General features: G+C 46.2%; 2 protein-coding genes across 2 annotated transcripts in view; both read right to left on the minus strand.

Annotated features, from left to right (window-relative positions):
- Positions 1-13,690: 13,690 nt before the first annotated feature.
- Positions 13,691-44,145, minus strand: LOC144132639 (lysosomal aspartic protease-like). The gene is made up of 8 exons (XM_077665192.1): positions 43,995-44,145; positions 41,748-41,841; positions 40,535-40,655; positions 26,362-26,522; positions 25,009-25,271; positions 22,461-22,605; positions 17,863-17,961; positions 13,691-13,957 (listed from the first exon to the last, which is right to left on the minus strand). The coding sequence occupies exons 1-8, from the start codon at positions 44,063-44,065 to the stop codon at positions 13,784-13,786; spliced, it is 1,128 nt and encodes a 375-aa protein (XP_077521318.1). The 5' UTR covers positions 44,066-44,145; the 3' UTR covers positions 13,691-13,783.
- A 25,562-nt stretch (positions 44,146-69,707) lies between these two features.
- Positions 69,708-72,089, minus strand: part of LOC144132640 (lysosomal aspartic protease-like) — a 276,547-nt gene continuing 274,165 nt past the window's right edge. Inside the window, exon 8 of the mRNA XM_077665193.1 lies at positions 69,708-69,968. Within this exon, the coding sequence (XP_077521319.1) occupies positions 69,795-69,968 (174 nt within the window). The 3' untranslated portion in view covers positions 69,708-69,794. The remainder of the gene's footprint in view (positions 69,969-72,089) is intronic.

Genomic DNA, 72,089 nt, shown 5'->3' on the forward strand with positions numbered 1-72,089 from the left:
AGGTCGTACAAGACAGACCTCTGAATTTTTCATCCGATGCAAAGCCACTTTGAACTGATAAATATTCTTCGGGTGAAAGAGGAATATGTGCTACCGTGTATATTTTCCGTGCGTGTTCAAGAGAGGGAAAGTGCACAGTGACGCTATCAGATGACCCGTGACTCACGAACTCTCGATATCCTCTTGTGCAGTCTTGGTCAAAAGTCTAAGGTCAAAGGCTTTTCACTTCAGCCGCATAAAAGTGCCATTAAGGCACTATTGGAGACCGAATGACATTGAAATGCTAGCAGAAGGCCTTTTCTTGCGGTATAGAAGTTTCCTGCTTGACTTGTGTTTTGAAATTATCCACTACGCGGAGCATTCTAGAAAGATTCATTTCTCTGCAGATGAACGCTGTAGCGTTTGCATTTACACATTTGATCAAGACAGTACCTAGCGCTGTGTCATTTACCCCCTGCGTGGTGTTTTTGGGTATTTAGGCAATTTTAAATTGAACTATTGGCTTATGTGAACACGCAATGATTGCTTGCGGGTGGAGAAGGCTAGGTTGCAACTAGCGTGTCTGGGGCGGCCCTTTTCTTTGCCATTGATGCTTCGACTGGAGGCCGTGAAACCTTTACCGGTCTTGGTATCCGCTGAATGGAATTAGAAGCTGCTATTTGCACCTCCATAGCCTGCGATGTCCCTGAGGTAACGTAGGCTGGCGCTAGGAACGTAGCTAGGGGGGTGCCTAATAGGGCTTGAGCCCCCCCCCCCCCCAAAAAAAAAAAAAATTTGTACTGTTATGCACCGCCGACCAAAACAACCACCGGCGCTGAAAATTATGCTGGGTTTTGTTTACATTGTCATTTTCACGCTTGAAGAGACATTTCGGCACTACATTGCGAACTCGGGCTGGATTTCGAGGCAGTTAACGCCCATGCACCTGTAGCCACATAACGCAAGGAGCCCCATCCAAGCAGAAAGTTTCAGGAGCGTTTCGATGACGAACACGCTCGTGACGGCATCTCGCGGCGGCCGCCGAATCAGCGGAGCGCATGGATTTCAATTGCGAAGCTTTATGAATATAATTTTCTCATAAACTTTGCCCTTTACATAGCGGAGCAGCGAAACCAATGCAAGTAAAATGCTCTGTTCCTTCCGGTCAATAAACGCGTAATTTGAATACGTATGACTATTCATTAGCCTTTAAAACCATAGAAATTTTTACCGTTTATTGTAACAGTTAACATCAGTATCAAAGTTATCATGCGAATATGAAATTTACAAGGACATCATTAACCAGTTTGACGGACCTTGTTCATTGAATGCCCGGCGCCCACGGCCTTTCCCATCAAACACTCACGGATATCGGTTAGTTCAACTTGACGCATCATCTGTGGCTTTCGGTTGTCCTAATCTTTCCTTTTTTTAGCCACCTGCTTTTACTTCTTTTTTAAACCACACCAATACCGTTCTTTAATTTTCTGTCCAGAACGATTGCTGCCACATTGCAGCCTGCGGAAATACACAATTTCGTATTTATTCCTGCAATCCTCTGTTATTCTATTCACGTGGTGCAGTCGCGACCGCAACACTGCCCAGACATATATCACAATTTCTGCGATGACAGTTTTATTCTTGCAGGATAGTCTGTCTTTCTATGCGTAAAGGTTACTACCTAGCTGTGATTGCGCAACATACTTATTTGGCTTGTTTGACATAATATATACAGCAACTTTAACATGATATGTAGATTTAATACAGAATATACTTGTATTTAAATATCGTCATGTGTTGTGTACACATGCAGTGAACTTTGTGCCCAGCCACGATTTTGTGCCCCTTCTCAGGCTGCATCTTCGCATTTGGGATATCTTAGTCTGTCTTCGCATTTCATATGCATATTTTGCAGAACTCTTGCTTTCTATATGTGCTCTCTGTTGCGACTATAATTTCGGTGCGATTATTAACAATACGCGGCCGGTGACAGCTGCGCGCGCGCAATACTTTGGAACGAAGCACAGCGTCACTGAGACTTTTTCCTGGGCATTGCATATGTACCGAACTGTGAACAAGGTTCTTCAATTTTCGTAAAATTTTTGTCATTGAACTGGATCATTCATATCAGGGAGATGCATTACTTTGCTGGTTTCGAACTGATATAGTTCTGAAATTCTTGATGCATTTTCATTACTTACTGAATACACAAAAATGTTGAAGCATTGATATCACTTATTTCTTCCAACGTTTTTGGGACATACGAATATATTCTTTTATAAAAACTGCTTATTTTACTTGTCTTGGCAGTGCGTAGCGCTAAATGATTTTTTTGCGGCATCTAACACGCAATAGCATTGGTAGTGGCAATGCAATTATGTTTAATGTATTTGATCCCTCTATAAATTCTATAAAGGGAGGCCGCGCTGCAACATGAGCCCCTCTCGAACAAAATTTCTAGCTACGCCACTGGCTGGCGCTGCACCTGCGCGAGCATCCATGTCGCTCTGCGACTAGTTTCTCGCCCCAAGGGTTGACTCGTGACCAGTGCCGATGAAGGAAGGCCCCGGTTCGGCATTCATTGTGGCCTTCGCAGTGGTCGGGGCGATGACCCGAGGGTCCATTATCTTGTTTCCATTTGGCTCCTAATCACCGCAAACGTCCAGCGCGTCCCCAGCAGGCCTAACAGCCGAGCTACGTCTTTTGGCAGCTCTTTCCCATTAGCTCAAGTCCTGTGTTGTATTCTTCAACGGACTGCTTGACTGGTTTTAAGGGTCTTCTTTAGAACCTATATAGCCGTTTACTGGCACGGGCAGCAGTGAAGACTCAAATTCTTGGAGAACCTAAAGGCGCCGTGGCGCATCACGAAATGTCTTCTTCCTTCTCCCTTCCTCATTTATCCGATTCTTTTAAAAATACTCCTACAAATGACGTATCCCGCAATGCCTAATGCTTTAAAGCGCAAAGACATATTGTTACGTGTCGGCATGCCGATGAGTGAGATGTGATGACAGATGGTTACAGGATAATTTATTGGCGGACGGCCTGGCGCGAGCACTTCTGTCCCAGCCACTGCGCAATTCGTCGTCTTCTAGTCCGCCACATTACCAGGGGCCGCCGGGATATCGTCCCAATCGTGAACGAGAGGATAGGAACTGAAGATGAAATTCTGTAGGTGACGAAGGGCTTGAAAAATGGTTGAATATAGGACTAGGTGAAGGGCTTGCCAACACACTGGATGAGACGATTGGCGAATGAGTCCGGGTCCACGAAACATCGGAGCCGTAGGGTGCCAGGAACCGACGGCCTAGCTCCTTGGAAACTCCTAACGGGAGGGGCAAAGGGCAGTGTCCTCACGTGTAGGCAGCGTCTCGGGTCGGTTGAGTCATTGGGTTCCTGGTCATTTGTGGTCTGGGCGGTGGACGGAGCTGGAGTGAGCGGCGAGGTCGGTTGAGATCTGGCAGGCTGGGGCACAGCCGGGCGGGGCGTACCAGGTACACATGACCGATGACCACGGCAGACGCAGGATGCTATGGCAAGTAACAGAGAAGTTTTCGAGTATATGCTAAACACTTGGTGAAAAAAGGCAGTTCCACCATTTCTTCCTGCCAGTGACATTTGGAGGACGGCTGACAACAGGTAGCGGTGCGCACGAGCATGCAGTGAAGGATGGTGATAACGCGGCGGCCTGGCTTAAAGAGGAAAAAGGCGAAATGCGAGCACTTGAAAAAATGCGACAACAAAGGCTTCAATGGGGCGAAGAGGTATCAGCTAAATTTCCCACCGCACTCTCTATACCTTCGCAGACGGGCGCCTCTTGCTTGTTTTTTTTGCAGAAAAAACCCGTGTTTAGGAGATTTTCTGAATATTTTCTTTTTTTTTGCGTGATATGCTCACGTAGAAATAAGGAACAACATGGCACGTGTGGTACTCGGCAGGTCTTTGAAGAAGCGGCACCATGCGTTCGACCTCCGTTTTGATTGGGGTGGTGTGCATTGATACCAATCAGTAAGGTAAGCGAAGGCACAAGTCTAGAGATATTTTTCAAATAGAAACAACGACCAAGAACTGCTGTGTTGTACCTCCTGAAATGACCTTTGAAACCATTTGTGTTTTTTTATAGAATGGACGTGAAAGTACAATTTTTACTACCAAAATTTCAATAGAATTTTTTACTGGGTTTCTGACTTTTAATAGACCGCCTTTCAACAAGATCTCTGCCAAGGGAAGAACATTCACCATTTGAGTGTTTGTGTCGATGTGGTGACGAAGGAAATGAAGAGAAAGGACAGCGATCTCACTTTTAGCTTTGCTGATGACGATGCCATCTGTGGAAAGACGGTCAAACAAATGGCGTTTTTGTTGCAAGTGCCATTTGATAGAAGTAGTAGTCACAAGAAGATAGTTTACGTTAGCAAATACGAATGAAAGACAACAGACGGCGTCGTTGTGGATGATACTGTGCAGCAGTTTGGAGGCCGAATGGCACCCGCAGGAGTTCGAACAGTGCAAAAGGTGTCGCGATAGCTGTCTTCGATATATCTTCCTCCACCATCGGAATTTGGTGGTAGGCGCGCACGAGACCGGTCCTCGAGAAAACTAGCTAGCCATATACTCTGCGGTGAAATCCTGGATGTGTGGCAGTGCGTAGCGGTTTGGGATAGTGAGGGCGCTGAGAACGCGGTAGTTGCCACATGGCCGCCATTCACTGGTCTTCTTGGGGAGCATGCGAAGTTAGAGGGAACTGCTTGAAGACGTTAGAATAATTGCAAGCTCGACCATGTGATCAAATTCAGCACTAGCAATGTTGAGCTTGTCCGTTACAAAGTGACATGAGTGGAAAAAAAGTGGTGATCCGGTATGGACCAAAGATAGATAGATAGATAGATAGATAGATAGATAGATAGATAGATAGATAGATAGATAGATAGATAGATAGATAGATAGATAGATAGATAGATAGATAGATAGATAGATAGATAGATAGATAGATAGATAGATAGATAGATAGATAGATAGATACATAGATAGATAGATAGATAGATAGATAGATAGATAGATAGATAGATAGATAGATAGATAGATAGATAGATAGATAGATAGATAGATAGATAGATAGATAGATAGATAGATAGATAGATAGATAGATAGATAGATAGATAGATAGATAGATAGATAGATAAATAGATAGATAGATAGATAGATAGATAGATAGATAGATAGATAGATAGATAGATAGATAGATAGATAGATAGATAGATAGATAGATAGATAGATAGATAGATAGATAGATAGATAGATAGATAGATAGATAGATAGATAGATAGATAGATAGATAGATAGGTAGATAGACAGGTAGATAGATAGATAGATAGATAGATAGATAGATAGATAGATAGATAGACAGGTAGATAGATAGATAGATAGATAGATAGATAGATAGATAGATAGATAGATAGATAGATAGATAGATAGATAGATAGATAGATAGATAGATAGATAGATAGATAGATAGATAGATAGATAGATAGATAGATAGATAGATAGATAGATAGATAGATAGATAGATAGACAGACAGACAGACAGACAGACAGACAGACAGACAGACAGACAGACAGACAGACAGACAGACAGACAGACAGACAGACAGACAGACAGACAGACAGACAGACAGACAGACAGACAGACAGACAGACAGACAGACAGACAGACAGACAGACAGACAGACAGACAGACAGATAGATAGATAGATAGATAGATAGATAGATAGATAGATAGATAGATAGATAGATAGATAGATAGATAGATAGATAGATAGATAGATAGATAGATAGATAGATAGATAGATAGATAGATAGATAGATAGATAGATAGATAGATAGATAGATAGATAGATAGATAGATAGATAGATAGATAGATAGATAGATAGATAGATAGATAGATAGATAGATAGATAGATAGATAGATAGATAGATAGATAGATAGATAGATAGATAGATAGATAGATAGATAGATAGATAGATAGATAGATAGATAGATAGATAGATAGATAGATAGATAGATAGATAGATAGATAGATAGATAGATAGATAGATAGATAGATAGATAGATAGATAGATAGATAGATAGATAGATAGATAGATAGATAGATAGATAGATAGATAGATAGATAGATAGATAGATAGATAGATAGATAGATAGATAGATAGATAGATAGATAGATAGATAGATAGATAGATAGATAGATAGATAGATAGATAGATAGATAGATAGATAGATAGATAGATAGATAGATAGATAGATAGATAGATAGATAGATAGATAGATAGATAGATAGATAGATAGATAGATAGATAGATAGATAGATAGATAGATAGATAGATAGATAGATAGATAGATAAAGAGGATGAGGGAAAGGCAGGGATGTTAACCCAAAAGGGGTTCCGGTTGGCTACCCTGCACTGAGGAAGAGGAATTAGGGGACTAAAAGGAGCAAGAGAGAAGGGGGAAAAGCATAACACACCCACTCGCACAACGCTGTCACAATTTGTCCCTCAATCCTGTCGCTCTCAAGTAGGCAAAGAGCGCCTTGTATGCCTTGAGGGCCGTCGACTGCTGTGGCCACTGGCCGAGAATCTTTTGCTCGGGCATCTTTTAATGGGCTAGGATCGAGGCGGTCTAGGGCAAAACACAGTGTATGTCTTGCACTCGCAAATGCAGGGCATTCAGAGAGAAGATGAGCGATGGTCTCCTCACAACCACAGCTTTCACAGGCAGGACTGTCCGCCATACCCATCCGGAAAGCATAGTGGTTGGTAAAAGCAACGCCGATCCAAAAACGGCACAACAATGTTGCTTCGCGACATGCTAAGTTATGTGGAAGACGAAGGCGCAGTCCTGGGTCCAGTGTCTTGAGGCGGTGGTTGCAAAAATCTCACGTGTTCCACACTGAAAGTGTGAGCTCCAGCGCCAAAAGGCGAAGCCCACACGCAGCGTCAGGTCTTGATATTGGGATCCTCATTGGAAGCCCGTCGTTGTGAGCAGAACGCGCAGCCGCATCGGCCTGGTGATTACCGTTAATACCACAGTGTCCTGGAAGCCATTGAAAAATGATGTCATGACCTTTGGATACGGTGCCGCGGTACAGTAGACGGATCTCAGCAACAAGTTGTTCCTCCGACCCGTGGCGTAGCGCAGCTTGCATGGCTTGAAGGGCTGCTTTAGAGTCGGTGAAAACCGTCCAGTCATGTGGAAGGGCCAGATGGTGACGCACCTCATTCCGAACAGATAGAGTCCAATCCGGTGGGGCCCCATGAGGGTAGGGCACTCTCATAACAAAAGGTTGCAAGAAGGGCGGATTGACAATCGCGGCACTTGAAGGAGTCGTATCTTTAATTGCTGCGCGGTCTTGTCGAGAAGACGACGACGCTAGAGGTCCACAAGAAGACCGACCTTATTTGGTGACGAAGGCGGCCTAAAAATAGACATGGGGGCATCGACAACGACTAAAAGCTGTCGTAAAACTCGACGGAGGCCCAAGTACAGAGTCCTAGACCGCTGCGGGTCTCTACCGGTACACGGTAAAGGCCAGCAGCGGTCTAGGTACTTTTGCCTCCTTTTACCGGTGCACGGTAAAGGCGTTTACATTTTACGGTGAGCAGGTAAGTAAGCATCAGGGAGGTGCACTTGTGGCGCGTAGCAGAAAGTGCACTTAGTAAGACTGAAAGTTGGGCCAGTTGGTTGAGTGGTGGAAATGCTTGAGCGGTAAACTGCGCGAAAAAAATGCACTCAGAGGTATAAGAAGAAACAATTTTTTTTATTGCTCCATGGGATTACAAAATGAAATCCAAGGACATAGACAGCGAAACACTGATAGTTTTCTCGGCATAAAACACTGAAATGAATTATTGAGAAAGAGAGAAATAGCTTGGCGTCAATTCATAACTTCTTCAGCATTTCGGTTTCTTTGGATACTTTGGGAGGCACTTAGCTGCAGTGCTTAAAGTGTTCGCCAAGAAAGTTTACTTCAACACGTCAAGATCTTCTTGAAAAAATGCTTTGAATTAATAATTTATGTTAAAAAGCAGCTCTCATAGCTAGAGGTTTGCATTTCCATTTTACACCTCTAAGAAGTATGATGCGCATAGCACCACACCACCGCCAACTCAACGCATCTGATTTTTTTTTTGCATGTGCTTTTGTAGAGATAGCTACGTTGCGGTAGCATTTCGAGCCTTCAGCGTGGCGGCGCTACCACCCTGTCGGTGCGCCGCCACATCGAGGCTACGCCGCCACGCTGTCATGTGGTTGTTCACGTGGTGCGGAGCAGCTGCCGACGATGGGGCGCCGTGGCTGATCACGTGGTTCGTCACGTGACCAAATTCCACTCGGGCAGCTGTAGCTATGGTGTAACTCCAGGTTTAACCGAAGCTAAACCACCGCTAATTTTTTTAGTTTGCAGATCTTTGACAGCATGGCGAATATAAAGAAGCGCCTTGCAGATTTAGCGGAAAGTGACCCCGCTTGTGAACTAGCAATAAATTCTGGCATACCCTTGCATTCTTCTTTCTGTTGCAAAGCTGAAGGCGTTCGGCGATCAGGCTTTCTACGACGTTCACCCTGAAGTTAACATGAGGCTCTTTGCCATTTTTAGTAGAAAACGCACCAAAGAGCGCTCACGTCCCCTGCATGCTCACCGAAGCGTCTTCGCCCTGGGAATCCGCCTACTCTAAACTGAAGATCACTGCAGCTGCAGAAGAGAGGCTGATTTTTTTCTTCTGATTCTGAGAGGTTCGGCACATCATTTTAATTCAATAGCATTGGGAGGGCCATGAAGGCGAAAATTCCCCTCAACACCACCTGCTAGGTGGTGTTTAAGGAAATTTTTCCATGTGCACCTGCCACCTGCAAACCGTCTTCCTCTGCCCTCCCCGCTCGTAGGGGAGATAACAGGGACCCTGGACGCGGATTGATTCAGCAGAAAGGAAAATGTCAAAGAAAACGAATCGGACAACAGCAGGACTACGTGAAAAATATACAGCCTCCCGGAGAACTAGGTGTGCAAAGATTACGCTTAGAGTAGCTGTTCTTTTTGCATTGCAGGGGAAGAGCAATGTGGGTGTCGTGTGCCCCGAAAGTCTCAATACACACGAAAACATAAGATTGGACAGCCGTCACCATAGCTCAGTTGCTAGAGCACCGGACACGAAACTCGTAGGTTCTGGGTTTGGGTCCCACCGGAGGCGTGGTTGTTTCTTGTACTGGTTTATAATTAATTATATTTAAGGAAAAAATCAATCACATTTAAATTACTCCATTGATAAACACTGCAAATTTTAAAAATAATTCTGATAACCCTCTGCTACCATCTAAATTCAATATCTCCGCAACAAATTCTTCTCAGCAACGTCCAAGTGGAGGTGGAGTCTCGGCGTTCCTGACCCCCGGCTACGACCGATTATTTCCCCATTTATTATAGTTTCCACCTTTAGTTATATTTAAATTGGCCGCAAGCAAGTTATATGAAAGTGTTGTCCGTAGAGGCCGTGTTTTCGTTACTCTGAAACGCCTCCATGTCATATCTGCCTTGACCATTCTTGTCAGTAGAAAAGAGCTTTGCTCTATTTGCTGCTGCAAGATCCACTGTCATTTAAAGAGTGAACCCTGACTATGCCAGGCAGAAATGAGAGAAAAGAGATAAAACCCAACCGTGATGGCTTAGTTCTTCAGTGTACTAAAGGATGGAGCTAGCATCCTTTTCTGCCGTCATTGTTTCCACTGGTGCTCGGCCGCCCAATCATGAAATCCCGCTCTTCGAGGCTTGGTTTATATTCATGTGTGCGGACCGGAAACCGTAGAGTGAGTTCTAGGGAACAGTACTTTTTCTCCGTTGTATTTCGGTTCCGTCTTGCAGACTGTGTGCTATCCAGCGCAAACAGTAGCAGCCAATGGGCAGGCGCCTAATATCTTTCACTGCAGGCTTCAAGAAATGTACACAGTAATTGGGCATCACAGCGTAAGTACTACGTCGACGAAGAGTGCGTGCGCTCTTGCTGTCTGTAAAAGGATGGCTTCGCTGTGCCGAGAAAAACTCATAAGGCTTGCTGCGGAACATTATCCGCTTCTGATAGTTGAAAAGAACCTAGTCAATTACAATTGCAGCACCAGAAGAAACGGCTACGCGGTGTGAATTGAGATGGCATACGAAAAGCCCAGGTTATTAAGGCGTCACACCAGAGTACTTCAAGGCAGGTGGTCGATTGGTTCACCAGTTTATAAACCGCCACAAACTGTCCGTATGCTGTGCAGCGACGGTGTAACATACGGTGCCAAAAAATTGGGGAGAAGGTGCTGAAATTTTGTCCCTTCGCCAATGCGCGTACGAGGGAACGGGGGTAGTATCTGTCACAGATCGCAAAATGATGCTGGAACTCCCGGCTTGTTCGTTGCGTCATGCAGAGAGGTCCTTTGGGCATATGAAGAATACTAGAAACGTCACTGTGCTCGCTGTGCTCACTGTGTCTTTTCAGATACTCATACCAACAGAAACTTGGTTAAACAGTGGCGTAACAAACGCAGAGATCGTAACCGGTTTACCCGATTTTCAAGGCTTTCGGAATGATTGCACAGGCTCACGGGAGGGAGGGGGGGGGGGGTCGCGGTATTGCAATTCATCGGGGTTTAACAGGCTCTGTGAACGTCTCACCCGATATCGAATCATTATGGCGCATCTCTCGCGCATCAGCCGTAACATTGCTACTTGGCGTTTGCTGCATACCTCCGTAAACTAATACAAATTTCTCCCGTCATCTGCACAATACTATTCATGAAGATATTTCTACCTATACAAATGCCCACGTTCTTCCTTTTGGTGATTTTGACTACCCGGACATTGATTGGTAGAATACAGCTAGTTCCACAATAACATGTAACGCAGAGGTGAAGAACATCACCGATATGTGTATAAATTTTAAGCTCAGTCAACTAGTTTATGAATGGAGTCGTGTCTCAGGAGGATCAGCATACATTATCGACCTAATATTAAGCAACCGAACTGAAAACTTATCATGGATCAGTTATCTTCCGGAAAGAAGCGATCACAAAGTCATGCATGCTCTATTTTAATTTACCTCTAACCAGAAACAGAAGTTGGAAAACACAATACTTCTCTATGACAAGGGAAATTTTAATGCAATATCTGAAGATTTTAATACCTTTTTTCCCATCTACAATCCCGCAGTTCACACCCGCTGGATTCACGGAAGCGGGTTGATCTGAAATAACAGATAAATCATCTCACTAATTTGGTTGTTCCAAGTAGTACGTTTAAAACTAACCCCAATAAACAATGGTTTACCCGGCGCCTAAAACGAATATAAAAAAAGCTTGTTTCATACAGCACAAACGCAATGACACGCCTACCGCATTGGAAAAATACCTCGAAGCCGAAAAAATCATACTTTCTGTTCCTAACGTAACCAGCGCTCTTCCATCACGACCTGCACACTAATCTGAACCGTAACATGCGAACTGACGCCATCTTTTTAGATTATGCGAAAGATTTTCACAAGGTTCCAAGCCACCGTCTACTATTGAAACTTGCATAGCTGAACATACATCCTAATATTCTTAAATGGATTGAAGAATTCCGGACTAATCGTTCGAAGCCACTCTGTCTTAATGGCGAATTGTTTAAGCCCCTGCCAGTTACCTCAGGCGTTCAGCAAGGGTATGTCCTCGGTTCTCTTCTATTTATGATATATAATAACGACTTACCTTTGCATGTTTCTTGTAGAATATGAATGTTCGCTGATGATTGTGTCATTTATCGCACCATTAATAATATAGTCATGATCAACAGGCTCTTCAGACAGATCTTGACAGCGTGCAAATTCGTGCGATTGTTGGCTATTGTCCGTCAATCCTACCAAATGTAAACTCATGTCCTTCACACATCGTCAATACCCCTATCACTTTCGTTATTCCATTTCTAGCACACCATTGCAGCAAGTACAATTATATAAATATAGGAGTCACCCTGTCTTCCTATCTATAATGGCGCGGTCATATCACTAACATTGTTTCAGCATCGAACAAAACACTAGGTTTTCTTAAGCGCCACCTCCTTGCTCCATCATATCTAAAGGTTCTCGCATTTAAATCACTTGTAAGACACAAATTGTAATATGCATTTACTATCTGCAGCTCATTTGAAGCGCGTGTATTCAAGGCATTAAAAGCCGTTCAAAATCGTGCCACCCGATTCATTCATTCCGCATATTGATACGATGAGAGTGTTTCATCTTTAAAAGCAAAATCTCAAATCCATCTTTCTCTTTACGTCGCCGCATCGCAAGCCTCGCCCTTTATCACAGGGTTTTTTCTTCCCCTCTAAATCAAGCACCTCAATCCTTGGGAAGTGAGCCGATGATATGAATTGATCGGAGAACGGCCAGAGCGACGGCGGCGTCTATTAAGAAATAAAAATGTTATGCAACTTGTCTTCAGCTGTTGCAACTCTGAACTACTTCCACAGGTAATCTGTGATGCAGGAAACAGAGATTCACATCAGTGCGTACCTTCACTGATAATGAAAAATAAGTTTGGTTTGTAGACAGAAACAGCACATTTTGAAACAACGTATTACATAATTCTTCCCCAAAAGATAACTGGACCTTGTCGCAAAGCCTTTTATGTCAGTTTGCTCATTCTTCACAGCAGCCGGCGCGCAGAATTACTGCTCTGTTTGCGATGCAAGGTGCGAACCGATTTATCGTGGTTGATCGTTTGATCGCATCCAGGCGGAGCCGATTCTAGGTGGTTCCAGGCTATTGTGGTAGCTTTGCTCACCGTATCTCAAAATTTCGTTGTCGGCTTTAAATTGAGCGCACACGAGAGTGGCAAGCTTTCTGTTCGACGACTGACGAGCACACTATTTGCTTCGGCGCAGCCGAGTCATTCTTTGCAGCCGCAAGTCAGCCTATATAAACAGTTCCTTTTCAAAGCCCTTTTCACTGCCTTCCTGCTCGCTGTACTGCCGTCACCACTCCTTGACAATATGTTGAGCTTCCTGGATATGCTTTCCCTTAGTTATTATACAATGTATATAGTTCGCGCTTGACAGGTATTCGCGGCTTACGCTTTTTGATCCTGGAGTCAAGCATAGAACAGCTTCACAATGATTATTAAAGCTATGATATCTTCGCATTTTTTGGATAATTACCCTTGCAGACTCCATTCCCCCTGGGTGAAATTGAAGCTTGTTCTTATGGTCATTATGATTTAATGTACTGTTTTGTATAATGTAATGTAATGTTGTATGATTTAATGTACCGTCACGATTTGCTCTTTGTCATTTCGCAACACGAAAATATTAGTTGTTCTTGCGAACTGGTGTACCTCAAACGCAACGGCAATTCAACTCCAATGCATTCAAAAGTAGTGCAAGCAGAGCGCTTTGAAAGAGTCAATGTAAAGCGAAAGCTTGTCTGTGACAATTGTTCAAGAAAATAGTTCATTGCATTGTTCTTTCTTACAGCGTGCACGTTCTAAAATTTTAAATAAAACGTATTTCATAAAGAGCTGCGTAGTCCTGAAATAAGATTGGTTGTTAAAGAAGCCAAAAATGATAGCGTGCTGAAGAAAAATTACAGCCTAATATTTATGCACCAAAAGATATTACCGAATACGGAATACAAAAAAATGGAGTCTTTCAATGCTTAAAAACGGTTTATTTAAATTTTTTACAGCATACTACTGTCTTTATTGGCTCTGTACTTCAACGTAGTCCTCCCCGTGCTTTGTCAGCGCGAATAGGCGAAACCAACTCTGCCATATCCGTCCGAATCACTGGTTGGCGCTACAAGCACAGTGTAGACGTTCCTTAGGAACGGATGTCCCAGATGCCACGTTACGGCTCTGTCTTGGGGTGCCTCTGCGAAGCCGCTGTAGCAGCGCTTGCCGGCGAATGTCTCCACCTTAAAAGAAGAGAAACCCAGTACTTATGAAGCAAATTTTGCGGTTTAAGTTCCTCTGGATAGAAGGGTCACCATAGCACTTCTATGGTATTTCAAGATCTGCACCCAATTTATATCACAAGAAGGCTTTGACGGGTATTTGATATAAATAGTGGTGCTAATTCTTTTCTCTTGAGAAAGGTATTATGAAACCTTGAAAAAAATTGGCTTGGGGATAGCAGTTTCCGTCGGTTTTGTAGGATGTTTTGTAGCCTAGTACTGAGCCTCTTTTATCTGTTCGACAAAAGCGAATAGAAGCTATGGGCCTTTTAAAAAAAGAGCAAAAATACTGAGACCACGCTTTTGGCCTTAGTAGTTGTGCCTTCCTGGCTCGTTCACTCCGCCGGCGGAAGTAAGGATCGTGTCGTTGAAATATCGTGCAGTCTGGTGTAACTAAGCACCCTACCTGACACATGCAAGGCACTTAAAACGCAGCTGTGGAAACAGTTCCAAAGGATCCAAAAGTTGTCACCAACAGCGAGTGCCCCAACTCTTATTAGTGCCAAAGCAGTGATCTGGAGCTTCAGAGCCTAGCAGAGTCGTCGCTTTCTTGCACGGTCGGGAGCGCGAGCCACCTCGCCGCGAAGGACACAATCTGCCACTTACAGGAATTCTCTTCCCTCGAGCTTTAAGCCAGCTGTGCTATCTGCGATTTGGGCCCCCGTAGACTACCTTCTACGAGAAGGCAAGCAGGCAAGAACACACGGCAAGAGCAGCATAGGGCGGCAGAAGGGTGGGTGGGCGAATGACATGGGCGGATGACTCTGCAATTGCGCATGAATATATTATTACTAACCAGAGTTGAACTGATCGTAACCAAATACTTTTTTTTCTGCGTTTGGCGCACTGCTCGGTTGTAAGGATGACCAGAATGCATTGCAGATGCGTGGTTTGTGCTTGCGGAGCGAAAGATAAACGCGAAAACGGAAAATATGCAAGCGTTTCTGCTTAGAAAAAATGGCTGTCTAAATCTTTATCATATACTGTAAAAGCCTGTGGGACTTCCAAAGAGAACGTCAGCTGCGCGGCAATTCAGTTCTCTTCAAGCGAAATATTAGTTCGTGCTTGCATTTAATGTGACGCAGATGGCTTCTTTGCAACACCTAGTAGAGCGGAATGTTTCTATACTTTTTCACGTTTTGTAGACAAAGATGCCACCTGTCGCCGTCAGGCGAACTTTAAATTGTATGAATCACGCAAGGTTAACACATGTACCTCCTGGGCAAGGCGAAAAAAAGCTAGTGTTTCTTGTTTACAGGACAGAGGACGGCATCCCACTCGAGTTTCTAGAGAGCTGATAACATAGAAAGAGTCCAAGCGCATAGAAAGGCCTATGGCTAGGTAGCGACGTTTTTGATAAACTTGTGCAGCCGTGCAAAATCAATGCAGAATGTGAAATGTTTACTTCCACAATTGCCCCTGGGAAACTCTCTTGGGATGATGTAGGACCATACAGTGGCCGCTTACCTCTGAAGTGTGTTCATTAATGCATTCAATCGCTCTTCAAAGTATCAGACACTTGTGCGCTACAATAGCTTTTGATCTAGCTGAAAGCAGGAGAGCGATGCTGTTAATGAAGTCATTGAAGCTTTCCTTCCATAGAGGAGTGACAGTGCATGGACACTCATTCGTTTGTGGAATGCACACGCACACTTCGCGATGTGAGGACACCAAAATACTTCCGAGTGATTCATTCATAAGCTTTGTGCTCTTTTGGTTTGTTTTCTCTTCTGCATGTACGATATGTCCCAATAAATGTTTGCCATTTGATAGTGAACACTTAGTCTGTCTTTCTGCGTCTCCGTCCACCGCTTTGAGGTGCCTCGATAACATGAAGCCTTTCACTCTCGCCCCATTTTCCACCCTTTTGTGATTCAGGCAACTGCCCTGCTGCCTATGCGCACGAGGCCAGCAGAATTTGTGGCATAACGCTTTAAGAGTGATCTCCTTTAGTTGACGTTTGCACGAAGACAGGAAGATTTCAGAACTGCAGTAGCTGAAATAACTGTTAAGGTCGTTTGCGCTGACAAGTTTTTCGACATATGATAACATTATTCTTGCCTCATCGCGCTAGGAAGGCCAATGAAAGTGAATGAATCCCATATTTGCGGTGCTAAGTCGCATCCAGCTTGCCTCATGTTTTTCTGATAGAATCTTACCATGCCTTTTTGGCTCTGGACAATACACCTGCTCATATCTGTAGTGGCCGCTCAGTAGAGCAAAAGAGGACATTTCTTTCCTCGCTTGCAGTCCCTGGCATAAAGATTTTACTCCTGCCCTGAAGACTTCTTGCACCAGAAAAGTTACAATAACGGCAACTAAAAACTAGTGCACATGGCTCTGTGAGCTCTTTTTATCACTGCTATGCCTGGAGAATGAACAATGCATTGCACACAGCTTAAATCGCAGTTTTTGTTGCTATATTTTTTTCAGGCCCAAAACTTCAGTGTACCCTCCCGTTGAGCAGTTGGACAAGACGAAAGTCAACAAGCTGGACCGCAAATTGGCGCAGTCTAAGAGGCGCTGTGAGGTGGATAGTTTGTGGAAGAGGAAGAGGGGTGTGCGTTTCGTCTTGTGTGAGCGCATTAAGTGGAGTGGAGAATGTGACGATCGTGTTTTTTGTCTTTCAACTTTTAAAAAATTTCTAACCGGTCCACCGTACCGCAAGCGCTATTTTATTACTCTTTGAGACGTGGAGTGTTTCCAGACTTCCTGGTCCCTTAAAACTGGAAAGCGGCATTAGAGGTACAACGAAATAATTACATTTAGTTTGTTAGGTGTTTACGTCCCAAAGCGACTGAGGCTATGAGGAACGCAGTAGTGAAGGGCTGCGAAAATTTCAACCACCCTGGGTTCTTTAACGCGCACTGACATCGCAAAGTTCACGGGCCTCTGGAATTTCGCCTCCATTGAAAATGCGACCGCGGCGTCCTGAATCGAACACGAGTCTTTTCGGCACCATAACCATTGAGCCACCGCAGCGGCTGTAGAGCTAAATAAAAAAGGAATTAATTTTTTTGTCGTCAACATTTTCAAGTTTTTATTTTTTACTTAAATGTGAAACGCCATGGACGAATTAATAGTCGGTGCAAACTGTGAAAATTTTAAAGAATATCTTGCCTCTTCAAGGAGCACTGGCAATGAAGTTAAGATGGCCTTTATACCTTCATTTATGTATTCTAATCGCAAAGAGGCTTTTGAAATGAAAAATAACTCAAACGTGTTATACCGTCATTTATGTATTCTAATCGCAAAGAGGCTTTTAAAATGAAAAATAACTCAAACGTGCTAGATGCGAAAAAAATGAAGTTTAGTTATCAGCGCCACTCTGTATTCAAAAACAAACCGCGCTGACGCCAATGCTTAATCTGAGCCCAAAGCGCTGTCGCAAATTAGGGTGACTGTACCGGTGACTTCGTTCGTCCTGACTAAGACTGCAGCACAACAATGTGGACAAATTAGAACTAATTAACAAGCGCTAACCTTCAACATCGTTGGAAGTTAGAGTACATGTTACCTCAACCTCTACGTGTCTTTCGATCGCGAAGAGTTTCGTCGCTATGGCTAAACCACACTGCCGTCCACTCCCGGTCCTTGAGCACGGAGTACTTTTCAGCATCAACGTGACAGCTTCAAATAAGAACCCCGAATATATCTTCGGTCTTAAAGTATATTTTTCTCAGCTATTAAATCCTCTTTTGCGGCTCAATAAATGTCGACACTCAAGAATCCAAAGAATCAAATGCAGCAACATAAAAATTCATAAAATTGCTCCCAGTGTCCTACTGAAAGTGGCACTGCCAATCAAGGCTGTTCAACACAGGGAGAAGTGTGGAAAAACCTTGAAATTTGCATCGCTCACTTACCTCCACCACGTATTCTTTAGAGCGGAGGTTGAACTCTCGTCCAGCGGCAGCGAACTTTATGTCAGGAAGGCGCCTGATGTTTCGGCAGTTCACTTCGTACTGAAACAGAGGGACGAAGAACGACACCGTATTTAGATGCAGCAATATTTGTAGATTTCACAAACGATTGAACAGTGCATTTCATATGGAACCAATTTAAGGTAATGAGACATTTCAGGCCTTAAGTATAGGTTAATTCTTGAAACAGACATGTACAGAGCACGCAAGTAAGAATAGATGTATAGCGATGGTTTTCCGTCCTTTTTGCAGAAGAAAATAAAACTTTTCCTACGCTGCTTGCCAGAAGTGCGGGGTATAAATCTGAGCCACAGCTACATCTCGACTCTCAAAGTACTGTCCTGATCAGTGAGAATGCAGGTGGACCCAGTGGGCCTTCACACAACAAAGGCAACAAGAATGTAAGGATGCAGTTGTCAGCAGAATCACGGCCAGATGTTACCCTGGAGCACTTTCAATGGCAAAGACACCGATAAATTCCTCGAACAAAGGCTTAGAACTGAATTCAGTTTCAATTCCAATTAAGTGTATTTAAACATCAGGTTCATGGGGCCGCCGCAGTGGCTGAGTGGTTATGACACTCGGCTGCTGTCCTGAATGACGCGGTTTTGATCCCGGTCGCGGCGGTTGAATTTCGATGGAGGCAAAATTCTAGAGGCCCGTGAACTGTGCGACGTCAGTGCACATTAAAGAACCCCATTTGGTCGAAATTTCTGGAGCCGTTCACTACGGCGTCTCTCATAGCCTGAGTCGCTTTGGGGCGTAAAACCCTATAAACCATGAACCAAAGGTTCACGATTAAAGAAGATTATTCCCTTCATATTTCTAGTCTACACAAGTGGGGCGTGCCTCGCAGTAAAAACATATTGTTCCTGCCTTTGCATATTGCATAAGTAGATGCCGGCCAGTGGGTTACCCTTTGTGACTAAAAGCATGTAGTATCGATTATATTCGGATTAATACAAACTTATTTACATTCTCTTCAGCATTTTTTCTTTAGCAAACATAGGCGTGAACTAATCACGCACAATATTCACGAAGGTGAACGGCGAGTAGCGCATGAATTTAGGATAAGTGTGCATAAGTGATCAGTGTAATGATACCGGAAAGGAGTACATGGTATGACGACAAAAGTAGTAGAACTTTTACCTACGTTTATTAAAACTTCGAGTGACGTATGCAACTTTCAGACTGTTCCTTCGTTGTAATATTGGTCAATTTGATCACAGCGCACAAAACATACAATTACCGACAAATTAAACTGGCAACGCTTCGTGCCGTCTACTCTGAGGTCCCTTTTTCTTTTATTGAGCACAGTGACCAAACAGGAATGTGCAGCCAACTAGCTCACCATCTCATTATGTTCCAATAGATATGTGCTTTTCAACGCTTCTGACATGCAGAGGTTCGACCGCATTGGTGCCCGTCGCAGCCAGCAGTGTAGTTTCTGTGTTAAAATGCACTATCCTTTTCAAGAATCTTGCGGCAAAAAGAACTCTTTAAGCAGCCTTCCAAGATGGCTCATTTGTCTAAACCACCTTCACCACTCTCAGCGGCCGAATAAATTAGTTTCTTGAATTTCGCCATGTGAAAATGTTGACGTACTTTGATACGCATACATTCAGCTAAAAAATGGCTGGAAGTTTAGTGTTTAAAAGCATTAAATATTGTTTCAAAAGACAATTTTTTTCATGTATACACCATCGCCACGTGCCTGAAAGTACGATCTAGGTGTACAGTGAACTAGGAAGCCTGTCATGTCCGTGCTCAACCTCTTCATCGGCAGTGCCTATTTACACAATGTGCACCTCTGCGCTAAAGTGGAGAGACCACGCTAGCTCATTGAACTGCGTGCGAGGGCCTTCTCAGGGTCCAACATCTCTCGTAAAGCTCAGCCCTGACGAAATATGTTAATTAGCCTGTCTGCTTATATACCTCTGTCAGGCACAGCTTTATATAGTAAAAAAAATCTTTATCAGCGCCATTCGCAAGAGCTCTCCAATTTCGCGCACATCTGTACGCCGGCCGCCTATGCTGCATTGTCGCGTCTCTGCAGCATTGTTGTCAACGCCAAGGCGTATTTCTAGTGCCATGCTTCTGCCACAGAGTGGTCCATTCCAACGCCTGATGCGCATGAAGCGCATGTCGCGCATGTCTCTCTGTCACTGCCGCCACATAGATCCAAGAGCAATATTAGTTTGATGATAGACGGCGATTAGTTGGTGATTGTTTGATTGATAGTTGATTAGTTGATGAAGACGACTATGTGGAATGCACAGCTCGAGACTGTTTAGCAGTTTAACACAAAATAGTGTTGGGCTGCCGTGATAGTCTGGTGCTCTCGCGCAGTGGTCAGCGAAGCTGACCTGCTCACGCCGCGGCGAGTTGAAACCCCAGTCGGGAATATTTATTTCATTCATTTTCATTTACTAGTTCCACTTGGCATAAATTCACGAACATCGCGAGATCTTACTCAGGGTTTACCTATCGGAATAGTGCTATCGCACTAATATGTGTCATTGGTCATTTACGCCTGCTCCACAAAGTGGGATACCTTAAGTAGGAGGAATCGAGAAAAGTTGTAGAGAAGAAACTCTTGACCCTACGTGTGCAACATTTTTGTATACGTTCCTCGACATTTTAGAACATGCCAACTTGAGGTATATTCGAATATCCAGTTTAATCGTCAGAAGAAGAACATTTTCTCGCGGCTTGAGATGACGTAGCAACGTCCAGGAGATGCTAGCCGGAAAAACACGAAAATGGGAACAAAACAATAAAAAAGTTGAAGGCCGTCCTTTCGCTGTTCTGGGCACATGTACTGGGATTCTCTTTCTAACAATTCCACATTTATACAAATAGACTTCATTAATGTGGAGCTTTGGGCTAGATGGTAAAGCATTTGGCATAAACACGTGGGGCAGAAGCAGACCCGACTCAAGAGAGTCCGTCCACCATCCCTCGTAGTATCTCTCGGGCTAAGACTTTGTGTGAAATTGCGGCAATCACCTTGGCAAACATTATTTGACTGGGATATCAGTTGCCCCTCAAATAAGAAATTCACAGATGGGAAATCCCGCATTGGTGAAAGCATAATTTTTAAGTCTCAATTTTTTCTCGGCATATCATTGTTAGTTTCCTGCTTTCATTCATACCTTTTTATTGTCCCTTGTGTGTCTCTATCACCATCATCGTCGTCAGCCTGACTACACCCACTGCAGGGCAGCGACCTCTCATGTATCTCTCTAATTAACCCTGGTGTTTGCCAGCTGAAGCCACCGGAATCTCGCTAACCTTTAAATATCATCCGCCCACATAAGTTTCTGCCGCCCGCTTCTGCGCCTGCCTTTTCATGGAATGCATCCCGCCACCCTTAAGGAAAAGTGCTTATCTTGCCTTCAAATTTTTTGCCTGACCAAAACCATGTGCTCGACTTGGATACCATTAGCCCGCGTTTTTTCCCTAACCCATTCTGCCCGCTTGCGATACCTTTGCGTTACACCTGTCATTTTTATTTACACAGACCACTGCGTTATTCTTAACTTAAGCTGAACCCTTTTCACTAGCCTCCACGTTTCTGCCTCATAGCTGAGTACGGGCAGAGTGCAGCTGTTGAATACTTGTCGCTTGAATTATATTGGCCAAATGCCATTCATGATCTGAGAGAACCTGCCATAAGCGCTTAACCCCACTCTTATTCTTCTAGTTATTACCCTCTCATGACGTGGATCAGCTCTCACAACCTGCCCTAAGTTGACGTGTTCCTGTACGACATCCAGTACCTCGCTGCCAATTGTGAACTGCTGTTCCGTTGCGATACAGTTGAACATTACCTTGATTTTCTGCATTAGAATTTTATGCCTACAGTTCTGCTCTCCTTGTCTAACTCAGTGGTCATGATTCGCAGTTCGTCTCCTGCGAAACTTAACAAGTCAATGTCATCAGCGATTTGCAGATTACTTAGGTATGTTCCATTAACTCTTCCGCAAATTGTTCCCAATCCAGGCATCTGAGCACCTCCTGTAAACAGTCGGTGCAACGCATTGGTAGAACGTGTTTTCCTTCCTGGTACCCTTGCTTATTGAAATTTTATTCCGGATTTTATGAAAGGCCATAGTAGCTGTGCAGTCATCACAAATATCTTCCAGTATTTTCACATAGCTCTTCCATAGCCTGATTCCACAATGCCTGCATGACTGCGGAGGTTTATAGTGAGTCATATGCTTTCTTGCATTATATAGATGTGTTTCTTTATATGTCGCTGTATATATTGAATAAACATTATTTGGAACTTGCGCTACATCCGTCTGCTTGTATCTCCTTGTATCTGCGGGCATTTTGTGAGCTTGAAAAGAATACGTGGAACCACCGCTCTCTTTGTTGCGTTCGCTGTTCTCTGGCGCAGCTAAAGCCTCCATGCTTTGTGACAATTCATCTTCAGTAGGGACCGTGAAGCTTTCTTTCTGAGACGAGCGTAAGGCGTGCTCTATGAATGGTAATCCTAGTAGGCCATCATCACCTCCAACGCTGTTAGAACCTACCTCTCCCTGGGCATTCTTTTGAGCACCCAAAATGCTGTTGATGCGCTCAATTTCACGGACTGGTCCTCCTATGAACGTGTCCGCAGGAGCAATCCTTGCTGGGCAGCCGCCAAAGCAGAAATGTTCCGTGTCGCCTACCTGGATACTATCAAATAGTTGGAGGATCAGTGAGGATAAGAAAGTTCATTGAGAAAACTACTTTACACATATTAATTTTGTCGTTCATCAAATAGTTTTGCCGCCTTACTGAAAAACGATAGTTTACAATAATTTCTGGGACAAGCTTCTGGATAGTAAACTGGCTTAATTACTTCATAGTCATAGTTATGACAGAGACGAGAACAGCTGGTTAATACAAGGATCTTTAGCTTCGCACAAGGAAGTAAGGATTTCATTTATTCAGTAGGAGGGAACGTACTGAAATTTTATGCCGGATTTGTCACACGGACGAGTTTTCTTTTAAGATTTCCTCAGCACTCGTTGTTTTACAGCTATTCGTCTCTTTTGTCGGAATTGGTCTAAGCGCGTTATCCGCAGTTAATGGGTCAGCCCTTTAGAAGCTCTTAGTTATACTTGTTCGTCCCCCCAAATAGGGCACAGGTGGCCCTGAGGCTTAACGCCTGCGTGAGGCATGGACTACGCCCTCGATTAATTGTGATAAGACGTTGTCATATTGCCGCGAATCTTTGCAGTGTTCGTTTGTTCATTCTACAAAGCTGCCGGCACGCCGCTTTATTGCTTTGCTTTAGATGCAAGACGCGACAAGGTTTATCTCGATTGATCGCATCCATACAGAGCTGATTCCACTTTGTTCTAGAACGTTCCAGTGATTTTGCACGCTTAATCTCGAAAGTTCGCTATCGGCTTTAAATTAAGCACGGCCACCAGTGGCGCACATTCTTTTCGACGATCGTCGAGCACACTTGTTGCTACGTCGCCGCCGAGTGATTCAGTCCATTGTGGCCGCAAGTCATCCCAAATGAAGACTTTTGTTTAGACATAATTTTCGCAGCCTTTCTGCTCTCCGGACTGCAGTCACCACTTTGTGACAATATGATGGTGGAGAGCCTTGTAGTTTACGCATTCATGATGGCAGCGTATCGAGGAGAACTGCGTGGAGCGGCAGCTTGGAAATATTCGTGAAAACCCCTGTCAAGAATAGGCAAATGGTTTTTTCTGCTCCCTGTTTGTAGTGGGGATAGTCTCTGCGTAAACGACCCTAGAGAAACGATAAAAATGGAATTGCCCTGCCCGAAAGTAAGGGGATAGCAGTTGGTGGAAAGTTTGTTGGTATTTTTTTGTTGATGGCCTACACATCCTGGCTGTCATGTGAATATGCACAAGCAGGCCGCGAAGCTTCGGGGCAGGACAGGGTGACCAGCAGGGGTCGAAGGCAGGCAGCGGGAAGAACTGAACAGGCAGCCTCGGGTGAAGCCAGTTTGTTAAAAGAAATTAAAAATTTAACTCATGGCGAACGTGCCGTGGCACGGCCATAAGCACGATGTTGAAACACGTTAAACCCCGCTATTGCATTCTTCAGCGAATGGAGGAAGGAAAGTTAATACTTGGCTTCTTCACGTCCTCAACACAAGACTCGTAGGAGGCACTTTCTCGAGAGGAAAAGGTGTCGACTTCACCGTCCTCATAAACTTATTATATATCACCAGAAAAATTACCTTTCTATGCTATACAACGACCACCTTTTTGTTGAACGGATGGGTGGGTCACTCTTCGCACAGGGTTTGACGGTGAAAACTTTCGAGACTCGAATGTGCTTAGAGGCGTAGAGGGGATCTGATCGTGGGCGAGAGCGGCAACCTTGTGTCACAGCCTGCTAAAACTGCAAACATCATAAACGTGCTTTGCATGTGCGCAAATACAGAAAATTTGTTTCCAACATACCCTGACTTATTATAGAGCGGTGCGCATGTGCCTAAGAAAAACTATGCAGACGATAACCGTCAACAACAATTTAGACTGCAGGACGAAGGCTCTTAGCAGTTATATTCATTTCTTCTGGTTTTGCAACTTGATGATCACCCAAGTGAATTTCATATTGTCCTTATTTTACGCGATATTACCCGTGACTATGTTTCTTTGGCATTTTCCTCTATATATCACTTTGATTCTTCCAACGGAAATTCTTTCTTTAGCGGGACATATAAATGGGACAAGACAGGCCCTAAATCACAACTGTTTATTCGAAAAGAACATGCCTACATATAAGTACTCATAAATTCATTGATCATATCAGAATCTTCACAGCACCTGTCTTTTCTCGTTTATGTGTCGCGCTAAAAAAAAAATTCATTGGAAGAAGCATGAAACAATTAGCCGCCAAACAAGCGCTAATGAAATATCACTCTTATAAACGGCTGCCTGTTTCCCCTCTTTATCTCTTGCTACAGTCGCCCTTAATTTAATTTCAGACAAAAGGTCACCCTTCGCCTCATTCTGACACGCGGAATATTATGCGCACCTCTCCGCCAGCCGCTGCAACTGCAAAAATGAAATAGTAGAGTCACCAACAGGCTCTGGAGGAACTCACCCTTGAAGCTGGAATTGCCAGTTCCTGTATTCAACCTCCGAGAATACAAGCGACCCTCTGTAGTGCCGCTCATTGGCACCTCCGAACATCGCCTCACCGTCCTCGCGAGGCTTGCTGCTGAAGTAGAATCCCAGCCATGGTTTGGCAATACGACCCTCCTTGACGAAATGGTCGAACAGCGACAGTCCATCCTGATAGAGTCCAAGGACGCCGTCGTATGGCACGCCATTGTAGCCATCCAGCCCATTTCCGAAGTCCAAGATCTTAAGGACGACAAAGAAAAAAATAAAAACATTAGGAGTGAAAATGCAGGTCGTTCATCTAAATATCACATGTCAAAACGTAACATCACGACTTCCAGGAATATTTCCTTCGAGTTAACATCCGCCTGCACTGATAAATAGAAATTGATATATCAAAAGAACATATCATGCGAATTGTTTTTTAAGCTTATTACTGTTCCTATCAAAAACATGTGCTATTATTAAAACCGAATTTGCACGTGCTACGTGTTCTAGTAGCAATAACTGTGAAACTCGGCGCACATCTTTCCTAATAAGCTGCAGCCTCCTATGGCGCCTGTGCAAGTTGTCCTAATCAGTATGGTCACTGAAAGATTCTAGTTGCAACAATATGTAACACATACAGCACACAAAAGTAAGTAGTCGCATGCAAGCCCTGGTAAGCCGGTAGGCGTGCCGTCCACTCTTCCGCAGTTTGTGCATTTCCCACATCAAGAACAGTAACTTAATTTCAAATTACTTATGAACTCAGCCTGTCAGTGAAACACATAAAGTTCTTGCGCGAGGTAAATTTCCTGTACTTGCGAACAGATTTTGGTACTTTATCTTGTTCTGGTTAAGCGGTAGTTTAGGCTGCATTTACTGACGTCTAGCGTCCAGTTGCTTATAACGTTTCTGTTGTCCTAACTTTAATCCCAAATGCTTTCTGTAGGCAGGCGCTAATGAAACGCATGCCGAGTTTGCCAGTCGCGAGGAGCCGTTTTCAACACTTCCAGAATTTGGCGAAAGGCCGTGTAGCTTTTAAACTTCGCTGTCTTTTCACAGCTTCGAAGCACTAGACATTAGCATGGATCTAACTTTTCATTCTTTAGAGGCAGCGATTCGCACTATGTAGGCCAACCGTAGCGAATACCTAAGACCCAATTCTGTCTCTCATCGAATGCGATGTGATACTTGGATGCAAAAATTAATCGCTCCTTTTAACATGCAAAGCAGGGGAGTGTGTCGAAAGTATAACATTGCTACTGCATTTCTTTCCAATATAGCATCCACACAAATGCAAAGAAAATGCGCTCAAGCTTCCTCGTTTTATCCTTCGTTCAGGACGTACCTGGCAGATGAAAAATTCCTGTGTGATTGGACCATCTCCTAGCTGCTGCCTGTCTCCACCCATGTAGCCGTAGAGGGTGCTCTCTCCGAACATGGTTCCGACGGAGTAATATATAGTTGTGAAGCTCGAAGACTGGCTCGCGTCATACGTGGCACGTGTCCCTGCGTAACGTAATAACGTTGCCATATTCAAGACAAATTATGATCTGAAGTGTGGCGCCAGTGTGATGTTTATTATTCCTTTAAGTTACTTGGAGGTGCAAACACTGCGGGATTTTAAAATATGATATTCAGATCTTATTTTAGGTCATCACAAGCTTTGTCACCCGCCTCCCAACTGCGCATGGGCCGCCTAAGTTCATTTTTTTAATCAAGGTGCAAATTTCACACCACCAAATGGTGTATGAAATCCACAGCCTTGATTGAGCAAATACAAAACCAAAACGCAGTGCAAGCCAAACTTCACTGAAACGCTCCTTCAAAATTCAGGCTCTCTTGCGCTAATCAAACTGAATTGTGTGAACATGTCACAACACTCAATGGCTTCTTATATTTTTGATCACAAATTAAACAATTGCACCGTATTGGGAACTATTAAACAAGTGGAAAGGACGCAGACACTGTAGAGGCTCACAAGAAGACGCCTGACTCTCAACTGACTTTGTTTAATGTTTAAGTGCAATCTGGAGTTCTCGCGTTAAGAAAACTTCAGTCCGCGCGCTACGCCGCAACCGCTAGCGAACTCGGGAAAACGCCCTCTTCCCGTGCACGTTGTCTAGGCGGCGATCCGGTACAGCGTATAAGCAGACAAATCTAAAAGCGCAGCGACTATCAGTGGCCGCACGCATTGAGAACATGACCGTGCATCCGGCGGCTGTCTCTGGTAGCAGTCTAAGCCGCGTACTCCGTCATCCGTGTTAAGTGTGCGGGCTGCTGAATGTCCCACGAACGGGCCACTACTAATGCCCGGCTCCGAGAGGATGAAAGATTTCTATCTCCGAGTGAAAACTTGAATTCGCCTAAGCACATCAGGATGCAGAAGTGCATACCGCTACTCAAAAACAGTACCATACTTGGGCGTGTAAAAACTAGGAGCCGAAATGAAGTTTTGCAGGCATACCATATTATCAGAAAGCAGATGCATGTGCTAACAACGCTTAATTGAGCATATTGAAAAAATGTATATATATATATATATATTGTTAAGCTATTTATAGCACCCATAGGAAAATAACGAAACCGCGGTTTTACATTCAATGTAATCAAATTATTTTGAAATCAGCGGAATCAACTTGTAGAAATTAATGGTATCTGCTCAGAGTTCAAGCAAGTAACAGTTGGAGTTCCCCAACGGAGCATGTTGGGCCCCCTCTTTTTCAATATTTACGTAAATGACCTTGTTCTTGTCCATAGAGAACCCAAATACATAATATATGCAGATGATGCTACGTTTTTTTTTCTCGTCGAACAATACCGCATGCCTGGTTTAAACCGCAAATTCTGTCATTGCAAAAATACAGGGATGGTCACATGATGATGGCTTAAAAATCAACACGGAGAAAACTAAAGCTATTTTATTTACACCAAAAAAATAAAGCTGTGTACCTAGAGCCTTGCAACACATTCTTCAAGGATAGAGCTCATCTGGTCTACGAGAACGTTAGGTGCGTTTTTTGACAGCCATATGTCATGGACCAATCACATAGACTTTTTTGCATGAAAACTCGCACAAGTCCCTGGTGTATTCAGCAGTTTAAGACCGCTCCCACGTAAAGTCAAACTTCTCCTATATAACGCCCTCTTCCTGAGTCACGTACACTACTGCATTCTCGTGTGGAGTACGACGTCTGCTACCAACATAAATCTGTTATTTGGGCTTCAAAAAAAGGTAATACGCAGTATTTGTAACTCTCCAGTAGACGCGCACACAGCACCTTTTTTCAAAACAGTTTAAATTACTCGTATTGCTCTCTCTGTTAGATTTCAGGCTGTTGCTAGCCTATCGTAAAGACGAAAAACAAAGACAGTCGCACATCATGCCCTTAACTCAATTGATCAGAAACAGAACAGAATACAACATACAGCCACCTGAACACTGATATGGGCCGCATCCTCGTACTATGATCAAATTAATGTTACACCATCGCTTACCACGCCTCTTAAACTCCCTCACACGTAATAACATAGATGCCACTTCTTGTCCTATCTCGCGTTTATGTGAGTATTTCTGTGATTTTTGAGCATGACTTTTTGCTTTCCTGCTTTTTTGTGACTTCTGAAGTGGGCTGTTGTCGTTGTAAATACTTCTGTTATTAGCCTTTATTATGTTTTTTTTCCTTTCGTCACAATGTTAACTTGATAAATGGTTTCAATTATCCTTTCGTTGCTCAGGTGTAAACTGCGGATTGCGTAGCTTGTTTTCCTTTTTTGGTTTGTAATCTTTTCTTACATTGCATTTGCGTTTGTGGCATAATGTGTAAGCCAACATGTCTTCTTTTGTTATAGTTTTTGTTTATGTAATATTTTTTGTCCATTCCGAATCAGTGCCTGTGCCTGCTGCTGCTGCCAAAATACTTGGTCTAAGGCCCGTCAAGTTGCCGTGAGCAACATTTTCCTTAGATCTCCCATAAATTGTATGTTTATGGCTATAAAGGCAATTCAATTATTTGCCTTTTCTACGCGAATTGTGTAGCGAGAGGTACATTACGGTAACATTTCGAGCTATCAGCGTGGCGGCACACCACCCTGTGGCTGCGCCGCCACGCTGTCACGTGCTTGGTCACGTGGTGCGGTGCAGCTGGCGGCGGCGCGGCGCCATGGCTGATCACGTGGTTGGTCAGGTGACCACGTTCCACGCAGCCAGCTGTAGCTATCGCATCACTACAGCTTTAACCAGAGCTAAACCACTGCCAATTTTCCATTTGAGCGCATGCCTGGTTTTATTCCTGCAGGGAATATATGGGATCTGTACTAAAATAAAGTTAGCTGATAATGTACCGTTGTTTTTGTCTCTACTATACCTGCACGTTTTCCGTTGGTTTTATTGTTTCTAATATGTACCACTTCTCTCATCTCCCCGCTCTACTGAATCATGCACCATATGGTTTTGGTTCAAAACTGCTGTGAATAGTAAGCGTTTATTTCCCATGTGATGCAGAAGGACTTAATGCACGTGTGGCCTGCTTACGGATCAATATTTCTTAATCATCATCATTACCACTCAGCGTCTGAAAATTTGTCCCGAGTCAACGGCACCGCCGCCCCTGTCCCATGCAGCAACTGAGAATTCGCCTCTACCCTTTGGCTATCTACGACGCCCAGCCCAGGTCACCACATCGTTCCCATCATCTTCCTCAGCCCAATTAACTCAGCTGCGGTTCAAATACAAATACCACTGCTTTGCGTTTGACCCTGTCCTGCGCTCGCGGGAATCACCCTATCGCTGCAAGCTTCCCAGCTTTATCCGTCCGCCTAACTCTCAGATACCCTCAGACCCTTTTTGTGCTTTCTCGTGTAATCCATCCCATTACCCCAAAAAAGCCTGGATGTCTTTCCTGAGCTTTGCATACCCTACCTATGTACAATTTTTTTCTTTTAATTTGAGCAACAATGTCCTTAACTCGCGTTTGCTCCCTGAACCTTTCTCCTCTCTTCCTGTCTCTTAATGTTTTCCTGCTCATTTGAAATGTGATGACCCCCATAATGCGCAGGTCCACACGGGACGGAGAGGCAAAGAGACACCGTATGGCTCAGTTTAAACAATCAGGTATATTCAATAATTACACATGATTAAGATGCAAAGAGACACCGTATGGCTCAGTTTAAACAATCAGGTATATTCAATAATTACACATGATTAAGATTATACATCAGAGGCTGGGGCGTCCGAGCTTACGTGCCGACGACTTCATGGGGGCGATGGAGTGGCTCCGGAGTTGGGCTCGAGCGGTTGCTGGCAGAAGCTGCACGCCGTCGGGCTTCGGCGCTGAAGGCCCTCTTGGCGAACGATGTCGTCCTGAGCGTGTATGCAGTAGAATTTCAGTAGTCGTCCGTTTCTTCGAGGATGGTTCACAAACCCTTCCTCTAGTGTCGTTCGGCTTGGAAGATGAACAGGAGGCGAGCTTGTAGATGATGACAGCAGAGCATAATTTTACAACATACATATACAGAGAGTTAAACTGGAAAAAGCAGAACTGAATTTACAAAAGAACAAACTTTGCACTACTTTACTCATCGACCGGGCAGGTTAGTGCCTAAGTAGCATCACATTACATGCTAAGCATGTAGCCCCAGCTCAGACTGGACTGCATCCGTTTACATGTGCTTTTAAGCACTTGATTAACAAAGGACTAAGGGCGGTCATTTCCAGTGGCCCGCTTAAAGCATCAATTCTCCAATCCAAAATAACATGCGAGATGGGGACCACCCCTTGGGTTGGGCTTAGCCTCGAACCCACAGTCTGTTAACAATACAAACTAAATAAACAACAAAAACGCCACCACTCTCTCTCAAGTGAGAGTATACACAGGCTCTCTCTTCGGAGCGAATTCACTAGCGCCTGTCTTTCCACATTCTTGGCGAGTACTGCCTGTCCGCCATGACAGGTGTCCGTCACGGCCCTTCTGGGAATGCGCTTTTGTTCACGAGGCACGGCGGGAAGCTGTGGGTGCCTTCCCGGCGATAGCCCACGTCGAAAGGGGAAGGAGGGAAAGAACGTTGTCTTCGCGGTAGCGCATAGCGTCGGCTGTGGTACGGCGCGCTCTGGCCCGCTGACAGCTCCCTTGTCCTGGAATGTGCCCGGAAATTGGGGAGGATAAAGCCTGTTTCCCCGCGGCGGCGGCGGCGGGTCCGGTTGTTCTGGTCGTCACTCAAAGAGCATGGCTGGGTAATTGATGATGCCGCTGTCACGGCGGCGGGTCCCTTCGTTCTGGTCGTCACTCAAAGTGCATGGCTGGGTAATTGATGATGCCGCTGTCATCTGGGTCTCCGTCTACGCCGCGCCGTGGAACGCGGAACCTCGCAGCACACAAGGAATGTCACACTCGCTCACCCTCCAGAAGAATATTCTCCGAACATTTGAGTCCCTGCAGCTCCCCTTGTCTTTCTGAATCGCACAGTGCGTCCGACAAAACACTTTTCGCTGCACTCAACACCACTGCACAACACCAATGCCTCCGCTGTCATAACTGGCGTCTCCAGGGGCAGCACTGATCTTCTTTTACAGATAAACATGAAACTCAGCACCCAAGCCTCTCCTTTCTATTCCAAACTGGACGAAATAAATTTACCACAGTTACAAAGGAGCTCCCACTTCTAGCACGATCACGGCACAGACAAAAATATAGATAACGAAAGGAAGTAGGGCAGGTTCTGCATGCGCTCCGCATGCTCTCCTGTGAAGGTGTTACTTAATGACAGAAAGGTTTAACTATTAACTCCGATAACTTAACGCATACGCATATAGCAATGTTATGAGCTGCGGCATTACACAATTCTAACCAGTTCACAACTCCGCTCTGTTTACGCCATTAGTCCGACTTAGCTTTCCGATTTCGCAGCGGATATCGGCCTTCATGAGTCATACTGAGTAAGTCTGTGCCCCTTTGTCTGCTTTGGGACTCGTGAGGGCTCGTGGCAGGAGCCTCTACTGGCGTTATCTGCGCGGCAACCTCGCGCACTTCTTCTTCTAGCAATGCATGAAGTAAATCCGGTGGCATTCCGGCCGTCACCTCGGGCGCCTGCCGAACAAATGCAGGAGAGGGCGTTTCTTGCGAACTATCTGCGCGCTCCGCTTCACTTCTGTCCCCATCAAAATCCGCGCTTTCCCTTTCCTCATTTCGTGAATACTGAACCGGTGCCGACTTGAGGCGATTTGCGTGTATCCTTATCAAACGCCGGTTCACGTCTCGGACTCTGAAGTTTACCGGAGAAAGCTTCTCGACAACCTCGCACGGTCTTCTCCACTTCGTCTGGAACTTACGAGCTAGCCCAATCTGCCTTTGGCAGTTTTCAATGTACACGCTGTCCCCCACATCAAACGGCGCGTCTCTAGCACTGCGATCGTGCACCTCCTTCCTGCGCTTCGCCGCTTTCTTTAAGGACTCCTTTGCGATGTCCCTCGCCAATTGCAAGCGCGATTCTAGCTCAACCTTATAGTCGTCTAGTGAAGCGTATGGGACACGACGGGGGCCCTCTGGCACTTCACTAGGCTGGTCCGGGTCTCGGCCGTAGAGAAGAAAGAATGGCGATTCGCCCGTGCTCTCGTGTGCTGCGGAATTGTAGGCAAACATTGCATACGGGAGCCACAAGTCCCAGTCCCGCTGGTCGCGCGAAACAAAATGCGACAGGAACCCGGCCACGGTTTGGTTCAGTCGCTCCACCGCGCCGTTGCAAGCCGTATGGTACGGTGTTGTCTGCTTCTTAGCGATCTTAAGCAGCTCGCAAACTCTCCTCATTAGCTGCGACACGAAGTTCGTTCCCCGATCTGTCAAGAGTTGCCTCGGGGGTCCATGTCGGAGCACGATCTGTTCGACAAATGCTCTTGCAACCGTGTCTGCCTTCTGATCTGGGAGTGCTACCGCTTCCGTGTATTTTGAAAGGTGATCGACAAATACTAAAATGTACTTGTTCCCGGAAGTGGTCGTGGGCAATGGGCCCATTATGTCCATACCTGTCCGCTTGAAGGGAGCCGAAACCTCAGGGAACGGCTGAATTGGAGCTGGTCTTCGTCCCTTGGGTGTTTTTCTTTCGAGACAGGAATGACACTTCGCACAGTAGTCTCTAACATCCTGTCGCATGCCACTCCAAAAGTACAAACGCTCCACACGCCTGCGTGTCTTCGCTACGCCAAAATGACCGGCGCATGGCGCATCGTGAAACGCGCGAAGAACCCTTTCTGTCCACGACCGAGGTATGACGACTCTCTCCCAAGCGATTTTCTCTGGTCTCCCTTTCCTGGTTGGCCTCGTGCGCCGACACAGGGTGCCGTCTTTGCCAATGAAATAACCTAGCTGTTCGGGTTCAGACGGTGCGTCCTCTAAGCTTTCGATTATTCGCTTCAGGTCCGGATCTTTGCACTGCTCTGTGCGTAATTCGGCGAGGTCGACTACGGGAACAAACTCATCTATAGCTGCCACGGCAGCTGTGCGGCTGAGTGCATCAGCATTCAGATGCGTCTTTCCTGACTTGTGCTCAACTTCAAAGCAGTATTCCTGCAGGTGTAGATTCCATCTAGCGAGTCGCGAGCTAGGGTCCCTGACACTCATCACCCATTTCAGAGGATGGCAGTCTGTGACTAGCTTGAATTTGCGGCCGTAAAGGTAGCATCTGAAGTGCTTTACTGCCCAGACAACGGCGAGGCACTCCCTTTCCGTAGCTCCGTACTTTTGCTCTGTGGGGCTCAGCTGTCGGCTAGCAAAAGCAACGGGATGTTCTTTGCCCTCGATAACCTGAGATAGCACGGCACCCACTGCGAACTTTGACGCATCTGTGGCCATAACGAAGGGCAAATTAAAATCCGGGTGGCGCAACAGCGGTGCACTCATTAGCTTCCTTTTCAGGGCCCCAAAAGCATTCTCCGCGTTTTCGTCCCAGCGAAAGGCGACATTTTTGGCTGTTAAGGCGGTGAGCGGCTTAGCGAGCTTGGCGAACTCCTCTATGTGCCTTCGGTAGTAACCGATCAGGCCGAGAAACTGCCGGACCTGGCGGACGCTAGTCGGGGATGGAAAATCCGAGACACACCTTAGTTTCTCAGGGTCCGGTCGCACGCCGTCAGCTGAAACAACGTGCCCGAGGTATTTCACCTCGTTTTTGAGGAATTGGCACTTAGAGGGCTTCAGCTTGAGACCCGCTCCTCTTAGTCGCACCAAAACCTGCTCAATATTGCGCAAATGGTTCTCAAAACTGTCACTGTATATGATAATGTCATCCATATAAACGAAGCACAGCCTCCCCAGAAGACCTGCCAGGATAACATCAGCGGTTCTCTGCCAGACAGCAGGGCTGTTGGCCAGACCCATCGGCATTCTTTTCCATTCATAGTGCCCTGAGGGCGTGTTGAATGCCGTTTTCTCGGCATCTGCCGGATCCATTGCTATCTGCCAGAATCCCGCCGCCATGACCACTACCGTGAAGTACCTGGCAGAGCCCAGCTGAGAAAGCGTCTCCTGTATATTGGGGATGGGGTATGTATGGATCGATGCGAGTTACGGCATTTAGTTTGCGGTAGTCCACTACCAATCGATACGAGCCATCTGGCTTTTCCACCAATAGTGCTGGTGCTCCCCAGTGTGACTTTGAGTGTTCGACAATGCCGCGATCAATCAGGTCCTGTACCTGCCGCTCCATCTCCTCACGTTGGGAGTAAGGAATCCTGTACGCAAGCTGGTAAACGGGCGATGAAGTGCCGGTTTCTATCCTGTGCTTTATAACGCCACAGCAGCCCAAATCCAGGTTGGACGCGGCGAATACCTCCGAGTAGTCGTTCAGCAAACCAGCCAGAGCCTCCCTCTCCCTGGATTTTACGTGAGAAAGATCGAACGACACCTTTGGAGCAGCCGAAGGACTAGCATGCTCTACAGTTGCGAGTACCGTATCGGTGGGCTCACGTTGCTCTATCGCAGAGGTGAAGAAAGCCAATGTTTTGTTCTTGGGAAGGCTCAGTGGCTGCTGGCTACAGTTAACCACCCGTAGGGGCACTCTGTGGGCGTCATTAACTGTCACGAGGCACGCGGCTGCCTTCAGGCCATTGCTGAGAGAGTCGACCGGCTCAAGCACTCCCACGGCGCCGCTCTCTACATCTGAAGGCACAAACGCGTACAAAATGTGCTCCGACCAAGGAAGGACGACCGCCTCCTCGACCAGCCGGACGGCAACCCGCGAATATACCTTCTCCAATGATCCCACTGTTTGACGGGTGTCAATATCAGTAATGCGAATCTCAGCCCCTCTCCTGTTCAAAAACGGAACTTTTGAGCCGCCCGCATTAACCTCTTCCTCAGAGAATGAGACTACTACCTTCCCTTTTCTCAAAAAATCCTGCCCTAATATACCTGACACTCCGTTTGGCAGAGACACCGTGTCCGGGCATACGTAGCAGGGGTGCTCCAATGCAATTCCGCCGAGAGAGAAGTGTAACCGGTAGAGTCCACTTATGCCAAGAGGATCCCCCGTTATGCCTACAAATTTGGTTGCCATACCACCAGACGCTTCCAACACCTCGCGGTCCCCCTTCCTTCGAAGCGTGGTAAAACTGCTCTCCTTAAGCAATGTCACCTTTGACCCCGTATCTATCAACAATTCCATGCAACAACCATTTAACTTGCAACGCAAAACAGGGCATGCCTCGTCGGCCACACAAACTACCACCACCTCATCATCCACTGCTCCCTCCCCACGCTCCTCAGGCTGGGGAGGACTAACTAGTTTTTTGTCTCGGTATCTGGAGCCCCGCTGTAGGATTGCTTAGGGCGTGTCTCGCCTGCTTCTCTTTGTGGCTCCCCACGGCGCACGTTTTGGCAGAACCTGGCGATGTGTCCGCGACCCTGGCAAGCGAAGCATACGATTTCTTCAAACTCTCGCATACCGCGCCTGTAGCTTTGTGGCGGTCTCCGGTTTCCAGCGAATGAGCGCTGTTGAGCGCGCGCTTCAACCTGGCGTTCTACCTGCTGAGATAGCAGCTGTTCTAAGCGATCTAATCGCTCTGTCAAGAGAGCAACCTCAGGGTTGAGCACCGCTCTCTCTATGACGCGCACTCTCGCTGCGGCTGTCGTTAACGCCTCATTTCGTTCCTCATCCAATGCGGCCTCCACGGCTTGGTCGAAATTGCTCGGCTTGCGCGAGAGCACGAACCGGCGCACGGGGTCTTGCAGACCAGCCACGAACAAAGCGGTCATTTCCTCTTTAAGTATATCCTCCGCGTATTTCTTCTTTAGCTGGTCTCCTTCCTCCTCCCTGCTTAACGTATCGCGCGCTAAGCGCTGAAGCCGCGACGCAAACGTTCGCACGTCCTCCCCTACCATCTGTACGGCGTCACGGAACCTCTGTACCCGCACGTGACGTGGTTCAGTGTCGAAATGCTCAAACGCGAGCTTCTTAAATTCCGCAAATGATTTTGTGGATTTTACTTTTTCGTCTCGCCATGCAAAATCATGAGCAGCTCCTGCCATCTTACACCTCGCCATTCCCAGCATTTGAGCATCGGACCATCCCCCCATTTTCCCAATCTCTTCTAGCATGGAAAAGAAATCGCAGATTGGAACCCCTGTCTTATCTCTCATAAACGTCGGAATGACGCTTCCTAATGCCAGCATGCTTGCTCCGAGCGACGGCTGTGGAGTAGGAGCTCCCTCAGATAAAGACTTTTTTTTTTTCAAGCCCTCCGGTGCCTCAAGCCTCTCAAATGGGGGTAAAAGTCCCACAATCAGTCCCGTGATTCCCTTTTGATTACAATTTTGAAGTCATGAATGTCACAGCATTCAGAGGACATTTGCTTTTGAGACCCCACTTCTGACACCAGTGTGATGACCCCCATAATGCGCAGGTCCACACGGGACGGAGAGGCAAAGAGACACCGTATGGCTCAGTTTAAACAAACAGGTATATTCAATAATTACACATGATTAAGATTATACATCAGAGGCTGGGGCGTCCGAGCTTACGTGCCGACGACTTCATGGGGGCGATGGAGTGGCTCCGGAGTTGGGCTCGAGCGGTTGCTGGCAGAAGCTGCACGCCGTCGGGCTTCGGCGCTGAAGGCCCTCTTGGCGAACGATGTCGTCCTGAGCGTGTATGCAGTAGAATTTCAGCAGTCGTCCGTTTCTTCGAGGATGGTTCACAAACCCTTCCTCTAGTGTCGTTCGGCTTGGAAGATGAACAGGAGGCGAGCTTGTAGATGATGACAGCAGAGCATAATTTTACAACATACATATACAGAGAGTTAAACTGGAAAAAGCAGAACTGAATTTACAAAAGAACAAACTTTGCACTACTTTACTCATCGACCGGGCAGGTTAGTGCCTAAGTAGCATCACATTACATGCTAAGCATGGAGCCCCAGCTCAGACTGGACTGCATCCGTTTACATGTGCTTTTAAGCACTTGATTAACAAAGGACTAAGGGCGGTCATTTCCAGTGGCCCGCCCAAAGCATCAATTCTCCAATCCAAAATAACATGCGAGATGGGGACCACCCCTTGGGTTGGGCTTAGCCTCGAACCCAGAGTCTGTTAACAATACAAACTAAATAAACAACAAAAACGCCACCACTCTCTCTCAAGTGAGAGTATACACAGGCTCTCTCTTCGGAGCTAATTCACTAGCGCCTGTCTTTCCACATTCTTGGCGAGTACTGCCTGTCCGCCATGACAGGTGTCCGTCACGGCCCTTCTGGGAATGCGCTTTTGTTCACGAGGCACGGCGGGAAGCTGTGGGTGCCTTCCCGGCGATAGCCCACGTCGAAAGGGGAAGGAGGGAAAGAATGTTGTCTTCGCGGTAGCGCATAGCGTCGGCTGTGGTACGGCGCGCTCTGGCCCGCTGACAGCTCCCTTGTCCTGGAATGTGCCCGGAAATTGGGGAGGATAAAGCCTGTTTCCCCGCGGCGGCGGCGGCGGGTCCGGTTGTTCTGGTCGTCACTCAAAGAGCATGGCTGGGTAATTGATGATGCCGCTGTCACGGCGGCGGGTCCCTTCGTTCTGGTCGTCACTCAAAGTGCATGGCTGGGTAATTGATGATGCCGCTGTCATCTGGGTCTCCGTCTACGCCGCGCCGTGGAACGCGGAACCTCGCAGCACACAAGGAATGTCACAGAAATGAAATTGATTTTGAGGACAGGAAATGGTGCAGTAAATGTCTCATATCTCAGTGGACACCCGAACCGCCCTGTAAGGGAAGGGAGAAAGGAATAGTGAAAGAAGAAAAGAACAACGAGTAGCCGTAGTGGAGAGCTTTAAAAAAAAATTGGAGGCTTATCAAGGTTAAGCCCAGTGGATGCGAAGCATGTTAAGCAGCTGCCTCAGTGTGGATGGGGCTAAGTAACGGAGACGTGGTTTTAGGTTAATCGTCGTACTTTATTCTTTGCAGCCCGACAAACACACTCTTATGGTCCGTAAATGCATGAATCTTGGTTTGCACGTCGCACCGACAAAAGAATGTTAGTCTGCACGGGAGACTTCAATATGGTTTCCATGGCACGTCTCTGTCCTTTAGTGGCATTCCAGCGCTCCGAACTGGTAGAAATGCTGACGGAGTCGCCGATTCCGCTAGTTGAATCACTGGTTGAGGCTTCACTTACACCCTCGGAGCGTTGTCGTCGAGCCGCATATTGAGCGCGCCGCTTGGCTAGGCATTCTTCGCGTTCTTCATCGGTTTCCGTAGCACGCTGCAGCCTTCGTTTTGCATTCCTATTATTAACGTCGTTAGCGTTTGGAGGCATCTTGACCGCATACACGCCCGGCGCAAAGACGCTGGCGCGGTTGCGGGCACAGAGACTGACGCGACGGCGGGCGCGCGCCGCTTCATCCCTGGCGTGACGTCACATATCACGTGATGCAGCGATGGTGGCGCCGCCGCCGCGTCGCGCGCGACGGCGCGAACCGAAGCGTGGAGGCCTCCGCCGGGCGACGTCCGACGGCGCGATATGAGGCCCCATCTGCAGCCGGTGTGACGTCATCACGTGACGTCACATCATGTGATCTCACTTCAGGGTATATGGTGGCCACCGCCGGGAGGCGACCGACGGCGCGATATGAGGCCCCATCTGCAGCCGGCGTGACGTCATCACGTGACATCATGTCACGTGACCTACTTGAAGGTCACTTGAAGGTCAATGGTGGCCACCGCCGGGAGGCGACCGACGGCGCGATATGAGGCCCCATCTGCAGCCTGTGTGACGTCATCACGTGACGTCATGTCACGTGACCCCACTTCAGGGTCAATGGTGGCCACCGCCGGGCGTCGCGCGAAGGCCTGAAACCTACGTTAATATGCTTCGCATAATAATTTGGACCATCTGGTGATCTTTAACGTGCACTGACATCGCACATCACATGGGCGCCTTTGCGTTTCGCCTCCATGAAAACGCGGCCGGCGCTGTCGGGTTAGAACACGGGTACTCCGGCTCGGTAGCCGAGCGGCCCAACTTCAGAGCCACCGCGGCGGGTTCTGTTCAATTCGCTGAATTTAATTTCAAGAAACGTTTTGCCGCGAAGTTTATATTTTATACCGGAGCACTGCCGAGATGCAGCTATATTATATACTTGAGTCTTGAGAGACACTTCTGTGCATTTCTTCCCAGCGGAACTTATCATGGGTGGACGGATCTAAAGGGGCCATTGGCAGAGAGTAGCGAGCGCGCCTTCCGGAATGTGTACACTCTGTGATAATGGTAACCAGGTGGACCCAGGTCAAATCGGCCGCGTCTACGGGGAGTTCCATTTGTTTGAGCCACCAGAGAGTGCCTTCCCCTTTTAAGGATGTACAGGCAGAAGCAGTATGACAGGGAACACGAGAGCACGTGGCTTCCGTGCTTCATGTAGCACTGCAGCCACGATCCGGCGAGAATTGGTGGCGCCAGCCTCATGCGTAGAAATAGCAGCCAACGATGCTTATTGGGCATGAGCCTTTGCAGAAAATTCTTATGGCATTTCGGTGGCTGTGCTTCACAAAGCAAGGATGCCACGCGCTTTCGTGTCCCCTCTCATATTGCTTCTACCTCTACCATCTTTCATCGCGTAATCCAGTTAGGCCTAAGGGCTTCGTGGAAGGTGTGCTATCATATAACAGTCACTTTACCCGGCTGGCATTGAAATGTCTGGAAGTTTGCGTTATTTTTATTAATCAAGTTGTTCACTTCATGAAGAGTTTTTCTTTTTTCAGTTGCGCAGCTTAATAAGCAAATCAAGGCTCATCGCTTAGCTGCACATGCAATGTACTTCCTTAATATTTTTTCAGGTCGCAGAATCTTATACGCAATTGCTATAATTCTCTATTTTATTGTGTTATAATGTTGTTCATCCACTTTCACACAACATAGCGGTAAGGTTTCTCCCTCTGTTGACTAACTTGACTTACCGCTTAAACATTCAGCTACAAGAACTCGTAACAGGGTGTGCTCCCGCGACTCAGTCATCATCACATGACGACTTCTGCATTGTCGATATATGAAAATAACTACTTACGGCAAGCTTCGGTGGTATCTTTGCAAGCAACAGAGGGCACCCATGTCAAGGCAGCAGTGTCAAAAACGACCTTGAATGGTTGCCATGGTGTGCCCACTCTGAGCAGGCCGTAGTATTGAATCTTGAACAAACTAGCGTGTAATTTGTCCGGTTGTTATGTGGGCCACAAAAATAATTCAGAATAAAGGAACAGAGACTTGTGTTTCACACAGCAGTTTGCGCAAAGTGCTATCTCTTGATGAGCTATGCATTACACCTATAAGACAGCATTTCTACTTTATATACATGTAAGGTCACAACAAGAAGCGTCAGCTTACATATAACGTTACACAAGCTTAGTAAATAGAAAAACTGAACGAGGACAGTGCCAGCGTGCCTTATCTAACGCTGTAAAAAATATAACTTAATTTTCTTGGTAATGTAGATTCTACATAAATGATCCAATAAACTGTGACCTGCTCTGTACATGTTAGCTTTCTTCGTTTTTTTAGATATCTGCCCGTGCTAAAACAAAATTCAGGAGTTTTAACCGCTAGCGCTTGTGTTTTCTGCCTGTCGTCGTCGTCCACATTTCAAGGGCTGCAGCATTTATCAAGAAAAGTGCGGTTCAATATTTTCTTCACCATATTGTCAGCCTGAGCATGTACTGTACTTTAAATGATATATTACAAGACTTGGCCAAAGATGCAAAATGGTTGTTAATAAATCTTCGGACTTCAGCGCCGAATGACGAGGAACCAAAATTCGATGCCCCCCTTACTCAACGCCACCATGAAAAAGCGCTGCCCCTTTTCTAAACCGTTAATAATATCAACACTAAGCTCACGTCGCTACAAATGCGCAGGCATTGAAGTCCTGCACGACGCTTCACGCGTGTGCCGATACAGAAGGAAACAGCAATTACTACGAATTACTTGCCGTTGCTTTCTAAAATTTGATCCTCAGTAGTTTTTGAAGGCACACTCCACTCCAAGTAATCATCGTGTGGCGCCAAGGAAGAGCTTTTCCGTGTTTACTCTCTTCTGGCAAATAACATGCGAAGCACCGTCTTGTCAACGCCTTTCTACACGTCAACGCTATGATTTGTGGAACCTTAAATAGGAGCGCAAAATTAGCAATAGCAAGGATTGAAAAATTAACACGAAAATATTTTAATCTCCTCTATTCCGGCGTTAAGGACAGCATAATTGACAAAACACTGGACCTTACTCACGTTGTTGTGGTTCTTGAGCGGTACAGAGAATGTTGTTAATCGAGCTGTTGCGTTCAAAGCTGACACGAAACGCTTCTTTTGAAGACTCGAGCATCTAAAACAATCAAGAAGGAAACACAACCACGTGCTGGCAATGCCAAATATCTTAGTGATACAAAACGAAAAATTGGAGTATTTGGGGTAGCTGAACGGGTAAAGAAATGAAGTATGGTCAATGAAAATTTGCCCCGCCGCGGTGGCTCAGTGGTTAGGGCACTCGACTACTGATCCGGAGTTCCCGGGTTCGAACCCGACCGCGGCGGCTGCGTTTTTATGGAGGAAAATCCCTAAGGCGCCCGTGTGCTGTGCGATGTCAGTGCACGTTAAAGATCCCCCGGTGGTGGAAATTATTCCGGAGCCCTCCACTACGGCACCTCTTTCTTCTTTCACTCCCTCCTTTATCCCTTCCCTTTCGGCGCGGATCAGGTGTCCAACTATATATGAGACAGATACTGCGCCGTTTCCTTTCCCCCAAACCAATTATTATTATTATCAAAGAAAACTTTAGTTCTTGCTAGTTGGCTCATGAAGTAAAGAATTCCACGTGCAAACAAGGCCGGTGTCTTTTTGATTATAAAAGGGTAGGCATGCGCGAATAAAGCTTGGCTGTATGTGAAGCCGTTGCCATCATTTTTTACGCCTTCTCTGCCCATGTTATCTTTTGTGCCATCTTCTTAATCCTTTAATATGAAGTACCGAGACAGACGGAACAGCGCAAAGTTCGTGTCAGTAACATTACCAGACGCTTATAATACTTCTCTGTAGCAGCTGCTTCCTATTACAAAGACAGCAGTGATGAAGTCGGGACAGTGAACGATTTCACTGTTTGTAGCGATAGCTACATTACGGTACCATTTCGAGCCTTCAGCGAGGAGGCGCGCAACCCTGTGGCTGCGCCGCCATGCTATCACGTGGTTGGTCAGGTGGTGCGGAGCAGGTACCCGGGGCGCGGCGCCTTGGCTGATCAGGTGGTTTGCGACGTGATTGGTCACGTTACCAAGTTCCACTCGTCCAGCTGAAGCTATGGCGTCACTCCAGGTTTAACCAGAGCTAAAACACCGCCAATACTTGCTATTCCAGCAAAGTGAAAAAATACGCATACTGTTTGAGCGCTGCTACGCGTCTTTTCCTATTCAAAAATATTATGCAGATAGCAAAAGCATCATTTCACTGCTGAAGAAGGGCCTAATGGCTCCATTAACAGAGCTGATTTCTTGTAATGCCATTATCATATTCATGGTTAATATGATTTCACCTGAAAAAAGCAAGCGGCTCGTTTACGGGCCGAAGTTCTTATTGGCACAACCGAAGCTTCCAACAGTGATTAGAACCGGTAAGTATATAATTCGGCAGCTTCCAGCAGTGAATAGGACCGGTAAGTATATAATTCGGCAGCTATCATTCAGCTTCTATGCAGCGCACTTGATGTCATCTCTAACTGCAAGATTCAGCGTTGCAGCGCACAAAACATGACGCATTTCCCTGAAGCTTTACCGCTCAATACGTTCCAGCAGCCATTCTATAACCGTTCTTCTTTTGGTTTTGAGATTTTCTGCTATTTATTTGGAGTGGTGTATTCACCTCAATCCAGCAAATATTTTGTCCGCAGCTCAATCATTAAATATGAGAACCCATCTGCGCCTCTTATTTTGTGCTCACGAATGCAGTTTCGATCATTCATGACCTTAGTCGTGCAGTTTGTTGCGTGCAAAAAATACATTTTCCCTTCATTAAATCGACACAGCACGCACACTACGCAAGCAGTAAGAAACGCACAGCCAAACCGATGGTTATAGGCTTACTAGACTCACGCTTACTAGCCTGAGTCACTGTTTGACTCCGAAGTCGGAAGACTCATAAATAGAACAAATAACTCATAATTAGCCCGTATGACGTTTAGAGAAAGCAACCTTTAGGCCTGCATTACTGATTTACTCCAGGTTTAATTGGCCATCGGCCGCTTCTTTAGAGGGCATGAAAACCCGAGAGCATGAAGGCTTTCGCATAATGCCTACACTTAAGTGTCGTCTCTGCGGTGTGGTTTCACCGCTCACAGGAGCATGAAACTTAATTATGCTTGCTGATTGCCTTTTACCGTTAAGAAGGAACTGCAGTGTGGAGCCTCGAACACGTTGGTATTTAGTATTTCACCTCGCAGGCAGTATGACAAAGTGCGTGGGTAAAAAATGTGAGGCGCGCATACAGTACCTGGTCTGGCTCACAGCACAGAGTAGAAGTCCAGCTGCAAATACGAAACGAATACGGGAAGTGCCCGCCATTGCGACTCCGCCGCTCAACACGTCCACTCTCTTTGGCTGTGTTAGAACGCACACGCTATCGTTGCCGCAGGCCGAACTAGAAGGCGCCAGTCTGGCATTTTGTTATCTTGGTTATTGAGACCACCTTACGCTGCGTCGCGTCAGCGCCAATTCACCGTGTTTGCGTGTGAGCGGAGCACGAGCCAACAAAGAGACGCACTATATTACTTCAGTCGTCTAGCATGTGTCACCGGCAAGCCGGAAACCAAATGCACCTATGGGAAAAAGACAACCAAAATCTAACTTACGGAAACTTGCTAATGGCGTTGCGCCCTGAACCATCTACCTTAGCGCGCCTAGATAAGCTTACATCGGTGATTTGTTTCCAATGCCACTTTCTCATCGTTTCCAGCGAAATTGTTCTCTTTGCCTTCCCGTCTCTCCGTATACACTTCAGTCCTCAAAACTTTACGGTTTGTTTTTTTCCGAAATACAATATCATTGCGGCCCGAAGTGCTTAACTTTGTACAATTTAAATTGAGAGGTACTCAAAACAAACGACGGAAGCTGAACATAGTGAAAAGACGGAATATTTCAAGCTCAAAAACAGAAATGGTGCGAACAAAATGCTCCATTCTTTTATTGTACACGCAGAAGCAAAGATTTGAGCATTATATTTCTACCAAAATAAATTTGTACTTATTTGGAACAAAGAATTTGAGTAGCCATGAGTGATTGTTTTGTGACGGCAACGATGTGGCCACGTGGCAGCAGCAGTGGTATCAAGAGTGAGAGAGAGAGAAAGAGTAACGGAAAGGCAGGGAGGTTAACTAGGCAACGCCAGTGGAATCAAAGTGTGCGCACCACTGGTTGATGCTGGAACGAGCGCTTAATGTGAGTGCAAAAACTGAGCTGAATTCAAAAAATACCAAAGCATAAGGAACCAAACACGAAAGTGGCTAAGTGAGAGGCATGTAATACTATTCTGAGTTCTATAAATGCTCGTCACCAAGTGACAGGGGGCTAATCAATGATAATCAGCTAAAAGAGCACTTGCTAAAAACGTTCCGTTTCTGTTTGATCCCTGAGTAAATAACCTTAAATATAAAGATGCGATCTCAGCTTAGGCAGGGAGAGTACGGTCGTTTCTGCAGGAACTACGTATTCATATCGAACGTCTGTTTTTAACTGGCGGTTTAAAAATTTCTTCACAATATAAAAGTATGCAAGGTCGCGCCGGATTGAAAAGGTCATATTTTCGGCGTCTTCGATGCTCTGTTATCCTTTAATAGTGAATAGACAACTGCGGGAATTTCGGTGCACTCCCTCAGGTTTTATGGGCTTGTCTAAGAGCTGCAGGGGAAAATGACTAGCGTGGTTCAGGGCAGATAAAACGCTCAATCTGTATGCTAGCAATTATAAAGCGCTATTAGTTTAAATGGTCTTTTGTGAAAATACTTTAATCAAAGCCATAGATATAACACTTTTAAGAAGGCGATTTTATTTTAGTACAAAAAAGACTGACGCCAACTAGGTTAATTTTTGAAAAACACGACGTTTCGGGACCGGCTCGGTCGCTTCTTCAAGGTGTGACTACGGGCGAGGCGCAGCTTGGCTTTTTAAGCCCTCGGGTTGAATACCTCCGGGTCAATGGCCGCAAACCATGGATGTAAGTGGAAGGAAGTGTCCCCATGGAGTGATTAACATTACTTCGTGTCTGTTATATGTGCCACTACTCCAGCAGAAGCCTCCTGCGCTGGTTCAGCTTCGGTTTCCAGTAGAATATTGCCGTCGCTGGTCACAATCCTTGCAGTGTTCGGCCACCGCGCTGCGCTGACGGTTCATTGGTCGGACGTCCGCTTTGTGTTGCCTCATTCGTTCGGCGAAGTTCTTCGTATCCCCCACGTACCAGGCAGAGCAGACTGAGCAGGGAATCTTGTATACACCCCTTTGGGCCCTTTCTTTTGGGTGACGGTCTTTCGGGCGGGGGAGGAAGCGTCCGATGGTGGTAGCCGGTTTGTACGTTGTTAGCACCCCTTCTTTGCCGAGAATTCGAGCCTGCGTCTCTCTCACGCCTTTAACGTATGATATGCAAAGACGTTTCCGGTTCTGGCGTGTGCTTGAGGAAGGAATAGAGATGTTTTTGTTTTTTGTTTTTTTGCTTTGGGCGGACGCGTCGGATGAATGAACTGGGGTACCGATATTTTGGAGATCAGAGACAACTCGGTTCTTCTCGGTTCTTTTTTCTTCATTTGAAGAACATACGGTATCGGCTCTCTTCAATAAAGATGTAATGACAGATGCCTTGTGGGGAGTGGGATGATTCGAATTGAAATGGAGGTACCGTCTCGTGTAGGTTGGTTTTCTGTATACCGAGAACCGCAAGCTTTTGTCGTGCCTTGTGACTAGAACGTCGTGAAAAGGCAGGCTGCCCTGCTGCTCACATTGCACTGTAAATTCTATGGCCGGTTCAGTTGAATTTAGATGGAATGGGAGGTTTTCTGCTTCTGACGTTTTCACCACACAAATGCAGTCTTCTACATATCGAAGGAACAGCTTGGGCTTGAGATTCAAGGTGGCAAGCGCCCGGCTTTTGACGTCGTCCATGGTTAAATTAGCCATTGTGACCGTTATCGACGCCCCCATGGCAGTTCCGGTTGTTTGCTTGAAAGCAGACAACCGGAACCGAGACAAAAATTAACCTGATTGGCGTCAGTCTTCTTTCTACTAAATTAATTTCTTAACCAGACAGACTTCTGTCAAATGTGTTCTTTTGAGATTTTATTTTAGATCGGAAATGAACACTATTGGTAAATATTTAGGTCCTTCAAAAAAAAAGAAAAGCTGCACATTACCTAGGGCGAACTCAGAAATAGGGTCTTCATTTAATTGATTTAATCATAAGAGAACAAATTTTGCAGTTTTATAAGGATTTTCTCGCCACTTCCAGAAAACCTCCTTCCAGAAAACTGCCTTCTTAATGAGATCGAAAGGCGTAACCATGTCCACATTAGGTGCAATATTATTTGTCATGTTGATGCTAATTCTATTGCTGGCCGCAAGCTTAACACGCCTTACTAAAACGTTATCCCTGATAGATGCGCTCAAGAGCACAGCTACCACTGAAATTATTGGCATCATCAAGCCTGCCACAGAAAGGAGACGCTAACAGGAACGGTTAACGTTGCATAGATGCTCAGACACACCTATTCGACCATCGTGGTTCAAATTTCACGTTCGTCTAGCTACACTAGACTGAATGGGCGCAATCGTGGTGGAGTACAAGGTCTGGTAAAACCACAGTGATTCATGGACGGAGCTTGGGAAACCAAACAGTTTATCCTTACTCTGCGACCGTACAGTTAAAGTACACCATGGTTATTCATTTGCAATTTGAGCCGGTGCTTTGTTCGCACGGCGTGTGCAGCTGGCGTATGCTGGCGTCTCCAGGATATTTCAATGGACCACATTTTAAGATCGAATTGTCAGCGGTAATTCGAATATGATTTACACTCGACATCAGAGTATTCCAGGCGTCAAATTAAGCGCTCATGGGCACCTGCATGGCTGTACTCTCGATGTTCTTCATGGGAGCAGCGAGTGGGACATACTACCACAGGACAACCTACTCTGCTCGCCGGCGAAGATTTTACCCAGGAGCACTAAGGTGGAACAGATCTTCGTCTTTGCTGCTCTGCTTCCTTTATACATTTTCGTCATCACCTGTTTCCACCTAGAAGCACTTGAGGGGTCACGTGATTGTGGGCGCAAAGTGCGCACCATTTCGACACGGTCAACATATAACTACTGAACGCGTCACCGAGACAGCGCCCAGTAAAGTAATAATGACGCTGCAACTACTGCGAAATTCGTCGCACACTACCTGTCGGATGCATACCTAGCAATCTGTGAACATTCTCGATGTTTATTAGAGAGAGACGGGTTAGTTGGTGACTATTATGCACTCTACTCGATGTATATACTGGTCAGGTCTATCTGCTTCCTTGGCTAGCAGTAAATTATTTAATCATTACTTAGTGACAGCGGTTGTAAGCCTCGTTTTGCACCGGATCACTAGGTGACATTGCGCACACAGTGCAAATACGCATGTGTAAAAATGTCAGGCGCGCCCGCCGTACCTGCTTCGGAAAGAGCGCGCAGTATCTGCACAGCCGCGAATGCACCGGGAGAGAGTAACCCGTTCGCCATCTTCTCAATGCCCTTGAACCCTTGGGGTCTCCTCGGCACTCCAAGAACGGAGCGCTAGCGACAACACGGACCGGAATGGAAGCCGCCAGGCTGGCAGCACGTTATCTTGGCGACTGAAACCACTAAGCGCGACGTCAGCGCCAAGTCAACCCTTTGTCTGTGTGGTGCGACACGAGTCACTGTGCAGAGGAACGACTTCACGCCTCTGATGTCTGTCAGCCGCGAGCCGAAAATCAAATACACACATTAGGACTAAAACAACTTAACGCTGCGTTCAGCGATGTAGCATATTAAGCAGCGTCTAGCTTTATCGCCGCTTTCAAAAGGTTAAGTTTTACTGTAGTATAACTAATAGCGGCTGTTCACTGCATTCTGCCGTACGTAAATACGTCGTCGAAGCCCCTGACAGTGACGGCAAGAGGCAGTTCAATTACTGATCGCTCGCAAGTGGTTGCTCGGGAAAGCAACTTTGTTCTCACAAGACCCACGAATGTCAACATCTTGCACCGCAGGGCAGTGGCGCATTGTTTAACCATAGCACCACTGAGCCAGGATTCGTTTGAGTTCTCCCAAGGATCTATGAATTTAAAGTAAATAATCGCTAATTCCGCATATGGGCGGAGTGGCATGTCTTGCTAAGTTATGATGTGTCCTTACATGACCTTCACCTGACCTTCACTGTAATTACCAATTGCTATGCATGCACATGTCAATAGTCATGTGACACATTCTATATAAGCCAACAACGCCAAACAATGCAAAACAGGGCCAAGCCAAGGAAGTCGAGTGCTACTGCACGATATTCCGCCCTTAGCCAGGTTAAATCGTGGGCTATTTTTATGATACCTTTGCAGGGCCGGCTTTTATTGTCTCTGCCGACATTTTTTTTGACCTTGGCAATACGTGGCCTACTGTGCTCAAAACTTAGTAACTGTTTATTTTTCAATACTGAGCTAATGCGAGCGTAAGCACTGGACGTACACCCAGATGTGAAGGGGACGAGAGATGGCACATAAATCTAAGCCTGAAGAATAGGCATTATATTGTCTTAAAATTAGCACAAGTAGTGGAGACACTGTTAGAAGACATAAAAATAGGTTGGTTTTTCTTGTTTACTGTGTTTGAAGGCTAAAATACTTCGAGCGTATTACTTTAGTTGTTGTACAAATAGTTACTCATTTCGACTGACCTTTTCTAGTTGGGTGCGGTTTGGGCTGCTAAAAGTATTCATTCATTTATTCACTTCATTTTCAACCCTCTCATTAAAAAAGGAATCAGAACACGCAATTATAATTCAAATGATAGCATATGTTAATGTGCAGCCCCAAAGAGATCATCAGGAGCAGAGACAGAAAACTGCGGCGGTGCCTAAGTTGTGGTTGTTGTTGTTGTTGCCTACGTCACATGGCGCATAATTACGACGGGGGACTAGACAGGGTTTAGTGGGAAGGCCCCATGAAATAGGGTAAACTGGTGCCAATCTGAGGATTGTGCCTTGGGCGAAATATGCGAGTAATAAAGAAAAAGCGAAAACTAAATACCCGGAGATAATATCTGAGAAATAAATATATGAAAATACCTAAATGTTATTTTAAATGAGGAAATTTTGGAAACAGTTAAAAAGGGATTCTGCCGGTAGCTGATATGTAATTGTGGAGGTACTCGCAAACTTGATGCAATGCAAAACCCCTGGCGCTCGCTCCGAAAAAGAGGAGGAGGGGAACCGACAAAGTGAGTCAAAACTTTGTAATGGGAATTTATAGGTGCGCTCTCCTCTGAAGTGCTAACGTCCAGCAAGAGAGTATGAAATGCTCCAATGTTTTGACTTCACCACAAGCAGCACAAAGTTTTGTGGGACTGAACCCGCATCTACATAAGTAAAGACTTAAACGGGGAATACTGCACCGCATGAGTGTCATCGCTACCTCACACTGCCGGCTTTTACTTGCACGAGCCTTCACGTGTACATGAGATGTTGGTAGTCAACAGTAGAGAGTAAGGGATCGTTGCACGTGGCGGTTATAAACTGAAAACGCTGAAATCGAGTCATACCTAAAAGAACAAGATTAGGGACGCTACAGGCCAGAGGTGCATTTCGAGCTGATTTTGCCGAAAAGTCTGCTGCTTCAATTTCTAAAATACCACAGTGACCTGGTGCCCACACGAAGCGCACCTCTTTCACCCATCCAGGAATAACAAAGCTTACTGAGCGTCTCAAAAAAGCGTTTCATGTGGACTCCAGCGCCAACAAAACAGAGAGAAGATCTGAGAGGAATATCACCTGAGAAACAGTTGTGCGAAGTTTCAAAGCGGCCAGCCCAAGTTCCATAAACTCTGCTGGAAATATGACTGTGTAATCCAGGACTCAAACCAAAAAGCTCTACGAGAGAGACGGAAAAATACCAACCGCTGCCTTCTGGCTGGCCCCAGGCGCATCTGGAGCAATCACAATATGGTGCAGGAAATGGGCAAGGTGATCCAAGAGAATTCCAGCTAATATCCTTGCAGGCAGATGCTTCGCGTTAGGTGGGAAAACATAATAGAAACCAATATCCACAGAGGACATTGCCCAACCAACTCTGCATACAAAATTGAGATTCACACCCATGTTGGATAAAAGGTTCTGAGTGAAAACAACTTGAGGAAGACGGAACCATGGCCAATGAGGAGTGCGAAAGGTGGGCTGGGTGCGAGACGAAAATAAGGGTAGGCACATCAGGAGCCGACTCAAATGCCCGCAAAAAAGTCCTGACAGTTAAGAGGTGAAAACGGGAGTTAAAGTCGGGAATACAAGCCTCCAGGTACAGAACTGCGGTGGAAACTGACTGTGAGAGACCTAGGCAGAGGCGCAGTGCGCACCTTTCTATCTGCAGCAACGGATGAAGCTTATATTTAGGGGAGCCAGAAAAAAAATATGCAGCCAAATTCTAAAATGGGCCTGACACAGGCTTTGTAGAGAAGTACAAGCGTGTCCCGGCGCATGCAGAATTTCCTATTACTAATTCGTCGTAGCCTACCTAGTGCACGCTCACGTTTCTCAACGTTAGTCTTGATGTGAGGCCGCGAATTCATACTGGCATCATAAATGACGCCTAGATACCTCAACGATTCCACCTGAGGCATGCTGTCCGAGAGATATTGTAGCGGTATATATAGAGGAATGTTGGTTTGAAAAACTAACACGCTGCTTTTGTGCACATTTAATAGCAAATATAATGTATCTGGCCAAACATAGAGCGCATTGAGGTAATCCTGCAGAGAACGATATAGGTCATGAATGTCTGCTGCAGAAGCAGAGAAGGCTATGTCATCTGCATAAACATACAAAGACACAGAAGTTCTCAGCTAGGCTTCATACCACCAACAAAAACCCTAAACGAAAAACCCAACACCCCAATACTGGTCCATCGAAATCTAAAATTATTTAATTGGACATAAACTACCCCGAAATCCCGCACACATTCATGCAGGTCCTGCCAAACACCCGATCACACGCGCCTATTCATATACTAAAAGAATACAACCCCTAGGGACAGGAGCACACGAGTTCCCACCCTTGTCCGTAAGGCCTGCATGGCTGCACGCACAGGAATGCTTTTTACACTTGGCGACTTCAATGCGCCGCATGGGGAGGGGGGCTATCCTCAAAAAGCATGCGTTCTTAAGGCAGCCAAAGTGTGGAAGACCGTCCCGACACTGAGATTTACACTACTCTTCGACCCCGACAGAGCCAACCGCATCGGCAACACCGTCACACAGGACAGCTGTCCTTATCTCACTATCGCTCGAAATATTCTAGACGCCCGCTGGGGAAACCTCGGCATGAACATAGGCAGCGACCACTATGTTCTGAGTACGACATTCTCAGCCACACACTGCAAGGCACCTCTCCGCACGGTCAAGCACACCAACTGGGACGCGTTCAGATACGTACGTATAAACGTGCTCCCATTCCCACTGAACACTTGAGCGCCGCAAATGCCACCTCCATGGCCACACAGGTAGAGGATGGCCCCACCCCTGACGCCAAACTCATCCATATGTGAGAGGCACAGCGTAGCCTTCATTTTCGCTGGCTCCGACGCGAACAACCGCTCTCTCAAGCTTCGTCTCGCTGGCCTCGAGCGAGCAATCGAAATTTGTGCCACCAAGCCTAGCCGTTTACAATCGAATCAAACATGCGTCCACCTGAACGGACAGCTATCCTCTAAAAACTCATAGTTTCTACTTAACAATCTCCTTTATCTTAACCACACTAACCCCATCCCACAAGAATCTCACCCAAGTAGTACACTCCTTTCAGGGCACAAAAGAGGAACTTCTCAACACCCTTACAGAGAAGTACATGAACACCTCGAGCGAAATTCCCACCCCCGCGGTCCGCCCGGGACTTCGAAATCCCGATATAGACACAGAAATCGCAACATCCGAATTCCGTGCTGCCCTCAATTAGATCAGAACCACCGCAGTCACCGGTGATGATCATATTACCAACAAAATGCTTCGTAACCTCAACGACCAGCGAGGCACTCACGGAACTTTTCAGTAGACACTGGCATGATGCTCACCTTCCAGATACCTGAAAGCATGCCAAAGGGATCTTCATACCTAACCCGGGAAAAAAAAACTTGAGCTGGACAATCTCCGAACCATCTGTCTTAAATCTTGCCTTGGTCAGGTCATGAAGCCCGTCATGCTCCACAGACTTCAAGCCCAGACAGAAAAACAATACTTCCTTCAGCGCAGTATGATTGGCTTCAGAGCCGGCACTTAACTCAAGACGTCATGTGGCAACTCGACCCAGGCCACATCCGAGCCACACGAGTCATTCTCGGCCTCGATGATAGGAAGGCGTTTGACAACGTATCACAAGCCTCCATTTTGAGTTATCTCGCTGAAGTGAATCTAGGCACTCGTACTTACAATTATATTGCAGGCTTCCTACACAACCACACCTCAGAATTTCACATTGGAGAACTCAGCAGTGGCAAGATCTTTCTGGGCACCAGAGATACCCCACAAGGCGCTGTCCTCTTCCCTTTCCTATTTTAAGTCCCCGTGAGGTGTCTTCCCCCCTTTTGAACGGCATACCTAACGTAAAACACTATGCATACGGCGACAATTTCACTCTCTAGACCGACTCTGACTGACATGGAGAGATCCAGAGCCCTCTCCAGAGAGCCATTGACACCGTCCACACTTTCGTACAGAGGAACAGCCTCACATGCACCCCAACAAAATCGAAACTGCTCGTCATTCGTGACCGGAGAGTGCGCCGACCAGCCCCCGAAGCAGCCGAGCTCATCACACTCCACATCAACACACGCCCCACACTTTCCGTCAGACCTTCGGATCCTGGGGATACTATAACCGAATAATAGACAGAACTCAGAAGCAACATAAGGCCTCTACACCACAGCTTACCAACATCTCTACACGCCGTAGAGGAAAGAAAGGGGACGACCTCTGTCAGCTAACCCAGGATTTTTCATCACCAGGATGGTATGTTCCTACCCTCACGATCACCTTCGTCGAAATTATGATGAGTCAGTAAACAGCATCATCCGCTCGGTGTACAAGCCTGCCCTAGGGTTGCAACAATACGCCAGGACACAGCCTCCTCCAACTTGGCGTTTATGACACTCTTACGGAACTCATAGAGGCACACAAGAGGGCCTAGATTCATCGCCTGTCTAGAACCAAGCGCGGCCGTCTCACCCTTGACCGGCTGAATGTCAACCTGACACGCGATCCCCACCTCACAGCACACCTCCCGATAGGTGTACATAGGCGTCTCATTGTCAAATCTCTCACACGAACAAGCTCCCTGGCCGACACGACGAGCAACATCAGCACAAAGCAAAACGATGATTTATATCGTGCCGACGAACACGCAACATATGTGGACGCGGCAAGGCAATATGCAACAACCTACGGGGCCTCTGCAACCACAACCACACAACCACACCCAGTCTACCCTTATCTCCGCCGCCGCAGTGTGCGCCCTCTCCCCACCACAGCGGAAGAGACAGTGACAGCGCTGGCCATCGCTGGCCGCCGTGCGCGCACAGTCCTCAGTAACTCAAAACGAGCAATCTTAAATTACTGGGCAGGCTGCATCTGTCTTCCTGCCACACGCATCATGCGCGCCTACACTGCCGACCGCAAAATTAACCTAATCTGGGTAACCGACTGTGCGGACAACTCTGGAAACGAAGGTGCCGGATGACCTGCCCGAGGATTAACCATCCGGGCTGCCGGCTCCACGGATCCAGACGCCCTCGCTGAAGCCCCCCAGACTTTTGCCGACATCACAAACTTTCAAAAAGACAAGAGATGCTGTTTCCCGCCTCCCCGCCCCAACCGCGATAGAGTGCAAGCCACCCTGCTCCGCATATTGCTGACGCACTCAATTTTTAGCCATTCCGGTTGTAACTAATCAATAATGGAGAATATGAATCCATATGCCCAAACTCCAACTACGGAGAACAGCAACTCAGGCGGACATCCTCTGGGGATACAAAAACAACCTTGGCCCACAGCCAGCTCCATCTGCGGAAAGGCGTGACCAACTCCGCACCCAGCCAGACAAGACCACTCAACTTGCACTGATTTCGTGGAGCCAGAATGTCGCCCCCACCTGGGGGCCACAAAGAACCCGCATGCCGTTATTAGAGACAAATGTGGCAAATAAAGTTCTATCTCTCACTGTATATATATCTTCATTTTCGGTTTGGTTTTTATCTTTGCGTCCAACTCCGTTTTACCGGCGATTGTGCTCCAAGGTGAGATGCAGCAGTGTACTAATATATTTCGCCCTGCTCCTTTGACAAACGACAGGTATGTATAATCATAAACTATGATCAGCCTGACTACGCCCACTACAGGTCAAAGGGCTCTCCCATGTCTCTCAAATTAACCCTGTCCTTTGCCAGCTGCTCACACCGTATGCCCGCAAACTTCTTATTCTCCTCCGCCCACCTAACTTCAAATCTTGCTGCACTGCGGCGCATACCAGGAGCCTACACCTAAGAAGCCGTGCCTGCCTTTGCGGCAAAAAGCAAACATTTGGTAGACACCCTAAGCTCAGGTCGCACGTGAACATGCCGAGAGGATTTTTTACAAGAAAAGGTGGGGATGACTGAGTCAGTGACCCGTCGATTAACTTGTAAAGAAAAGAAGCCACACTATTAAAATTTGCATGGTCGTAGTTATGGAATTTTCGAGGGTATAAAACACGTTTCCCTGTCACATTACCTATTCGAAAGTCTGCGCTGGATGTGTTAGCTTTCTCGTCATTCTCTATGGGTGCGCAGTACCCTCTGCTGAAATTTCATCCGCTAGCATCAACAAAAAGATCACCACGGTTGCACACAGCCTTACGCTTCTTAAACCTCCGCCATGAGTGAATTGACATCCCCGAATACACGCGTCACTTCCGCGCAGGAAAGTACAGTGACCTGGAAAAAAATAAACCAAGAAATTATATTTTCTGCAAGCCATGACACTTTCACAACTGTCTATATTATCGCTACATTTTCTATACATTGCTGAATATACAAACGCAAGAATGCCTGTCGGCTTACATACGGTCACACAAGAGTATAAAAAATAGGAATCTGGCAAGCACATATTTTATATATGGTATGTAAGTTCAGAGTCCGCGTCTGACACATGAAGCAAGAATGGAGTGCGTGCTGGAGGGCTCTAGGTTATTTTAAACCGCTTTGGCTCTTTAACGAGCATTCACGCAGCACAACACAGCTTTCTTCCATTGCCCCTCGACGAAATTGTGATCGCCAGGGCAGGGATTTTTACATCGTAGATTATATGGGCAGCACAACGTCAAAGCCACCAAGATTTTCTTTTCCTTTGAATAAAAATCTGCCTTCTTAATAAAGCATTTTCCTCCCACTTATGCAACAGTTCGCTTGCACAAATATCATGTTTTTTTTTATTACCGCGAGAGCGTTAAATAGCTGGCATCGCAGAAAATCCTGCGTCGCCCTCTGGGTGCTTCGCGTCGTTGGCCATGAGTGTCAAATCCGGGAAAATCCCCAGGGAAGCCACGTAGGAGGGAGCTGGGCCACGTTAGTCACATAACCTTGTGGCCTTATCACAACCCAGCCAGCGGATTGTGACAGCTGCGCACCGCGGCAGGTGGCAGTTAACTGTATTATTCGTCGCAGGAGGTTCGTCGGGAAGAGCAACCTAGGTCAGAAGTCACTCCTGTTGCACCACCTGCCTTCGGATGACAGTGGCGCTTCGCTTAACTGCGGTTCCACTGCGCCAGGGGTAGCATAAGGACACCCAGTGATCTATGAATTCTAAGCATAGATTAAACAATTCAGCATATTTGGGCGTTATCCCGTTAAGGCTTTCGTGTCATACCCTTAGACTGCAGGTTGTGTGTCCCCTTCAATTTCTTCTATTTTATGATTGCGTTTTTTTTTTTCACGAGAAGCAGCACATCAGCATGCCTTTCACCGATTCCGTGTTTTGGTGCTTCGTAATCATTAAGTAAAAACTGTGAAAACCCTCTACAAGTTTCTATGCTACTTTGCATTTTCATGGAAATGCCATACAAGCAGACGCGCACGCTGAATGCATCATGCACCTCCTGGACAAGCAGATAGTGAAATAGCCAACCTCATCACATGCGTGGCCACCTGCAACTAAGACCCGGTGAGGAGGACACTACCTCACTGTAAGGCCTCACACTCAAGCAGACAGAACAGGCCAGAATCATCCTACAAAAGGTGGTGAAGACCACCCAACACATTTTCTTGTACTCTAGTACGGTCAGGAACTCAAAATTGGGGCACAAAATTCTGAGCAATAGTTTTTAGACGCCAAATGGTCGGGCCAGCCCAAGCATTTACGTATCGCACCCGATGATCTCAGACTCCTCTGACGCTGATTTTCGTTTGAAGAACATTTGAACTTGTCAAATCATTTCGACAGCACAAAACCAGATTTGCGAGATCCATCACTGTTATCAAGAAACTAAGGAACTTATCTCCAAAACTGAAAAAATAAGAGCAAGAGTATATTCTACCACATTAACCGCTGCAATTATGTTGATGTGTTTGCTGAATGACGCAGAAAACCAATATAGATGTGATTTATTTCATCACCCTCATCACCCTCATCAGCCTGACTACACCCACTGCAAGGCTAAGGCCTGATCCATGTCTCTCTAACCCTGTCCTTTGCCAGCTGCGACAACCTTATACCTGCAAACCTCTTAATATCATCAGCCCAGCTAACCATCTGCCACCCTGGATGCGCTTGCCTTCTCTTGGAATCTTCTGCATTACCCTTAACGACAAGCGCTTATCATCCCTTACAGGAACCCAAGTTACGCATTATTGACAACGCATCCTACACGAGTTATTCCGCTCCGCTCTTAAAGAGGAACAATTTATTTACGATTGGAGACCTCATTAAATGTAAAAAGCAATTACCTTATTACATGGAATCAAGCTTAATGAAAGAAATGTTTTTCAAGGATACTTTCCGAAAGAGAGTGAAAGAGAGGAACTGAAGAACTGAAAGGCAGGGGGGTTAACCAGGCAATGCAGAGTAGGCTGCCTTAGACTTCGGGGCGGGAACACATGTAAAAAAAGGATAGAAAGCTGCATGCGTTTTTCACTGTCCATCGACCAATATGAGGAGACAGACGGCGCACACTTAAAGCATAAAGTTTATAGTCGGGAACTTAACCCCGAGTCCTGTGAGAATTTCAGGAGAGCTTTCACCGCTGTCCTTTGTGTACAAGTATTTGCCCAAGGTCCCAGTACCTTTGTTGTCTGTAAGAGGACAACAGTCCAAGCGGCAGAGTATAGCAGCGAGGAAGGCACGCTCTCGCTCAAAACGAGGGCAGTCACAGAGCAAGTGCCCGATCGTTTCATCGCAACCACGCAGCTCACTAGCTGGAGAGTCTGCCATTGTGATGAGATGAGAATAGGCGTTTGTGAACGCTACTCTCAGCAACAGGCGGCGTAATATCACACATACACACACACACGCACACGCACGCACGCACACACGCACACACACATGCAAGCACGCACTCACACACACACGCACACACACATACACACACACACACACGCAAACACGCACACACGCACACGCACGAACGCACAAGCACGCACACACACACGCACGAACGCACACGCACGCACACACAAACACACACACACACACACACAAGCGCACACCCACACACGCGCACACAGACACACGCACACACGCACAGTCTGCGCAAAAGCGCCTCCCCGGGCAAGATAATGTGCCTCCTCTCGGGATGGTGTTTATAAGCCAAGCCAAGTATCAGGCTTGTCGCAGCAGTTCCTGTTTGCTGATGTCACTTTGCGTCGGCTTTCGTTTGTGTGGCGACTTCATTCTCGTTCTGGGCCCGTCACGTGACCTTACGTTGTCATAGACTTCTTGATGACAACGCGTTTTCTCTGGGATTGTCTCTCTCCCGATACTTATAGCCTGTAGTCATTACTTTTGATGTTGAAAACATTGATCAGTATTATCCTGGTAACCCTACTAGTACACCTTTTTTAAGCCGAGCCGCAGTCGATATACCGTTAACGTATTAACTGTATACCTTTAGTGTATTTTTAATTTATTATATTTAATGTGTATTTTTAGCATATTTTAAACGCATTAATAAATATTTTTGTCTATTTTATGCCTTTAATGTATATTTTCTATATTTTTAATGTGTATTAAATAATCTAAGCGGACAGAAAATGTAATTTTGATTCAATTCTCAGGACGTTCAAGATATTATTTATAGAATACTTAGAAAGCATTCGTATTGCAATTTTGGCATAAGGACTAAAAATGCAAAATTATTACGAAATTAATAAATGCGTTCGAAATGCATTTTTAGCGCAGCATTTTTTCGATAAGGGACTGTGTGTCATACGATCACTTGATGACGTCCGGTTTTTCTTGCTACGCTGGGATTTTTTGTACTATTTGCGAGTACACACACACACGCACGCATGCAAGCACACACACACACGCACTTACGCAAGCACGTACACACACACACACACACACACACACACACACACACACACACACACACACACACACACACACACACACACACACACACACACACACACACACACACACACACACACACACACACACACACACACACACACACACACACACACACACACACACACACACACAAAGCGACGGCTTTTCTTTTAATGGAACTGATAATGCTTTTGTTTAAAAGCACTCATTAGCACAACATAATAGCGCAGGCAGTTTTAGTTTTTCACAATTTGCCTTATTAGCGTGTTTAGAGTATGCTTTGTTTCCGATACATGATAAACTGTGAGCTTTCGCCTATATTGATCTTATCCTTGCCATATTCGGAATTGTAATTTCCTCCTATCATTAAAGGGACACTGAGGAGAAATTGACGTTGGCTTGTATCGATAGAATACCAGCTCCTGATCACATAAACGCCGCTCTTACTGAAAACAAAGCTCTTGTAAGGTAGAAAATAGCAAGAACCAAAATACAGGTATCGCCACCACAGGCCAATCTCGCAAGTACAAGCGTGGTGAAACCATAGGACAAGAGACGCCACCTTGGAGGAATTTTCCATCCTACTTGGGTTCACGAATCTCTGAGGCTGACATAGGTAGGTTGCACGGTTCAATATTAAGGTAAGTTTTGTATTAAATCGAATAGTGCACTTTTATCACACAAGGAAGGTAGGCAAAAGACCACTTTAATGTTGGAAGCAAAGAAAACGGATGCTTGGCGGCGCCACAGGCGGCCAGGAGAGTTTCGATTTTTTATGGCGCATCGCGTCTATGAGCTTGGCGTGCCCTGTGGTTTTGTTTTTGACGCGCTTCGATTTACAAGCGCCGAACAGCAGAGGAACTCCAAGTGCCGCTTCAAGTGCTATATTTAACCTTTGAAGGAGCCTGTTAAGGCTTGTCAGATGATCGCCACGGTCGATGAAAAGTTATGATGGCACGATGGTCGGTGATCGTACAAGGCAGCACTTGTGTATTCGCACGCTTGCCCGGCGAAACATTCCCGGCAGTGCCAGTCAACTTCAAACTACTTAACGGAAATCGTTTATTTGGGATGGGAGACAAGGTAGAAGGCAGTTCAGAAAAATTGCTGATGTCCTAGCTCTGTTAGGCCAGGATATACCTAGCGAAAGCGCGGAGATTTCTGCATCAGAAGAGTGCATTCACTAGATGCGCCTTTATTGACGGCTGTAACTTGAGCCGTCGTAGCGGAGCGGCAGCGTTCCGCCTCAAACGCCGAAGGCCCTGGTTCGATTCCGAACCTCGGCACCGGACTTCTTTTCTTTTATTTAGTGAGTTGACGGGGGGTTTCAGTGGCTCCCATGGATGCCGCCGCTGAATACGTTGGTAAGCGGTTAAGCGCAGACTCTGTTAAGGCGCGTTTATGCTGCGGCGAGGTGCGCTCGCGCTCGCCCTGCACGGCGAAGTTACGTCGGTCAAAGCGAGACCCTCTATACTCCAACTGCGCTTCACCGCCGACGCGTTCGGCGGCTTCGGCGCACTCTGATCGCATTGGCGGGGAGATTGGAGCATGTATCTATTTCGCGCCGAGTGCGCCAGCCGCCGCCGGCCCGGCCATACTGAATTGGCTCCGCGGCGTGGTGCGCGTGTTATATTCGATAGCTGCGGCAGTTCGGCGGAGCTGTCCTTTTGAGCTCGGCTATTTTAATCCATTCACAGTACATATCTAAAGGTACATGGAAGTTGGCGAGAGAGTCAGATCCAGTGGACCCGTTGGATATAGCGGAAGCCGTTGAAGCGTCGTGCGCCGGCTTTGGTTTCAAGCCGCCGACATTAAACGCGACCGCCGTCGAGCACCCATTAGTTTTTTTGTGGCAAGAAATAAATAAATAACTTGGCCCTTGCAACCGTGGGAGACCTCGACGCTGCCTGCTGCGCCGTGCAACAGCTCCGTTCAAGGAATCACAATCCGTTGGCCCCAAAGCCCCGGCCAGCCTCCGGTGGGCGCAACGCACCCCTCGCTACTCCCCGCACTGGGGTTATGATATTTAGTTTGCAACGGCTGCTCTCTGAGGAAGGGGGAGACCACCCGCCGGCGCCTAACCTAACCGTGCTCCTTCAAAAGCATCGCACGCTCTGTGGGGCTGAGGTGGCTGAAATGCAGGCCAGTGTTTTTGCGAGAATTACGTCGTTGGGTTCGGGAACGGGATCCATCGTAACGCTGGCAAGACGCCGGTGCAAACGTAAAAGAAGCGACGGTGGCGACCCCCGATAGATGCCTTCAACGTGCGGCGGCGGTAGCTTTCATTTCGGCAGCTGCTAGACCGCACCGCTAGCCGCCAGAAATCACGGAGTCTCCGTTTACGTCACGTTTCACGTCACTCTGTTTTGTGTCGTCATAAGAGTTCTCCGTGTCGTCATAAGAGTTCTCGAGTTTGAATCGGAGCGGCGGGAAAAAATTTTTCAACTCGGAATCCAAATTTCTTTGAAATAAATGCATCTTTCGCTCCCGGACAAGCGTCAACAAAGCCATGAAATGGCGAACTATCAGATATTGCTAACAAAAAAATTTTGATGGGGTTCTCCTCAGTGTCCCTTTAAGATTTGACGGCAATGACTAAAAAGCCACTCGTCTCAAAATTTGACTTTCGCGATCAAAAAAGCGCTGTTATTGAAGCACAAAAAGCAAAGTTCAGTTTCTGTTCGCGCTGAATATATGATTGCTAATGCAGGTATCTACATTTCCGTGGATTAGGGAATCGAATTTCTTTAAAAGAGAGTGTTTTTTTCCGGCGTGGAAGGAAGGAACACAACTGGACCTTCAGCAGGACTGAAGAAAATGACGAATGCGCACTTTTTGGCACAGGAGCTTGCTGTAACGACCAAGGCAAGACGACATGCTACTGTTCTCCATCCCTCGTTACTTCGCACGTCTTGACCAACAATTCTGACAAGTAGCTGGATGACATTTTTTCCCGTAACCCATGAAAAGAGGATAGTGTAAGACTGGACACGGGATTTAGAATCTTCAGAGGCGTGCACTCAAGGAAAAAGACGACGAGAAGCGCCGAACTCTGCGAAGCTCGAGCGCCGAACACTCCGAAGCTCGAGCACCGAATGCTCGGTCGCTCGTGCGTGCACTGGACTGAACGCGGTCTCTGATCTGTGCCTCGACGATTTCGCTGGTTGTTCATGACGCTGTGCTTATTACTGTGCTGTGCTCTTATTGCTGTGCTGTACTGTGCTGCGCTGTGCTGCGGTGTGCTGTGTCGGCTGTATTAGTAGTGTGCTGTGTTCTTATTACAATAGGCTGTATTTTTTAACTCTACTCGTATTTGTATTGTTTCAACTGATAAAAAATGCACTTTTTATCAGAAAGCATCTATTGGACCTCCATGGTCCTGCCATCAAGAGTTATGCGGATCGTTAAAGTCAGCCCCCCCCCCCCCCCCCTTATTAGTACAGGTATTCCGGCCTATGTTACACGAATGTGTGTTTCTACCCATGAAAGATTTAAAACCGTGTTTCTTGGACAACTTAAACTGACAGTTGTATTAGTGGTGGTGTATTCGGATGCGTTAGAACAGCAACAACTTCCTACTGGCTGTTGCACCACTTGCCCAAAGCAATTTGAGTTATGGGAATGGTGGCCTTGATATACGTATACATATGAGCTTTTCTCGGGGTTTCTGTCTCTGGCCTGACTCATTTATCAAGAATGGAAGGAGATTGGTACCCTATATATCCTGTTGTATTATACAGCCGATTATTCTAAACTGTGCCCAGCAGTGCAGCTTTCCGTAGAACTTGGATTTAATTTCCTCGACCTTATTGGACAGCCCTCGACAGTTCCATTGTGTAATCTTTTGCCGAATGCTGCTGCGGTTTTTATACATGATGTATGTTGCTTTAAATAATGGTGTGTCAGCTGCCCAAGGGTGCCTAGTTGTTGCAGGGTTATATTGCATGGTTAGTGCCAGTTTTATTTTTGCACATGCACTGAATCTTGTGTAGTACTGCATGCAGTCACTCTATCTTGCCTGGCTGATCTTGCGCGGCGTCGGTCTCCTATGCTCGCTTTCTTGTGGTGGAGCTGTTCAGTTTGAGCTCCCAGCACTTCAATTTATTTTCCAATGTCATTATGTTGGCTTGTACAGCACTCTAAATGCAAAAACTTATCGAGAACAAACACTGGCTTTATTTGCTATGTGATCTGCTCAGTTCTGAGTGCTGAGATTGTTCCATAAGTGGCTTCACGTCTTTAGTTGTCTCGTCGTACATCTCTTGTGAGAGGACAGCAAACTTGTGCTGCGCTGTTAACGGCATCGCTGAGTTCATTTGCTGTTCCCTTATTAATGATCTTTTGATTTTTCTTGGGACACTTAAACAAAGTAATGTCACCATTTGAATTGCATTTCCTGCATTTTTATTTTCGCTCACCTTTTCTGGTTATGTAATGTGGGTTGGCTGTATTAGGACCAAACATTTGCAGGTATCCGTCTCAGTAGCATCTGTAATAGTGCACCGGTCTATGCTTGTATGTTTGGGGCGTGCAATGCATCCGTTAAAATAAAATCTCCCTAGGAGAGTTTCTGGTCCTTGAAATATAACGAGAAAAGTGTCGTTCCCCATGCGATGTGCGGCCAAGACTGCAGGTTTTGCCGATTATTGATTCCTTGCCACAGTCTCCGGGGAATCAGTTTGGCCTACGTCGTACAAGATAGACCTCAGAATTTTTTGACCCAATGCAAAGTCACTTTGAACTAGTCAATATTGTTTGGGTGAAAGAGAGATAAGTGCTCCCGAGCACATTTTCCGTGCGTGTTCAAAAGACGCAATGTGTACAGTGACGCTATCAGATGACCCGTGATTCACGGACTCTCGGTATCCTCTTGTACAGTCATGGTCAAAAGTCCAAGGCGAAAGGCTCTTCGCTTCAGCGACATAACCGCGCCATTACGGCACTATTGAAGACCGAATGACCTTGAATTGCTAGCAGAAGGCCTCTTCTTGCAGAATAGAACCTTCCTGCTTGACTTATGTTTTCAAATTATCCGCTGGACGGAGCATTCTAGATTCATTTCGCTGCAGCTGAACGCTTTGGCGCTAAGACATTTGAACAAGACAGTGCCTAGTGGTCTGTCAAATACCCGCTGGATTGTTGTTTTGGGTACTTAGATAATATTGAATAGAACTATTGGCCTGATGTGAACACGAAATGATTGATAGTGGGGTTGAGAAGGCTAGTTGGCAACTAGCATGTCTGGGGTGGGCCGTTCGTTCTTTGCTGTGAACACGAAATGATTGCATGTGGGATAAGGAAGGCTAGGTGGCAACTAGCGTGTCTGGGGTGGGCCTTTCGTTCTTTGCTGTGGACACGAAATGATTGCTTTTGGGATAAAGAAGGCTAGGCGGCAACTAGCGTGTCTGGGGTGGGCCTTTCGTTCTTTGCCGGTGATGCTTCGACTGGAGGCCCTGAAACCTTTACCTGTGTTGGTATCCGCTGTATGGAATTAGAAGCTGCTTTTTGCACCTCCAGAGCCTGCGATGCTCCTGAGGTCACGTAGGCTGGCGTTGCACATGTGCGGGCATCGATGTCCCTCTGCGACAAGGTTCTGGCCCCAGGGATTGACTCGAGACCAGCGCGGATGACCGAAGGACCCAGTTCAGCATTCATCGTGGCCATCGCAGAGGTCGGGCGATGACCCGGAGGTTCATTATCTTGTTTCCACTTGGCTCCTCGTCACCACAAAGGCCCAGCGCGTCTGCAGTAGGCCTAACAGCCGAGCTACGTCTTTTGGCAGCTCTTTCCTGTTAGCTCAAGTCCTGTGCTGTATTCTTCCATGGACTGCTTGGCTGGTTTTAAGGGTCTTCTTTAGAACCTCTATAGCCGTTTACTGGCACGGGCAGCAGTGAAGACTCAAATTCTTGGAGAACCTAGAGGCGCCGTGGCGCATCACGAAATGTCTTCTTCCTTCTCCCTTCCTCATTTCTCCGATTCTTTTATAAATACTCCTACAAATGACGTATCCCGCGACGCCTAATGCTTTAAAGCGCAGAGACATATTGTTACGTGACGGCATGCCGATGAGTGAGATGTGATGACAGATGGTTACAGGATAATTTATTGGCGGACGGCCTGGCGCGAGCACTTCTTTCCCAGCCACTGCGCAATTCGTCGTCTTCTAGTCCGTCACACTACCAAGGGCCGCCGGGATATCGTCCCGATCGTGAACGAGACGAGAGGATAGGAATTGAAGATGAAATTCTGTAGATGACGAAGGGCTCTAAAATGGTTGAATGTAGAACGAGGTGAAGGGCTTGCCAACACACTGGGTGAGCCGATCTTCAAATGACCCCAGTCTATGAAGCATCCGGGCCCCAGGGTGCCAGGAACCGACGTCCGAGGTCCTTGGACGCACCGAACGGTAAAGGCAAAGGGCGGAGACGTCACGTGTGGGCAGCGCCTCGGGTCGATCCGGCCATTCTGCTCGCGGCAATGTCCTCAGTTCCTGGTCTTTCGTGGTATGGGCTGTGGACGGAGCTGGTGTGAGCGGCGAGGTCGGTTTAGATCTGGCAGAATGGGGCATTGGCGGGCGGGGCAGACCAGGTACACATGGCCGATGACCACGGCAGGCGCCGGATGCTACGGCAAGTCACATGGAAGTTTTTGAGTGTATGCTAAACACTTCGTGAAAAAACGCAGCTCCACCATTTCATCTTGCCAGTAGCACTTGTAGGACGGCTCACAACAGATAGCGGTGCGCACGAGCATGCAGTGAAAGATGGTGATAACGCGGCGATCTGGCGCAAGGAGGAAAAACGCGAAATGCGAGCACTTGAAAAAAATGCGACAACAAAGGCTTCAGTAGGGCGAAGAGATAACAGCCGCATTGCCCACTGCACTCTCTATACCATTTCTGACGTGTACATCTTACTCTTTTTTTGCAGAAAAAGTCCTTGTGTAGGATATTTTCTCAATATTTTCCAATTGTTTTGCGTAATATGCACAAGTTGACACAAAAAAAAAAATGCCACGTGTGCTGCTCGGTAGGTCTTTGAAAAAGCGGCACCGTACGTACGAACTCCGGATTGGTTGGGGTGCAGATCATTGATGACAGTCGGTAAGGAAAGCGAAGGCACAAGTCTAGATATAGCTTTTAAATATAAACAACGACCGCGAACTTCTGTTTTGTACGTCCTGAACTGACCATTGAAACCATTTGTGTTTTTTAGTATGCACGTGAAAGTAAATTTTTATTACCAAAATTTCAATAGAATAGTTTTATGGATTTCTGGCCTTTAATAGACAAACTCATTTAAACAAGATCACTGCCAAGGGAAGAACATTCGCCATTTGTGTCGATGTGGTGACCAAGGAAGTGAAGAGAAAGGACAGCGAGCTCACTTTTAGCTTTGTTGATGATGATGACATCTGTGGAAAGACGGTCAAATGAATGGTGTTGTTGGTGCACGTGCCCTTTGATAGAAATTGTAGTCACAAGAAGATAGTTTACGTTAGCAAATACGAATGACAGATAACGAACAGCGTCTTTGTGAATGATACTTACTGTGCAGCAAATCGGAGGCCAAATGGCACCCGCAGGAATTCGAACAGTGCAAAAGGTGTTGCGATGGCTGTCTTCGATATATCTTCCTCTATAATCGGAGTTTGATGGTAGGCGGGCACGGGCGGGTGCTCGAGAAATCTTTGTCGCCATACACTCTGCGGTGAAATCCTGGATATGTGGCAGTGCGTAGCGGTCTGGGATAGTGAGGGCTCTCAGAACGCGGTAGGTGCCACATGGCCGCCAGTCACCGGTCTTTTCGGGGACCATATGAAGCGTAGAGGAAACTACTTGAAGATGTTAGAATAATTCCAAGTTCGAGCAGGTGACCAAATTCAGCACAACCAATGTTGAGCTTGTCCGTTGCAAAGTGAAGTGAGTGGAAAAATACTGGTGGTTTGGTATGGACCAGATGGTGGTGTACCTCATGCCAAGCAGGTACAGCTCAATACGGTGGGGCCCATGAGGGTAGGGCACTCTCATAGCAAAGGGGTGAAATAAGGGCGGATTGGCAACCGCGGAACATGAAGGCGTCGCCTGTTTAACTGCCTGAGCGGTCTTGTTGAGAAGACGACGACGCTAGAGGTCCAGCAGAGGACCTTATTTGGTGACGATGTCGGCCTAAAAATAGACGCGGGGGCATCGGCAACGGCGAAAAGCCGTCCGAAGACTCGACTGAGGCCCAAGTACACAGTCCTAGACCGCTGCTGGCAGAAAGGAAGGCAGGAAATTTGGCTACATCTTGCTACAATACGTGCACTTTCGAAAAGCATGCAGGCGAAGCAACCCCTCCATAGGTCTAACTAGTAGAAATAGCCACAATTTGTCGTGCTACAGCAGCGAGAGCAATGGCGTTTTCGAAGTTCTAAAAACTGATATGGCTGTTACGAACGGCCGGCTACAATCCCCTAAATGCAATCAGGTGCGTATTGTTAATAGTTTAAAAGTTAACTATTAGAATTTATTTAATCACTTAGCTGGTAATAAGATTCGCCTGTTTTTTGCCGTCCGCCAACGCTGGCATTGCTATCTCGGAAAAACGTTCTGTTTACCTCACAAACCTAAATTTTAAACACGAGTGATCATTTTCTCTGAAACACATGGTGTTTCAGCGAACACTTTCGAAAATTTACAAAAGTACGCTTTCTCGGGTGAAAAGATAGCCTTTCCGGCAAAGTATACTAGGGTTGGCGGACACCAGAAAACCGGTGAATTGTCTTAAGTAGCAAGCTGATTAACTAATATTTAATAAGTAACATTCGAACTAATAGAGTTAGGTGCCTAGTTACAATTAGAGATTTGTAGGTAGTCTTAAGTAGTATCCATATCAGTTTTAGAATTAAGAAAACGCGATTACCTTGGCGCTGTGGCTCGACAAAAATTTTCCTTTTTCGACTAGTTAAGCGCACTGGAGGGGTTGGCTTGCCTGCATACTTTCGAAACCGCATGTATTTTCGCACGGCGTAGCAACTGCTATCATCGCAATTCAATTTCTCCGCAACAAATTCTTCCCAGAAAAGTCGCAGGGCAGATGGAGTCTCCCCGTTCCTCATCGCCCGGCTATGGGTCGATGTTCCCAATTTTTATATCTTCCACGCTCTATTTATAACTAAATTTGCTGTAAGCAAGTTATACGAAAGTGGTGTCAGTAAAGGCGCCTATTTTTCTAAGTCTGAAACGCCTCGGTAGTCTGAACCGCTTCGTTGTATTATATATTTATTTTCAAAAAGATAACTGGATACTGACGCAAAGCTTTCAATGTTTCTTTGCTCATTTATGTTTCTTTGTTTATTTTTCAAAGCTGCCGGCACGCGGCTTTATCACTCTGGGATGCAAGACGCGACCAGATTTATTTAGATAAATCGCGCCCATCGGAGCCAATTCTACGTTGCTCCAGACTGCAGAGGTTTTTTTTTTTTGCTTGCCGTATCTGGAATGTTTAGTGCCGGTTTTAAATTGAGCGCCGCTGAGAGCGGCAGGCAGTTTGTACGACGACCGCCGTGCACGCTTGCTGCTACGCAACCGCCGAGTTACTCTTTGCGGGAGAAAATCAGCCCAAATAGAGAATTTCTTTTGAAATCTCATTTCGCTGTCTTCCTCCTCGCTGGACTGCCGTCACCACCCCTTGACAATATGTTGTGCTTGTCGGATATGTTTCTCCTTACGCGCGGCGAAAGCTGTTAGGGTGCGAAGTCTAAGGAATGTTCTCTTAAATATGACAGTGTATATAGTTCACGCTTGACAGGTATTAGTGGCTTCAGCTTTTTGATCCTGGAGCAAATATTTGAACAGCCGCACAATTCTTATTATAGCTGTCATATCCTGCCTTTTTTTACAGCGAACTATCCTTGCAAACATCATTCCACCTAGGTGGACTAGTTGGAAGCCTCTTGTCAAGATATTATGGTCGTTAATGGTTGATCTTACAATTTCTGGCCAATATGTAAAATGCACCATCACGACTCGCAGGTTGTCATGCCAGAACAAGAAAAAGTTCTTTTCTTTGGAATTGATCGACCTCAAGCACAACGGCAATTCACCTCCAATTCATTGAAGAGTGGGGCAAACAAAACACATTAAAACGGTCAAAGTAAAGCAAAAGTTTGTTTGTGTGAATTGCTCTAGAAAAGAGTTCATTGCATGATTCTTTCTTACAGCGTACACGTTCTCAAATTTTAAATAAAAAGTGTTTCCGTAAAAACTGCATAGTGCCGAAATATGATTGGTAGCTGAAGAAGGAAAAAATATTAGGAGGCTGAAGAAAATTCGCAGTCAATTAATTATGCATCAAAAGAATTTACCGAAAACCGAAAATAAAGGAATGGAGTCTTTAAATCGTCAAGAAAGATTTATTTCAATTGTTTACCGCATACCTCAGTCATCCTTGACTCTGCTATTCAGCGTAGTCCTTCGCATTTTCTGTCAGCGCGAATAGGCGAAACCAACTCTGCCCAACCCGTCCGACTCACTGGTCGGTGCTACGAGCACAGTGTAGACGTTCCTTAGGAACGGATGTCCCAGATGCCATGTTACGCCTGCCTTCTGGGATGCCTCTGCGAAGCCACTGTAGCAGCGATTGCCGGTGGATGTCTCCACCTTAAAAGGAGAGAAACCCGGTATTTATGAAGCACATTGTGCGGTTTAAGTTCCTCCGAATAAAAGGGGAACCACAGCACTGCTATGATATCTCAAGATATCTACTCAATATGTAAAATAGGAAGGGTTTGAGGAGCATTCGATATAAATAGTGGTGCCAATTCTTTGCTCTTGAGATGTTTATTCCGGAACCTTGAAAAGAAATGGCTTGGGGATAGCAATGATCTCCGTCGCTTCGTAAGATGTCTCAGGTTTACTGTTTTACACTTTTTTAACATGTGTAAACGTAGTACTGAGCTTCTTTTATCTGTGGGCCTTTGCACTGAAAAAAAAACCAGCCGGGCGCATATCGAGCCCACGCTATTGGCCTTAGTAGTTGTGCCTTCCTGGCTCGTTCACTCAGCCTGCGGAAGTAAGGATCGCGTCGTTGAAATATCGTGCTGTCTTGTGCAACTAAGCACACTACCTAAAACATGCAAGGCACTGAAAACGCAGTTGTGAAGACAGTTCTAAAGGATCCAAAAGTTGTCTCCTTCAGCGAGTGCCCCAACTCTAATTAGAGCGAAATAGTAATCTGGAGGTTCAGAGCCTAGCAAAGTCGTCGCTTTCTTGTACGGTCGGGAGCACGAGCCACCTGGCCGCGAAGAACACAGTCTGCCACTTAGAGGTATTGCCTTCCTTCGAGTTTTAGGCCAGATATGCTATCTGCGAGTTGGAGCCCCGTAGACTACCTTCTACGAGAAGGCAAGAAGGCACACACGGCAAGAGCAGCATGGGGCGGCAGAAGGGTGGGTGGGCGAATGACATGGGCGGATGACTCTGCAAAAGCGCATGAATATTCTATTACTAACCAGAGTTGAACTGATCGTACCCAAATACTTTTTTTTCTGCGTTTGGCGCACTGCTCTGTTTTAAGGATGACCAGAATGCATTGCAGACGCGTGGTCTGTGCTTGCGGAGCGAAACGTAAACACGAAAACAGAAAATATGCAAGCGTTTTTGCCTAGAAATATTATCTATGAAAATCTTCATAACATGCTCACAACGCCTGCGAGACTTCCGAAGAGAACGTCAACAGCAATGCAATTAAGCGTTCTTCAAGCCAAATATTATTGTGTGCTTGCATTTCATCTCACTCAGATTGCGTTGTTTGCAACTCATAGTAGAGCGGAAGGTTTCTATACCTTTCTGATGTCTTGTACAGAGAGATGTCATCTGTCTCAATCAGGCAAAGTTTAAAAATTATCAATCACGCAAGGTAAACGTATGTCGCTCCTGACCAAGGCGAAAAAGAGCTAGTGTTAATTGTTTACAGGACCTAGAACAGAGGTTGATATCCTACTCGACTTACCAGAGAGTTGGAGGTCACATATACAAGGTGCAAGCGCACAGGAGGACCCACAATTAGGTAGCAACCTTTTTGATAAACTTGAGCAAGCTTGCAAAAGAAATGTAGAATATGAAATGTTTACTTCCGCGTTTGCCCCTGGGAAACTGCGTTGAGATGATTTAGGCCAACCGCACAGTTCCCGCTTACCTTCGAAGTGTGTACATTAATCCGTTTAATACGTTTTCGAAGTCTTATACATTTTCCCCTAGGACAACTTGTGATGTAGGTGAAAACAGGAAATCGATTCTTTCTTGTAGTCATTGGAGCTTTCCTTCGATACAGAAGTGACAGGGCATGGGCACTCATCCGTTGGTGGAATGTACCCACACTCTTGAGGATGTGAGCACACCAAAATACTTCAGAGTGATTCAGTCACGCGCTTTTTGCTCTTTTGTTTTCTCTTTTGTATATACTGCATGTCCCAATAAATATTTGTCAGTTTATAGCAAGCACTTGTTCTGTCTTTCTACGTCTCCGTTCAAATGTTTTCGGTGCTTCAATAACATGAACCCTTACCTACTCTTCCAGTTTTTTACCCTTTTGTGATTCAGCCAGCAGCCCTGCTGCCTATGCGCGCGAGGCCAGCAGAATTTGTGGCACAACGGTTTAAGATAGATCTCCTTTAGGTGACGTTTGCACGAAGGCAAGCAGATTTCAGAACTGACGTAGCTGGAAGTCACTGTTAAGGTCGTTTGCGCTGGCAATTTTGATAACAATATAAATGATAACAA

Source organism: Amblyomma americanum, chromosome 5 (genome assembly GCF_052857255.1).
Source record: "Amblyomma americanum isolate KBUSLIRL-KWMA chromosome 5, ASM5285725v1, whole genome shotgun sequence".
NCBI classification, from domain to species: Eukaryota; Metazoa; Arthropoda; class Arachnida; order Ixodida; family Ixodidae; genus Amblyomma; species Amblyomma americanum.

Coding starts and splice junctions, on each gene's coding strand:
- LOC144132639 (XM_077665192.1), bottom strand. CDS start 44,065: ATGGCGGGCACTTCCCGTATTCGTTTCGTATTTGCAGCTGGACTTCTA. Junction 25,272..26,361: donor AGGAATTTTTCATCTGCCAG/GTACGTCCTGAA, acceptor GTCGTCCTTAAG/ATCTTGGACTTCGGAAATGG. Junction 22,606..25,008: donor TGGCAATTCCAGCTTCAAGG/GTGAGTTCCTCC, acceptor ACTATTTGATAG/TATCCAGGTAGGCGACACGG.